The 70382-nt window shown below is 44.4% G+C and overlaps 4 protein-coding genes and 1 pseudogene across 6 annotated transcripts; 2 read left to right on the top strand and 3 right to left on the bottom strand.

The window, feature by feature from the left end:
- Positions 1-8871: 8871 nt before the first annotated feature.
- LOC136465290 (pentatricopeptide repeat-containing protein At3g02330, mitochondrial-like) lies at positions 8872-10661 on the bottom strand (annotated as a pseudogene).
- A 17492-nt stretch (positions 10662-28153) lies between these two features.
- On the top strand, positions 28154-32685 carry LOC136462954 (3-oxoacyl-[acyl-carrier-protein] synthase, mitochondrial-like). Of its 2 annotated transcripts, none has more exons than XM_066462005.1 (13): positions 28154-28541; positions 29168-29272; positions 29356-29427; positions 29789-29875; positions 29959-30110; positions 30424-30504; positions 30598-30631; positions 30829-30895; positions 30972-31048; positions 31169-31229; positions 31481-31563; positions 31659-31730; positions 31832-32685. In XM_066462005.1, the coding sequence occupies exons 1-13, from the start codon at positions 28206-28208 to the stop codon at positions 31994-31996; spliced, it is 1392 nt and encodes a 463-aa protein (XP_066318102.1). In that variant the 5' UTR covers positions 28154-28205; the 3' UTR covers positions 31997-32685. The 2 variants fall into 2 exon arrangements, with proteins under 2 accessions (XP_066318102.1, XP_066318103.1); XM_066462006.1 differs by having other exon boundaries at positions 28245-28541; positions 29211-29272.
- Positions 32686-33427: 742 nt separating this feature from the next.
- Positions 33428-37055, top strand: LOC136466793 (fumarylacetoacetase-like). The gene is made up of 14 exons (XM_066465305.1): positions 33428-33791; positions 34009-34087; positions 34302-34360; positions 34454-34578; positions 34883-34957; positions 35076-35154; positions 35413-35512; positions 35594-35653; positions 35837-35907; positions 36039-36101; positions 36194-36258; positions 36394-36490; positions 36586-36711; positions 36810-37055. Exons 1-14 carry the CDS (start codon positions 33561-33563, stop codon positions 36870-36872), a joined length of 1293 nt encoding a protein of 430 aa, XP_066321402.1. The 5' UTR covers positions 33428-33560; the 3' UTR covers positions 36873-37055.
- Positions 37056-37169: 114 nt separating this feature from the next.
- LOC136466794 (exopolygalacturonase-like) lies at positions 37170-38784 on the bottom strand. The gene is made up of 2 exons (XM_066465306.1): positions 38190-38784; positions 37170-38096 (listed from the first exon to the last, which is right to left on the bottom strand). Exons 1-2 carry the CDS (start codon positions 38670-38672, stop codon positions 37350-37352), a joined length of 1230 nt encoding a protein of 409 aa, XP_066321403.1. The 5' UTR covers positions 38673-38784; the 3' UTR covers positions 37170-37349.
- Positions 38785-39041: 257 nt separating this feature from the next.
- Positions 39042-44453, bottom strand: LOC136466792 (copper-transporting ATPase HMA4). 2 transcript variants are annotated; one of them, XM_066465304.1, is made up of 9 exons: positions 44108-44453; positions 43326-43612; positions 42198-42943; positions 41632-42103; positions 41382-41549; positions 40686-40940; positions 40397-40519; positions 39806-40291; positions 39042-39715 (listed from the first exon to the last, which is right to left on the bottom strand). In XM_066465304.1, the coding sequence occupies exons 2-9, from the start codon at positions 43578-43580 to the stop codon at positions 39293-39295; spliced, it is 2928 nt and encodes a 975-aa protein (XP_066321401.1). In that variant the 5' UTR covers positions 43581-43612; positions 44108-44453; the 3' UTR covers positions 39042-39292. The 2 variants fall into 2 exon arrangements, with proteins under 2 accessions (XP_066321401.1, XP_066321400.1); XM_066465303.1 differs by having other exon boundaries at positions 43326-43588.
- Between the last annotated feature and the right edge of the window lie 25929 nt (positions 44454-70382).

The following is a 70382-nucleotide window of genomic DNA, read 5'->3' as shown; positions in this document are numbered from 1 at the left end:
CCCCCCTTTGCCGAGTGCCCCCGATCTGGCACTCGGCAAAATATATTTTTATTTTTTTAATTCTCTGCCGAGTGCCACCTGGCCTGGCACTCGGCAAAGAGGGTTTTTTTTAAAAAAATCTTTGTCAAGTGCACCCAATCTGACACTCCGCAAAGTATTTTTTAAAATTTTTAAATTCTTTGCCGAGTGCCACCCGGCCTGGCACTCGGCAAAGAGGGTTTTTTTAAAAAAAATAAAATTCTTTACCAAGTGCCAGCCATCATGGCACTCGGTAAAGAGGCACCTTTGCCGAGCGCCAAACGCAAACACTCGGCAAACCGTTTTTTTTCTTCCTGCCCCCAAACTTTTTCTGTAGTACTCATACAATATCTGGTACTCCATGTTCTAATGTGGCACATTTCTTGGATTTTTTCTATATTTCTTTAATTTATTTCATTTAATTGAATTTTCTTGGATAATTCAAATTATAACTGCTAGTCATTCGAATAATGAAAAAAATGAATGGGAAAATGATATTCTTGTTATTTAGTATAATGTGAAGCCGTATCCTAGAACAAACCACCAATTTCGAACATATTATTCATGAAACATGACCACGAACTTGCGGTCAAGTTATTTTTAAATTCTATAAAAAGCAAACGAAAACCGAAAATCTTAAAACTTGTCGAGATGTCATGATATCATATGTGGAGGCTGTGATAAAAAAATTAAGAAGGTTTCGCGCAAGTTTGTCATATACGATGCTTACCACCTCGTCGGCCTCTTTACGAAATCATGAAACTCCTTTAGAGATTCTTCGGTCTGCAAGCATCGTACGTGACAACTTGTGTGAAACCTTCTCAAATTTTATCACAGCCTCCACATATGATATCATGATATCTTGACAAGTTTCATGATTTTTGAACTTTGTTTGCTTTTTATATAATTTAAAAACAACTCGACCGCAAGTTCGTGGTCATGTTTAGTGAACAAGATGTTCGAAATTGGTGGTCTGTTTCTGGATACGGCCCCACATTATACTAAATAACATGAATATTATTTTTCTATTCATTTTTTCATTATTCGAATGACTAGCAGTTATAATTTGAATTATCCAAAAAATTCAATTAAATGAAATAAATTAAAGAAATATAGAAAAAGTCCGAGAAATATGCCACATTAGAACATGGAGTACCAGGTCTTGTATGAGGACTGCAGAAAAAAAAATTGGAGGTCAAAAGTGAAAAAAATGGTTTGCCGAGTGTCAAAAAATGACACTAGACAAATCACCGCTTTGCCGAGTGTCAGGAGAAGACACTCGGCAAAGGGTTAACAACGGCTGCCGGCCGTTAACGGCGGCGGCCCTTTGCCGAGTGTTCTGGTTTGCCGAGTGCCCGACACTCGACAAACCTGGTCTTTGCCGAGTGTTATTGTTTGCCGAGTGCTCGGCACTCGACAAACCACCTCTTTGCCGAGTGCCTGTTGTTTGCCGTGTGCTTTCTCTCTGGCACTCGGCAAATAGCCTCTTTGCCGAGCGTCCGATAAAAAGCACTCGGCAAAGTCTGGGACACTCGACAAAGAAGCCGTCTCCGGTAGTGTATAGATGCAAATGCATGTAGTATATAGGTGCAAATGCATGTAATAGTATAGTACCCCCTCAAATGCATAATGCATGTAATAGTATAGTCTCCATGCATTTCTTTAATTTAATTAGCGGTTTACTCCATCTATCCTAAAATATAAGAAATCCAGAGTTCAAAATTTGTGCATTCCCAATCCTCAACCTCCTCTCTCTCCCGTCTTTTGTGGCAAGAAATGTTGAGACTCCTTTTGAATAAACTTGGCGTCATCTAAAACAATCGGCCAGTAAGTAATTAGGGAAAAATAACAACTAAACTAGAGTTTGCACCGGCTGTATGACAATACGCTGGAGCAAAATTTTGTTAGCTAAAATTTATGACACAAGGTTCTGTCCTGGCAATATGTTGTACTTATATACTAAACCCTGCATCTGCTCTCATACTCTAAGATCTGAGAGAGTATTGTCAGGCCCTGTTTGGAACCACACGTTTTTCACGGTGTTGATCGTCAGAAGCGAACAATCCCACCAAACAGTCACTACGTAGAAAACGATTTTTAGCAACGGATTGATTTTTCTGTAGGGGTGGCTAGTGATGGAGCTGCCCCTACAGTGGTGTGCTCGGGTGCCCAGACACCAGCCGCCCCTACAAATGGAATAGCAGGGGCGGCTGGTGTTACGAGCCGCCCCTACAAATAGGGTCTGATTTGTATAGGCGGCTCAATCACCAGCCGCCTCTGGAAATTCTATTTGTAGGGGCGGCTGGTGATTGAGCCGCCCCTAAAAATGACCCCGTATTTATAGCTCCTATTTGTAGGGGCGGCTCAATCACCAGCCGCCCCTACAAATGGCCCCCATATAAAACTAAGGCAACACATTCTTTCTCCTCGGGTCACTCACTCCAACCCGTGAAAGAAAGGTGGGAAGGCCTTGTGCACCTCCCAAAAATTGATCTACTAAGGGGGGAAGCTTTTGGTCTCAAATCCTTTGGTGGAGAGGTTGTAGAAGGTAAGAAAATGCTATTCCACACTTTTTTAAAGTTTTAATGGTTGATTAGTGAATAATTAGAGTTTTGTTTTTCTCTCTCTTCTATGGTGCTTGAGTTATTTATGAGCAAATTAGACCCAACTTTTAAATGTACTAGGGTAAATTAGGGAGGAAACAAGACCATACCCTTATTTGGTCCATGTTTCTTTATTTTAGTGAACCATTAGTTAGTTTTATGGATGTTTCATGTGCATGTGATCTAGATCTAGGGTTTGGTTTTTTTATTAATTTCGTTTTTGTAAATTTATGTTTGATAAAATTAGACTAGGGTTTGTACGAAAGATATTGGGTAAAGTATAATTATTGCTAATTGTTGTCTTTGAAATTGTTTATTGTAATCAATAAATATGTATTTTAATTATTTATCGATAAATGGGCCATTAATTAATTTTCCTCTACCATGGTGTGTTTGTATGCTTCATGTAATTATATTAGATTTATATTCATATATATCTGAGGTATATACAATTATTCTCAAATAATTATTACTTTGATTAATTTTTATATATATCTGAATAAGTAGTCCTTTAATATTTGTTTTGTTGTTGTTGTAAAAGATGGAGTACAGGAACTCTTGGATGTATGGTTCGTTAAGGTTCAAGGCAGGTTTTCGTGAAGAGGTGGATAAATTTATTGAAGCCGCAACGAAGCATGCAACGACATTGAAAGAGAATAAGGATACAATTATTTGCCCCTATAAAGATTGCAAGAACCATATGGCATGGACAGATGTAACTATCATTAGATCACATTTGATTATACGAGGATTTGTTGAGGACTACACAGTGTGGATTCATCATGGTGAAATGGTTATTGTTAACGATGAGGATGAGGAGGAATACGACGATGAAACCATAGAATCCCTATCCCAATATTCAGCCGAGCTTGATGCACAAATGGATTTCGAGTTTGGCAATGAACAAGGTGGTGATGCTGGTGGTTGGGATGGTAACGACAAAGGTGGTGCCAATAATGATGGTGGAGCATGTGTCGGAGTTGAAGATGATTTAGATGATATGATTCGAACCCTTGGACCAGAGATTTTACTAAATAGCCTGAAAGGTCTAGAAAATTTGGAAAGAGTGACAAAAGCATCAAAGGAGACTGTGTATGGTGTTGAAAAGGGTTGTCCGACACATTGGACATTGCTACGTTTCGTGCTTGAGCTGCTCATCCTGAAGGCTAAGTACGGCTGGTCAGACTATAGTTTCAATGATCTATTGCATCTCCTGTCATGGGTGCTGCCACAACCAAACTCAGATCCCGCCAACACATACCAAGCGAAGAAGATCATAAGTCCATTGACAATGGGGGTTGAAAAAATACATGCATGCCCCAACCACTGTATACTTTTTCGTGGTAAAACGTTCAAGTCATTGGATAAATGTCCCTAGTGTGGGGCCAGCCGGTACAAGAACAATGACCTTTACGGTGGGGACGAACCATCCACGGGGAAAAAGAGGAATAAGAAGGGTACAAAAAAGGTGGTACAAGAATCTCAGCCCCTAGAGGACACTCCATTAGGCAACGATACAAAGCAGAGAAAAATTCCTACCCTGGTAATGTGGTACCTGCCAGTGACCGACCGCTTGAGATGTATGTTCCTAAACCCTAAAGAAGCCGCACTCATGACATGGTGGGATGATGAGCGCAAGGTGGATGATGATAAGATTGCACACCCGACTGATTGTAGTCAGTGGCAAAGGTTTGATGAGAAGCACAAAGAATTCAGTGATGACCCAAGGAATGTACGGTTTGGCCTGAGCACCGATAGAATGAATCCTTTCAATGAGAGGATGAGCAACCATAGCACATGGTCAGTGATCTTGACCATGTACAACATCCCAACATGGTTGTGTCAGAAGAGAAAGTACCTTCTCCTCACTATTCTTATTTCTGGCCCTAAACAATCAGGCATTGATATAGACGTGTTCCTCGAGCCCTTGATGCAAGAAATGGAGAGACTATGGAGGCATGGGGAGCAGATGTATGATGCGTTCCGAAAGGAGGACTTCATAAGCAGAGCAATAATATTTGTTACTACCAATGATTACCCCGTGCTGTTTGCTTTGTCTGGACAGATCAAAGGGAAGATGGGATGCTTGGTTTGCTTGGATGGTACTACATGGGTTTACCTGGATGCATCCAAGAAGATAGTTTACCTAAGGAACCAATGCTTCTTAAAGACAAGTCATAAGTACCGTAGCAAATTATTCTTTAGATTTTATGACAACGCCCCAGAGATTGAACCCCCTCCAGAGAGACGTTATAACAGAGAACATGTGTACAGAATGGTGAAAAACATACGCGTCGTCTATGGAAAGAAGAATCCAGATGGGACGAATAGAGATAGAAGCACACCTCCTATCGAAGGCGTACCTTTCAAGAAACAATCGATCTTCTTTCAGTATCTGCCTTATTGGCCAGACTTGGAGGTCCCCCATGCCATTGATGCTATGCACGTGCAGAAGAATATCTTTAAGAGTCTCATTGCTACCTTGATGGACACAGGCAAGTCAAAGGATGGTCTGAAAGCACGGAAAGACATGGTGCAGCTAAACATGATGCCACAGCTTCACCTGGTACCTGAGGCTAATGGAAAATACACTCTGCCCATGGCGTGCTTCAACCTAACACCAGACAAGAAGAGAGCTATATGCACTTTCCTGAGGGGGGTCAAAGTCCCGACTGGGTTTTTAGCAAATGTGAAGAAGCTAGTGTCGATGAAGGACTTGTCAATAACACACTGCAAGACTCACGATTTCCATGTGATGCTGACAGTGTTTCTACCTATTGCAATCAGGGCTATAAAGCCAGAGTTCTTGAAAATGGTCATCACCTGCATGAGCTACTTCTTTTTGAAGATCTCATAGAAGACGATTGGTAAGGAAGAGCTGAGTGACCTACATGAATTTGTGGTGGAGACACAAAACCAACTGGAGATGTGTTTACCTCCTGCTTTTTTGATATAATGCCACATCTCATGATTCACATGGTTCATTAGATACAGGCGCTTGGCCCTTGCTACTTGCATGAAATGTGGTCCTATGAGCGGTTCATGTCAGTTTTAAGTCGATACGTGCATAATCGAGCATACCCAGAGGGCTCCATGATAGAGGGTTACAATACTGAAGAAGTCGTCGAGTGCTGTCAAGAGTACCTAAAAGTACAGAAAGGGATTGGTAAACCCGATTCTCGTCACAAGGGTAGGCTGGCTGGGAAGGGCACCAGTGGTAGAAAAGTGTTCATCGACCATGATTACAAAGAGGTGAGTCGGGCACATTACAGTGTCTTGCAGAGTACACAACTGATGCAACCGTATATTGATGAACACTTGGCTATCATTATGGCGGAGAGAAATAACCGTTCGGATGATTGGGTCATGAAATAGCACAAGCAACGACTAACTATATGGTTGAAGGACCAAAACATACCGCCTAAAGAAACCGTAGACTCTATTACCATCAGTAGATTGGCGGAGGGGCCATCGAGACAAGTGACATCTTGGAATGCTTATGACATCAATGGGTACACGTACTATACCCACGCAAAGGATAGTAAATATGTGAACCAAAACAGCGGTGTTCGAATAGAGGCTCTCGATGGATTAGGGTGAAAGATCCAATACTTTGGCATCATTGAAGAGATATGGGAACTTGACTATGGAAGGGATATAACGGTGGCCCTGTTTCGATGCCGCTGGATCAAACAACACCAACTGAACAAGATCGGATTGAGAGTCCTAGACCTCGAGAATCTAGGCTACCAAGATGACCCTTGGGTGCTCACTTCACGTGTCGCACAAGTTTTCTATATGTCTGACCCACAAAGTAACCTCCCCCCGAAGAAGAATACAAAGCATGTGGTTGCCTCTGGGAAACAACACATTATTGGAGTTGATGGCATGGATGATATTGAAGCTTACAATAACTATGATGAGATGCTGCTATTCACAGACTTTCCTAAGAAGATCAGTGTTGTGGAAAAGAACCTCCCCAAAGATATAATGTCATGGGAACGAAAAGGTGTCAAGGGGAAAGTCGTTACAGCGGGCTAGCTAGTTGTTGAACGTGGAGTGTTTGTGTAAGTGTGTGTTTGTAAGGCTTCATTTATGCATGCGTGTGAGACTATATATTTTATGCATGTGTGTGAGACTATCCTAGGGTTCCGAAAACTAGTTTGTAGGCGTTGAAATTTAAAAATCACAAATCTGAACCGTCCAAACTTTCTCAAATGGAAAGTTGACCAAAACAATAATTGTAGATATTGATTCTTTTAACAAACTTGGTATTCAAAACTTTTCAATTTGAAGTCATTTAGAGTTCATAATACTAGAGTCAAAGTGTTGTTTTTTCATTTGACCAAATGCATTTGTAGGGGCGGCTAGATCAGGAACCGCCCCTACAAATAGGAGGGAGTATAAATAGGAGAACCGATGCATGGGAGTCAGTCTGGGCGCTGTCTTCTTCACCGACGCCGTCAGGCTACCCGCGCACCTAGGGTTTCCGCCGCCAGTCCCGTGCCCGCCCCCGCGCCCTCGCTCGCCCCCGGCGCCCGGCGCTCGGTGTCCCGCACCCATCCCCCGGTGCTCGGTGTACCGCGCCCAGCCCCCGGTGCCCGCCCCCGTGCGCCGACCCCCGACGTCCCGCGCTCGGCCCCCGGTGCCCTCCCCCGCGCGTCGGCCGACCCCCGGCGTCCCGCGCCCGGCCCACGGCGCCTGCCCCCGCACGCTGACACCCGCACCCGGTCCCCGGCGCCCGCCCCCACACACCGACCCCTAGCGTCCTCCCGCGCCTGGCCCCCGGCGCCCGCCCCCGCACGCCGACGACTCGTTTTCAGGTATGCCATTGTTTTCCTTATGAGCTTTTCTATCTTTGTCACTAGATGTGTAGGTTCATGGCTAGAAACGGATAATGATCTTGTCAGGTCATCTGCCCCGGCAAGATCTGGTTTTCTTATTCACAAATACATATGTTGCTGCATTTGTGTAAAAAGGAGATGCTTATTCACAAACTATATGATTTGATTTAGCTGCATTTGTACTTCTTTACTTAAAGTTGTATTTGATCTGTTGTCTGTCTTAAATTCAGAACTCTTTTATCCCTATCTGTGCTACATATGTATGAATTTGATTTTATCGCATTATGATTGCATTTTGCCAAATCGAATCGGTGTAGTGATTGATGTGCATTTTACTCCTGTAGCAGCTTAAGTATTCCAAACTCTCTCCAGTACACGAAAGTGGACTATTACTTACTGAACAATCAATAAGCTTGCTCGACCTAATCAAAGAACCAATAGCATTTTTAATCAAACCAACATTTTTTTGATGATGTGAAAGGAATGGGGAATTGCATCTCCCCTTGTGCCAATTTTACTTAGTTCCCTGTATACAAGCAACAATCAGTACAAATGGTGGAAAGAACAATAACTGCCTTATCTATCAGATTATATAATAGAACAATAGAACAAGATATGGCCAGCTTTTTTGTTTGTTTTTTGTTTGTTTTTTGTTTTTTACTAGTATATTTTCTAGTCAGTCCACATAATGGCAAAAATGCAGACATGGTCATGACTTGCTGTCATTTTTTTGAACATAAGGCCAGATGGTTCTACTGATGATGAAAGTAGGTACGAGTCAATTTTTTTACTGACTTAACATCTCTGAACATAAGGCCACATGCTTCTACTCTGATTATATATGTATTTTACTGTTTACATAAGGCCACATGCTTGAACGATCTTTTGGCTAGATATACTTTTGGTGCGTCCACACAAGCATTGAGAATATGTACTGCTTGGGACCCTGAGATGCTAGAGCCTGGTAGATGTTAGACCCTGAGGTGCTTAGAGCTTATGACTGTGTCCTGTTATTATGTAGGTATATGCTTTATGTGAATGTGTGCCTGTGCTTTCACAACTTTACTTAGTTCATTCCTCTTTTCCTGAACTACAGTTTGTGATCTGTGCCTCTGTGATTTGTTTATTACTAGTGCCATGGTGCCTAATATAGTAATACTTCATACTATGCTTATGCTTGTTGATCAGTATAAAAATTCCCATTAAATGTGTTTCCTGTAAATGAATTTAGATCAGTAACTCTTAGCTAATAATTTCAGTTTCTCATACCCATGTCGATGATATTGAGTTGGAGCTGTCCAGTTTCTGCAAAATAGAGCCACATTATCATCTCAATGTAATTGCTTTGTATTGAAGTTGGTTAGGTTAAGACCAAGGCTGTGTGAGCATTATGGTTAGAATGAACATCATTCTTTTAGGACATTTCTTATTAAATCATTTTGAAATTCATGTCTCTGTATTGATAGTAACGGGTTTCTCTCTTTCTGCACCTCAATCCAGCTACAACTAGGTTCCTTTTTCAGCCGTCCCTGCCTCATTAGCCTTCTAGTCCTTGAAACATCAACCCATTTCCCTGATTCAGCGTATACATTAGAGAGAAGAATGTAAATTGATGAATCATCTAGATCTAGCCATAGAACATTGTTAGCAGCAGTTTTAGCGTATACATTCCTAGTATATCCACCATGCAAGCAAAATGTTCCAGTTGAGGTTCCAATTTGTAGTGGCCAGTCATCAGATGGAAATACCGGAATCCATCATCTAGCAGACCAACATGGCTGCATGCCCGCAGAACTGCAACAAAAGTTGCATGGTTTGGCACAACATTTGCTTTCTGCATCCTCTCAAACATCTCTAGGGCTTCAAATCCCTGGCCATGGAGTGCATAGCCACATATCATAGCGTTCCATGATACAAAATCCAGTTTCTGCACCTTCTCGAACATTAGCAGTGAGTCTGGCACGTTCCCACACTTGGCATACATGTCTACAAGAGTGCTAGAGATATATTCGTCTCCAAGCATTTCCTATTTGATAATCTGACCATGGATCTATTTCCCTAACTTAATGGTAGCCAGATTAGCACAAGTATCAAGAACAGTGGCATAAGTAAAATGGTCAGGCTTTACACCCATAACTAGCATCTCTGAGAAGAATTTTTGTGCTTCTTCACTCTGTTTGTTGAGTGAAAAACCTGATATGATAGAGTTCCATGAAACAAGTTCTTGCCCCCTAATTCTGTCATGAAGTTTGCGAGCCTCTGTGATCATGCCACATTTGCAGTACATGTCAACAACAGTGTTTGAAACAAAAGCATCTAAACCAAGTCCAGACTTGATAGCTTTGCCATGAACCACCAACCCATATTCCAAAGATTGTAGACCTGCATAAGCCTTAAGAACACTACCGTACGTGAAATCATCAGGTTCCATACTAGAGCGCAGCATTTCATTTAGATGAGCTATAGTATCCTCATAACACTCATTTTGCTCGAGAGCTGCAATAATAGTGTTCCAAGACACCGAATCTCTTTGCTCCATCTCCTGGAATACAAGGTATGCTTCTACTAATGCTTTGCACTTCCCATATAGATCCAGAATTGCATTTCTAACACAAACATCCACATCAAAACCTGATTTAATCGCTAAGCAATGGACTTGTAACCCTTGAAAGTAGCCCTTAACCTCAGCACAAGCACTGAAAACACCTGATAAGCTAACTACATCAAAACCAATACCAGACTTAAGGTCGGCCAGCGCTGGCACACTAACATTGATAACTGAAAAGACTGCATCTCTTCTGCTGACTCCTCAGATGGCATTGCTACACATTCTTTTTCATCTTTTATACAGTTTATTGTGACTGTTCTCTATATAAGTGCATGTTCTATGAGTTTAGCACATTTACCTACTACTTCTGATGGTAGTATATTTCTGTTCTCTATATAAGTGCATGTTCTTGCTTATCTACACCTTGTTATTTATAGACTTACACAGTATATTTCTGTTCTTGCTTACCTTTTTTAGATAACAGGTTCCCTACTACTATGTTTCTGTTCTTGCTTACCTTTTTTATAGACTTACATAGTATATTTCTGTTCTTGCTTACTTCTGATGGCAGTATGGCAGCTGTTGCTTTTTTTGGAAGCAGTAGCTGCTGTTTTTTACCAAATCTCCCCTCTCCTCTATTTTTGCCATATTTCCTATCCTCTATGTTTGGGAAGCAGCAGCTGCTTGTTTTTACACCTTTTCCTCTCTGTGTTTGTTAAGTAGCTGTTGCTTTTTTTTTACCAAATCTTCCCTCTCCTCTCCCCTCCTTTGTTTTGTCGATGATGAAATTGTCTAAGTCCATACATTATATGGAATATGAGCTGATGATCAAGAACTTGTGAGGAACTTGGCATCATTAGTAGCCGCCCCTACATTACTTTCTCCTCTCTTCTCTGTTATGATGCCTTGATGCTCCAAGTTCAAGATTAGATGATGATTGACATGTTTTTGAGGCCTCTACCACTGCTACTTCTCATTTTTTTATATTGTTGTTTTATAGGACTACTTTGGTTTATAGACCTTTTTGATTTCTTATACCTTCTCGCGTACCTAAAGCACACTTTCTTGCATCTTTTAGAACAAAGCACGAAATAATGTCGCGGACAACAGACCGTGCAGCTCGATGCCCCGAGCATGATGAGCAGCCAACCCTTAAGGAGCAAGCACTAGAGGACCAGCTTACTCAGGAACAGTTCGATAATGAGGTAGAAAAGGATCTAGAAGTGATGCTTACTCAGGAGGAGTGTGACGAGGAGGAAGGCCCCGAAGGAGAGGCTGCTGAAGGCGAAGAAGAAGAGGATGATGAGTCAGAAGAGGGATATGAAAGTCTCGAGGATCCTTTCCCACCCGAAGCAAGAAGGAGGCCAACGGAGGAAGATTTGGACAAGGATTTTAACCCAAACGAGGAGGTAGGGAAGAAGCCTTAGCTTGTAAATTTTGCTAAAGCTTTGGCTGTGTTACCTCTGCTAACACTTTGACCTGTCCTATATATAGGTCCCTCCTGAAACTCAGAAAAGACGACGTCGACATCCGTGACATCTCGCTGGACACGACGGAGTAGAGGAAAGGTGAGCAGAGGCAACAACCACAGAGATGGATCACGATGCCTCTGCTCCACAAACTCAAGACACAACCACGACTACCAAGCCTAAGAGGAAACGAGGGGATCGAAAAGGAAATCTATATCCAGATAAGGCTTGCTTTGTGATAACGAAGGTTGGGCCAGCAGGGGAGATCCTTGAGCCGAAGGAATTAAGAGGACAATTTCGTAATGCGATCAGAGCCCTAGTAAGAGATAAATTGAACCCAGCAATCCCTAACTGGAAAGAGGTACCAGAGAACATAAAGAATGCACTATGGGATAGGCAGTTGAAGGTCAATTTTAGATTTCCAGAGGGTAAGCATGAATTGGTAAAAAAATACTATCGGGATGATGGGAGAGTCATTTCGACGTTGGAGGTCGAAGCTTAACACAAAGTATATCCAAAAGGGGTTAACTCCCTTCAACGAGTTCGGCAAAATAACTCCTAGTCAATGGGAGGAGCTCGTGGCTTAGAAGACTTCAGCGGAGGCATTGGAGCTCAGTGCTCGTAACACCGAGCTAGCGAAGAGGAACAAACACCACCATCATCTAGGCCTCGGTGGCTACTATGCCAAGGAAGAGCAGTTTAGGAAGATGGATGAAGAGGCCGCAGCTGCTGGGAATATCGATGTGATGAAGTTGAAGGTACGCTCAAGGAACTGGATATATGCGAGGAGTACAGAACCATCCAGCAGTAATCTTAAGTTTGATAAGCCTGAGACCCAAGAGGCGGTATCAAGGATACTGAAATATGCTAAAGACAAAGAGACGGGCTCATTCAATCCTTCCAGAGAGAGGGATGAGCTTAGCCTTGGCTTGGGAAACAAGGAGCACACAGGCCACACCAGGGGGCTAGGGAAAAGGATGACCTAGAAGCAAGGATTCGAAGAGGACAGGCACATGTACAAGAAACATGGCCAAGACCGGGAGACTAGTCTTGAGCTCCAAGTGAAGGCTCTAGTTGCGAAGGCGCTGGAGGAGCAAGGAATGTCTATAGAGCCACGTATATTAGTGATGCCACCAGGAGAAGTGGCATTAGTTACCAGCCCTCTAAAAGTTCCTAGCAGCCAAGGTTCCACTGCAGCCACAACCTTAGTCGATCTCATACAGGAACCTACTAGTTGCACCTTGGTGTTTCTCAACGGCCGGCAGAACATTGTGATGGAGGTGGCAACGGGTGTTGCACATCCTCTCGGTGGCTTACACCACAATAATAAGATATCGCCGGACTACACTAGGGTCAAGGTGCATACAGTGAAGCCAAAGTTCATGCAGTGGAGGATAGACTACGCAACTCCCGAGGGGCTGGTGTTACTCAGAGATGTTATGGGGCAGTTCATCCTCTGGCACAAATGGGACATTATATTGACTGCTTCTTCGCCGCCTCCCTCTCTCCCAAATTTGGAGCGAGTTGTTGAGGTCAGGGAGATTTTTCACCATCTCGTGACCCCCACATTCCTGAGATGCCACATTCTTCCCCGCCTCCTATCGAGCATGTACCTGATGAGATGCCACAACCTTCTCCAGCTCATACCGGGCAAGTGCATCATGAGATGCCATAGTCTTCTCAACAAGCACAACCGATACATGAACAACGAGTGCCTCCTGAAGAAGGTGATGCACAAGAAGATGAGGACATGCCTGAATGGGAACTCCGAAAGAAGATTCCAATCCACATAAGGCCAGTTTATGTTCTGATCAAAGACGTCTCGTCGGTGTCCAAGTGGTATTCCCATGATCAGTTCAAGCCTAAAAACCAAGTTAAAAAAGTCCCATCATGGGGTTCTGAGGAGGCCGTCAGTAGCAAACTTCACCAAATTGCAAAGCAGTATCCAAATGTTGATGCCATCAAATGGTCAAAGGATTGCCCGAAAAAATATGAAAGAGGCAAGCCCTTCCTACCAAACCGGGACATCCAGCGCCTACCACTTGGAATGAGAAGGTTCCATGATTGGTACTTGCGTGTTCTCCCAATGAGCATAGATATCATACAAGCATGCTTTCCCACCGGCACATTTGGAAGCCTAGCTGGGAAAATTGTCTTTGACTTCAATGACATGCACACATACTTTCACCTGGGAGAAATGGAGATGAATCTAATTCGCACGTGGTGCCTGTAAGTCCTTGTCCTCCCGATATGATATGAATATAATCTTTGAATTTTGTTGTAACTAACCCACGCTGTGATTTATAGAATGCAAGTGCACATTGTCAAACAAATGCCAAGTGTGAAAGCTGGGTATGTAGACCCTCAAGCTATAGCCCAAACAAATTTTAATTACCCTAAACGGTGGACACTGGATGCCAAAGAGCTAGCAGCTGCAAAGACTCTTCGGGAGAAAGAGCGCATCCGTAGTGCGAAGCTAAGGGAAGAGTCTCTTAAGGTTGCAGCATACATTGCCTTGGCTTTCAAAAATCTCCAATACCACTCTACTATATGGCTACCATACAACTTCGAGTAAGCTCAACTCTATACTTAAAGCTTTGTTCGATATATTTCATTCGATGCAAAAGGGCTTATCTAGTTCTATGATTAAATCCATGCAGCAACCACTGGATTTGTATAGCCGTCGACGTCGGGAGGAGCATGGCATGGGTCTTTGATTCATTAGATAAGGACACAGTGACATACAAGACTTCATATCAATTCTCAAGACGTATACATATCGACAATCCTCATTAGTTTGTATGTTTGTATACATACTTGTAACGTTCGCTTTTGGATACTAACAAGTTGTATTTGCTAAAATAATTCGAACAGGGCATTTAGGTTCTATGTCACTAATCATCATGGAAGGCATGATCCAATAAGGAAGGAAAAGCTGGCTTTAAAAACACTATGTGCGGTAAGTGTAACTTACTTCTTCAGTACTCTGTTACATGGCTGTCAAAAGCATTACTTAACATTTTCATATGCAAAACACACAGTGCCCCAAGCAGAAGCCTGGGAGTGTACATTGTGGATACTATATATGTTCTATGATGGGTAACACCGGTGCCTACAGGAGACACCCCTTAAGGATAAGTTTGAACCTCTTCACCCGTAGTATAAAAACTTCGTAAATGGTATAAAATACTAAACTAAAACTTGTTTTCTTGTAGTGGAGAGAAGAGAAAAGAATGAAAAGAGACCCATACAAGGATGACCAACTCTTAGAGCTCATCGGCGACCTTTGCAACTTCACATTAGACCAGATTGTACACGTCAGAGGCGCCTACCATGACCGAGAGTCTGACTTAGGTATAAATCCTCAGTACCAACACCTTCGTGAGACTGAAAGGCTAGCTCTAGGACGTTGATAACAATGTGTATGGAATTTGTATATTTAATGATGGATTGTATATATTCATGTGAATTGGGCTTGTAATTATAGTTTATAGAATACTCTTATGCTTGTAGTCGTGGTCGTGGGGTGTTCGGCAACGCGAACGTTGGTCACGGGGCGTTCGGCAACGCGAACGCTGTTCAGAACGTTGTTGTGGGACGTTCGGCAAAGTGATTTTGAATTGAAAATTTGATTTTTTTTTTGCGGGAAAACATACTTTAGGGGTAGTTCTAGATTGAATCACCCCTACAAATACCTATTTGTAGGGGCGGCTGGTACTACAGCCGCCCCTACAAATCTATTTGTAGGGGCGGCTCGTAATAAGAGCTGTCCCTACAAATATATTTATAGGGGCAGCTGGAAACACTAGCCGCCCCTACAAATCGATTTGTAAGGATGGCCTGAGAACCGTCTCTACAAATGCATGATTTATAGAGACCCTTGCGTAGAGGCGGCTGGACAAACCGCCCCTAGAAATGCTTTTTGACATAGTGAGTATGCGGTGCTCTAACACCCTAAAATTTGCTCTTTTCAAACAAAAATATAAATTGATTTAATTTTATATTTTGTGCTCATGAAATATAGGAAAAATAATATTTTTCATTATATTAAAATTCATCATAAGAAGTAGCAACATGGTTGTGCATACATACCGGTGCATTTGATTTATTGCTTGAGTGGTTTGAATCAAGATTCAAAATGGTTTGAATTGCTTTTGAAAATAAATTAAAAATGGCTTTGAAGTAAAGACAAAGAAAGAAAAAGAGAATTGGAAAATAAAAGAGTTTTTAAAAAATTGTAAAATTTATTGTTGGGAAGCTTACCAAAATTTCTTATTTTTATTTGAATTAGAAAGTATATTTGAAACTATATTTGAATTTGATTTTGATCATATTTGAATTTGGATTGAAAAAGAAAAATAGGAAAATGGAAAACTCTCCCTCTCTTCTGGCCCAGCAAGCCGCTCGGCCCTGCTCCTCCTCTTCTTCGCGCACCGTTTCCCTCTCTCTCGTAGGCAGCCCAACCCCGCTCAATGCCGAGCCGGCCCAGTAAGCAGTCGCGTCACCGTACCGCGCCTCTTTCCCGCGTGTGTCGTCGACAAGTGGGGCCCACGTGTCAGCGCCATCATCTCCTTCCTTGCATCGTCTTCCTCTCACGTCCACGCTGGACTCTGCACCGTAGCCGCATAGGAGTCCGACGCTGCCCCACCTCGTTCACCTTGCCGTGCGCGCCAAGATGCTCCCAAGGCCATAAATAGCAGCCGCCTCCCTATCGAGCTCTAGAGCAAGCTACATCCGCCAAGTCACCACGCTGCTATAACCCTAGCTGCCGCTACCACCATGCTCGCCTCGCAGTTCCACCGCTCTGCCGTCGTCCGAGACCGCTCGCCGAGCTTCGTTAGGAGGTAAGCAAGCAGATGGTACCGCGCTAGCTCTCTCTCTCTCTCCCTCTTGCCTTCTGTTACCGTAGTGCCGTCACCATTGTTTCATCGGAGTCCCGATCCACTCGATCGAGCTCACACGTGCCTCTGTGCCTTCGCTTGTCTTCCTGATCACCTAATCGAGTTCTACTCGCTCCGCTCTCCCTCCCCGTGCTAATCCCGTGGCCGATGATGCCCGGAATGTCGGATTAACGAACGCCAGTGAGGTCCTCTGTTCTTCGGCCATGGCGCCGCTATGGCGACCCTTGTTCCCCCATTTGATCTACACTGCTCGATCTAAGGTCAACGGCCTAGATTAGAAGATACCCCTTCGTCAGCTATTTTCGCAAAAGAGCCCTCGCATTTTTGTATAATAGAACCCACCATCCCTGTAATTTTGTTAAAGAGCCCCTGCCTTTTCTTTAAATAGTACCCACGGTCCTTTGCCAATTTAAATTCATATTTTATTTATTTTAAATTCAAAAATCAAGTTCCATCTATTTACAAAATTACCGCTATCTTTATTAGGCCATATCTTCCCCGTTTTAACTCTGATTTGACCCATTCAAGTTGCGTTAGATTCGTAATGGAGTAATCTACATGTTTATCTTACTGTTAAATATAATTTCAACTTTTAAAATTCATGGTTAGATTTAATCTATTATTTTAAAGAAAATCTTGTTTAATTCATAACTTTTTCATTATAGCTCCGATTAGAGTGATTTTTTGCATTTGTGTGTTCATAGCAACGCGTAGAACATCTTTAAAACCTTTTTACTTGTTGTTTATTATGGTTGGTGTACTATTCTAATTTAGTTCTATTATTTGCTTTGTGTATGATTGCATGGATGCTTGTGTGGTGCTTTATGATCATGTCCAGTCGGTGAGCTTTACATGTTGATCAAGGAGTTCCATTGAAGGTTTGGACTAGAAGAAAGATCTACGTCTAAGGCAAGTATAGCATGGGATCATCCTTGTTGTCCCATTAACCTTAATATCATTTTAATCATATGCATGTGTCTGCCTTGGCAACCGTAGCAAATTTTCTTAGCTATTTGATATCCTAGATTCCTTGTCACCTATGTGGTATTGCATTGGGTAGTATAATGCTAGTGCTCAACTAGAATCATGATCTTGTAACTTGACTAATGGTATATGCAATAAACACTAAAAGATGCTTTTTAGCAACATGGAATTAAGGGGACTAGAGCATTAGGTTGTTTTTATGGTGCTCTAGATTCCTCTTTCTAAGGACTTATCTGTAAGTGATCATCCAGGACTTATAGTACAGCTATAAGGGCTACATGGCTCTGGCTTTAGCTCAGTATGAGGACCTTTTTCTAGCTTGTTAGTGATTACCTTTATTGGCGTAAGAATGGCTTGACGAATCAGGTATAGTGTGGCCTCTGTCCCCTTGAGTATAGGTTGTGTATCATTGTGCCATCGGAAAAGAGGGCTCTACATCTGTTTGCCAAGTGATTCTAATGGCCCTAACTTGTTAGACAAACCTTTAAAAGGCTTCACGGTGAACCCTGCCAACCTCCTAGGTTGCGGGTTAAGAGGCTAGCGACCTCGGACGAAAGGGTAAATCACGACTTATAGTGAAAGTGTACAACATCTGTAAAGTATAAAACTGGTATATCAGTCGTGCTCACGGTCACGAGCTACCTTAGAACATTTATGGAATAGATGATCATTAATGGTTAATGATGATGAACACTGATGATACTGATGATAAAGATGCTCACTAATGAATATTGTTTATGCTATTCATTATTCAAGTTTACCTGATCATGTGTTTATATGGGCTTATGAATAAACTTGTTGTCACCCTATTGCTAAAATCATGACTCATTACAATTTAATCGCAGTTAACTAGTGTCAGCTTTTTGAGCCTTATGAACCCCATTATATTTGTTGAGTACGACATGTACTTACGCTTGCTTTACTTTTTAAATCTTTGGAAAAAAACCCAGATGGATACTAGATTGCTAGTCTAGAGGAGTTAGGCTTGTGATCAATCAGTTAGTTGTCCCTGTGGATTGGAGTCTTCACCCAAAGATCAGAGTTGTTTTTCCACTATTTGTTGTCTAAGGTTATATTCTTTATACTAAGTATGTTATATATTAAGCATTGTCTATTGATATTACCCTTATTTGTAGCTATATGTGAGATTTGACTTCCCGGGCTCATATATGGTGTGTATCTGGTTTTGTTCTTAAAACCGGATGCTACAAAGTGGTATTAGAGCAATGCTGGCCGTAGGACATAAGCCTAGTAGAAACTGATCATTCTAAGGTTTAGAAGTTGCTACAAAAATCCTTGCTCTATGAACCTTGATATTTTCTTCTCTACTATATCTCTACCCTTGCTATTCATCTCTACCTTGGTGCTTATTTTAAAGTCTTTGTTCTCATCTTCACTCCTTGATTTGACATACTTTTAGAACTGTTCCTCGTCACCTTCTTACGTAATCTAAAGATGAGTCTTAGGATTGTTACCCCTAGTACAATGAGGACGATAGTATCGCAAGTTGAGTTAATGATTGAGTTGTGCACCTTTATTGTTTTGTTGAATTATCATTATGCTTATGCTTGCTTTGAATCTTTGTAATGAGTGCAATGATCTTATGGGGTTTGCCCACAATTTCATTTAGTTCATAGGCCTAAGGTATAAGGATTAATAAAATAAATAGTCGGGTTTTGGTTATCTCTTGTCTCCTCTATCCTGTCGTTTTGGAGCAGCCTGCACTCTTTGGCTTATATCTCTGATTTTGGACAATCAGAAATCATGAGAAAATTATGAACAATAGTACACTTCAATATATTTCTCTGACCACAATAATCACTCTAATAGCTATTTTGGTTATGGAGTTATGAAAATCAGAAGATGATGTACCTGTGCTGTTTAAAAGCTGGAGCAGTTTCTGTTCTGCACTATTTTCAACTACCTAAACTGCAAAATTTGGAAAAGTGTTCTATAAAGAAGTTGTGGAGGATTCGATAAGCTTTCCAATGGTATAAGCTACAACTTCATTGGATTAATAGAATAAGAGTTACTTCTGTTTTACTACGCTGTTGTTTTTCATCCTGCGAGGAATTTCAGATTTCTTGCTCTTGTTCATACACGAGAGTATCATTGGGATGTCAGAACATCTTGATACTAGTTAGCTCATCTAGAAGAAGGTGCAAGCTACCCTTTTTATGTCCCCTAGCTGATCTTTTCTTAAGGGGGTAGCCAAGTTGAAGAATTTGCAAGATGAAGTATCATACGTTCTAGTTTACGAAGCAAAAGCGTGGTGGGCCCATAACCCACAGGTCCTAGGATCGAAACCTTTGGAGGAGATCAATAAGATAGATGATCACGCCTATGCAAACTACCCAACTAAGAAGGGTCCAAATGCTCAAGGTGCCATATGAAGTTCAGTTATGCTCTCTAACTCTCACTTGGAAGAATCGGTTAATCTGATAAGAAAGGTGGTACCCAGAGGATGTATATCACTTGAGGGCTTCATAAGCCAGAGTAAGTATCCTTTGCTCGGTTGATAAGTTATTGGATCATCTACAAGAGCTTATGTATTCATCAAGATTGATCCAATTCACGTTATAATCAGTTGGAAGTCCAATCTTCAACATACCTAAAACAAGTAGACATTGATGACATAGGAATGAGATATATAACCACTATAGTTGGTTCTATGGAGTCTTAGGAAATTCCAATGATATACTAAGCATGACAAGAAGGTTTGGATTGAAGAAAGTTAATGATGTGATAGGAACCCACTCAAATATGTGACAGAAACTTAGAGTCTTTAATAATGAGATTTGGTTAGAGGTTCAAGGGAGGTTTATCCAAGACCATCAAAATATTGATAGAGTTACTAGAGAAGGTTTTAAGTTAGTTGGGATCAAGAAAACCTTACGTAGGTACTTAAAGGAGTTAGAGAAGAGGTTAAAGTAAAACCTATGTACTAGCTTGGCCAGATCCGGACAAGAGCTTTATAGCCACTATGATGCACCCTGTCAAAGGTGTGGGATGTGTCCTTATGCAAGAAAAAAGTAGTACCATGTTTATTAAGTCAACTAAGGAAGCATGAGTTGGATTACCCAACATATTATGTGGAGTTATCCATTGTGGAGCATGGAAGTGCTATCTTTTGGGTGTAAAAGTGACATCTAGGAGGATCACAAGAATCTACAGGACATCTTCACTAAGATGGTTTTGAGCTTGTGATATCCCTATTGGAATGAAATTGATTATAACTTGGAAAAGTGCTATCACTTCGAGGAGCAAAGTCATGGCCGATGCCCTTAGCAATGGAGAATTATGCTAAAAAGGTTCGAGAGACACCAAGAACTAAGAATTGTATTCCAAGTTCGAGCAACTTAACCAGAATCATTAATGTTTTGAAGATTGGTGGTAGATTCTCTTTCTGACCAAGAAAGTGAAAAGGCTCTGTTAGAAGGTGAATATATGAAGAAAGAGGTCTAATAAGTATGGATTAAAAAGAAAAGGTGGCCTAGTGATTGGAGTTATCTGAGTATTGTTTGGAGTATCTTTCAGAATCTTGGAATCAATTTGACAAGTTACTTGGAGTATGGTTAACAGGTATGCAAAGTAGAGAAGAATCCAAAGGCGGAGAATATGTATCTCTTTTATCACCATCTTCCGAATCTCGAGGACGAGATTCATTTTAAGGGGGGGGTAGAATTGTAACACCCTAAAATTTGCTCTTTTAAAAAGATATAAATTGATTTAATTTTGTATTTTGTGCTCATAAAATATAGGAAAAAGAATATTTTTCATTATATTAAAATTCATCATAAGGAGTAGCAACATGGTTGTGCATACATGCCGGTGCATTTGATTTATTGCTTGAGTGGTTTGAATCAAGATTCAAAATGGTTTGAATTGCTTTTGGAAATAAATTAAAAATGGCTTTGAAGTAAAGGAAAAGAAATAAAAAGAGAATTGGAAAATAAAAGAGTTTTTAAAAAATTGTAAAATTTATTGTTGGGAAGCTTACCAAAATTTCTCATTTTTATTTGAATTGAAAAGTATATTTGAAACTATATTTGAATTTGATTTGGATCATATTTGACTTTGATTGAAAAAGTAAAATAGGAAAATGGAAATTTCTCCCTCTCTTCTAGCCCAGCCGGCCCAACAAGCTGCTCGACCCAGCTCCTCCTCTTCCCCGTGTGCCATTTCCCTCTCTCCCGTAGGTAGCCCAACCCCGCTCACTGCTGAGCCGGGCCAGCAAGTAGTCGCATCACCGTACCATGCCTCCTTCCCGCGTGTGTCGCCGACAAGTGGGGCCCATGTGTCAACGCCATAATCTCCTTCCTCATGTCATCTTCCTCTCCTATCCACGCCGAACTCTACACCGCCGCCGTGTAGGAGTCCAACACCGCCCCGCCTCGTCTACCTTGCTGTGCGCGCCAAGATGCTCCCCAGGCCATAAATAGCAACCGCTCGCATCGTGTCGCCTCCCTACCGAGCTCTAGAGCAGGCTGCATCCGCCGAGTCACCGTGCCGCTGTAACCCTAGCCACTGCTGCCACCGTGGTCGCCTCGTAGTTCTACCGCTCTGCTGTCGTTCGAGACCGCTCGCCGAGCTTCGTTAGGAGGTAAGCAAGTAGATGGTACCACGCTAGCTCTCTCTCTCTCTCTCTCTCTCTCTCGCCTTCTGTTACCGTAGTGCCATCGCCGTTGTTTCATCGGAGTCCCGATCCGCTCGATCGAGCTCACGCGCGCCTCTGTGCCTTCGCTTGTCTTCTCGATCCCCTAGTCAAGTTCTACTCGCTCCGCTCTCCCTCCCCGTGCTAATCTCGTGGCCGATGATGCCCGGAATGTCGGATTAACGAACGTCGACGAGGTCCTCTATTCTTCGGCCATGGCGCCGCCACGCACAGCGCCGCTCCGGTGACCCCCGTTCCCCCATTTGATCTGCACTGCCTGATCTGAGGTCAACGGCCTAGATTAGAAGATAACCCTTTGCCGGCCGTTTTGCAAAAGAGCCCTCACATTTTTGTATAATAAACCCATCGTCCCTGTAATTTTGTTAAAGAGCCCCTACCTTTTCTTTAAATAGTACCTACAGTCCTTTGCCGGTTTAAAATTAGATTTTGTTTATTTTAAATTCAAAAATCAAGTTCCATCTATTTACAAAATTGCCACTATCTTTATTAGGCAATATCTTCTCCATTTTAACTCTGATTTGATCCATTCAAGTTGCGTTAGATTCATAATGGAGTAATCTACATGTTTATCTTACTGTTAAGTATAATTTCAACTTTTGAAATTCAAGGTTAGATTTAATCTATTATTTTAAAGGAAATCTTGTTTAATTCATAACTTTTTCGTTATAGCTTCGATTAGAGGGATTTCCGCGTCTGTGTGTTCGTAGCAACATGTAGAATATCTTTAAAATCTTTTTACTTGCTGTTTATTAGGATTGGTGTACTATTCTAATTTAGTTCTATTGTTTGCTTTGTGTATAATTGCATGGATGCTTGTGTGGTGTTTTATGATCATGTCCAGTCAGTGAGCTTTACAAGTTGATCAAGGAGTTTCATTGAAGGTTTAGACTAGAAGAAGGATCTAAGTCTAAGGCAAGTATAGCATGTGATTATCCTTGTTGTCCTATTCATCTTAATATCATTTTAATCATATGCATGTGTCTGCCTTGGCAACCGTAGCAAATTTTCTTAGCTATTTGATATTCTGGATTCCTTATCACCTATGTGGTATTGCATTGGATAGTATAATGCTATTGCTCATCTGGAACTATGATCTTATAACTTGACTAATGGTATATGCAATAAACACTAAAAGATGTTTTTTGGTAACATGGAATCAAGGGGGCTAGAGCATTGGGCTATTTTTATGGTGCTCTAGATTCCTCTCCCTAAGGACTTATATGTAAGTGATCATTCAGGACTTACAGTACAGCTATGAGGGATATATGGCTCTAGCTTTGGCTCAGTATGAGGACTTTTTCTAGCTTGTTAGTGGTTACCTTTATTAGCATAAGAATGGCTTGACGAATCGAGTATAGTGCGGCCTCTATACCCTTGAGTATAGGTTGTGTGTCATTGTGCCATCAGGAAGGAGGAGCTCTACATCTGTTTTCCAAATAATTCTAATAGCCCTAACTTGTTAGACGAACCTTTGAAAGGCTTTATAGTGAACCCTGTCGACCTTCCTAGGTTGTGGGTTAAGAGGCTAGCGACCTCGGGCAAAAGGGTAAATCCCGACTCATAGTGAAAGTGTACAACCTTTGCAGAGTGTAAAACTGGTATATCAATCGTGCTCACGGTCATGAGCGGCCTTAGAATATTTACGAAATAAATGATCATTAATGGTTAATGATGATGAACACTGATGATAGTAATGATAAAGATGCTCACTAATGAATACTGTTAATGATATTCATTATTCATGTTTATCTGATCATGTGTTTATATGGGCTTGTGAATAAACTTGTTGTCACCCTATTGCTAAAATCAAGACTCATTAAAAGCTAATTGCAGTTAATCAGTGTCAGTCTTTTGAGTCTCATGAACCCTATGTTATATTTGTTGAGTATGCCATGTACTTACGCTTGCTTTACTTTTTAAATTTTTGGAAAAATCTCGGATGGGTACCAGATTGTTAGTCTAGAGGAGTTAGGCTTATGATTAACTAGTCAGTTGTCCCTGTGGATTAGAGTCTTCACTCAAAGATCGGAGTTGTCTTTCCGCTGTTTGCTGTCTAAGGTTATATTCTTTATGCTAAGTATGTTATATATTAAGCTTTGTCTATTGATATTATCCTTATTTATAGCTATATGTGAGATTTAATTTTCTGGGCTCACATATGATGTGTATCTAGTTTTGTTCTTAAAACCGGATACTACATGTGCACTTGACGTTTTCGACCACACAAGACTAGCCACAACTGATTTTGTACTGCACGAGCAATTTTACATATCACAGATCTCATAACTTGGGCAACACACCACACGGTTGGATTAAGCGGTACAAAATAGGCCCTACGTGCAGTCAGCGCTTGGCATGCACTAACCAGCAAAGTACTCCTTGAGTCCCATTAAAAATGTTGTTTTTTTACTTTTAGACTTTTTGTTTGATCGTTTGTCTTATTTAATTTTTTATATAAATATTAAAAGAAATAAAATTATTATTAAAGTATTTTGAATGATAAAATAAGTCATAACAAAACAAATAATATTTATTTTATATGTTTATTTAAACTCTTCTATTTAATACAACGATACGTAAATCTTTTGCGTATTAAAAAAGAAATATTTATACCAAAATTTTGAATAAGATGAACCGTCAAACAAAAAGTAAAAGTCAAAAATAACATTTTCAATGGATGGGGGAGTAACTAGTAAGAGCGTAACCGGTATAAAAAGAAAGTAAGACCGTCGTCTTGTTCGCTTGGCATATAAGCCGTACTTTTTCAGCTAATAAATAGTATTTTTTCTCTCACAATAAATCAGTCAACAATACTTTTAGTCATGGCTTATCAGCCAAGCGAACAGGACACGTAATTGCAGCTGGGGGACCTGCAGGGGCATGGCCAGCGCACAATAAGGCCAGTCTCAGTGCTAATTTCATGTCCCAGTTTTCAATACGTCTATGTTTTGGAAATAGTGTTAAAGAATTTCATCCCCATAAAACTATCTCTACTCTCATAAAACTTTTATCACCTCTCTTTTCATAAATATAGCAACATATTTAATGTGTATAAAACTTCTACTGAGATTGGCCAAATAGTGAGCATCCATGCCTATGTGCGGCAAGCCGCAGCCCACAGAACCGTAGAAGTGGCGTGCGGCCGCCGCGCTACAGGTCGCAACAGCTTGCTCTTGTCCCACCGCAGCCGACCGCAGCGCGGCGGCGTGTGCGCCGTGCGCATCCCGTCTGTGTTCGCCGCCTGTCTGCGTCAACCAGTCCTCGCTGAAAGATCACCGCCCTATTCGTTTGGGCTGGTTTGGCTTATAAGCTATGACTAAAAATGCTATTGGCTAATTTGGTGTGAGAGAAAAATATTATTCGTTGGCTGATAAGCTATGGCTGATAAGCCCAATACAACCAAGCAAACAGGCTGCACAATGTTGGGCCGCGTGTGTTTTTTTTAGCTCGACACCTTCTCCGCTCGACTGTTTTCCACGCCGGTACAGATCCAGCCTTTGACGAATACTTTTGGAAATTTTAAAGTCGTATATATAGTTGCCCAACTAATGATTCAAACTAAATTTGAATTATACTATTATGTTTCTTACAGCAAATCTTTCAAAACAAATAAAACCCCATACGGATATGTTTATTAGAATTTTTTTTTATGAAGAACATTTTTCTTCTAAAGATAGAATATTTTTCTTTTTTGTTAAGCATAGCAATGTTCTAGATTTAGGAAGCAACGTTCACAAGAAAAATATATTTTAGATTTAGGATAACAATATTTCAGATTTTAGCAGAATAAAATTATAGGTTCCTTTGCATAATATTCGTGCCCAGTATTAGATAATAAAAAATCTTGCATAATTGGGACAATTAAATTGTACCATCGAGGATCTTTTGATATTGACAAACGAAATACACTATAGAACATCTCATATGTTGTGTGTGAACAATAAAAAATAGGGCTATTGTGTTTTTGCCCTTTATTTTAAACCCCAATTGTGATTTTACCCCTATTTTCTTTCACTTTGTGTTTTTACCCATGTTTTCTAAATTGAAGGTTCAGTTTACCTCTACTCCATGAACAGCAGGTAACGGTGTTAAAAAAGTTGAAAAATGACAAGTTTGCCCTTCTGAATATTGCGTTTTGCCCCTATTTCAAACCCGAATTGTGATTTTTCCTCCACTTTCTTCCACTTTGTGTTTTTACCCCTACTTTTCCAAAACGAAGGCTCCGTTTACCCCAATTCTTAACTTAGTTTTCTACATCCGGATCAAAGCAATTAAAAATTAACAATAGCCCTGTGAAAAGATAAACTTACCCCTTATCTCTCGGTCGTCTCTCTCAGGGTCGTCCCTCTCAACGCTAGCAGGCAGCGGGTGGCTGGGTGCGGCGGCGGTGGCGGCGGAAGGACAACGTCGGGCCGTCGGGCGGGCGCGGTGGCGGTGGCGGCGGAAGGACAACGTCGGGCCGTCGGGCGGGCGCGTGTGGCCAGGCGGAGGAAGCGGCGTGGGCACGCGCGGCTCTGCTTGGCGCGGGCACGCGCAACCAGGCATGCGGCTCTGCTTGGCGCGGGCGCGCACGGCTCTGCTTAGCGTGGGCACGTGCAACCAGGCATGCGGCTCTGCTTGGCGTGGGCGCGCGTGGCTTGGCCGGCATCGCGAGCGCGCGTCTCGTGAAAGCAGCCGACCATGGAGCCGAAGACCCGCCTCTCTCTCTCAACTCTAGCAGATGGCTGGGTGCGGCGGCGGCGGAAGGCCAACAGCGGGCCCGTCGGGCGATGTACGGCGAGTGGGCGTGTGCGGATGATAGGTCCAGAGCTATGATTTTGTACCTAGGCAACATAAAATCATAGCTCTAGACCTATCATCTACACACGCCCACTCGCCGCACACCGCCCGACGGGCCCGCTGTTGGCCTTCCACCGCCGTCGCACCAAGCCATCCGCTAGAGTTGAGAGAGAGAGGCGGGTCTTTGGCTCCATGGTCGGCTGCTTTCATGAGACGCGCGCTCGCGACGTCGGCCAAGCCACGCGCGCCCGCGCCAAGCAGAGCCGCGTGCCTGGCTGCGCGCCCGCGTCAGGCTAAGCCGCGCGTGCCCGCGCCGCTTCCTCCGCTTGGCCGCACGCGCCCGCTCGCCGCGCCCACTCGACGGCCCGACACTGCCCTTCCCCTGCCACCGCCGCCGCACCCAGCCACGTGCTGCCTGCTAGCGTTGAGAGGGACGACTCTAAGAGAGACGATCGAGAGATAAGGGGTAAGTTTATCTTTTCACAGGGCTTTTGTTAAATTTTAATTGCTTTGATCCAGATGTAGATAATGAGTTAAGAATTGGGGTAAACAGAGCCTTCGTTTTGAAAAAGTAGGGGTAAAAACACAAAGTGGAAGAAAGTGGGGGTAAAATCATAATTGGAGTTTGAAATAGGGGCAAAAACGTAATATTCGGAAAGACAAACTTGTCATCTTTCAACTTTTTTAACACCGTTACCTGTTGTTCATGGAGTAGGGGTAAACTGAACCTTCGTTTTGGAAAAGCAAGGGTAAAAACACAAAGTAGAAGAAAATAGGGGTAAAATTACAATTGGGATTCAAAATAGAGGCAAGAACGCAATAGCCCCATAAAAAATACATCCTGGAACATTTTGTGGGTACGATATATAGAAACAGTGGAAAATACAACACATATGGAACTTGGATAATTTGAAAAAAAAATGTAAATACACCTCGGAACATCCGAAGAATATACCATTTGTAAATACAACGAGAGTAATTGCATTATATTATATTATATTATATATTATATATTATGGGTCTGTTCGTTTGGAGGAATTTAGATGGTTCGGAAGAATGCTGGTGAAATTTGTGAGAGAAAAATACTATTTTAAATAAAAAAAAAGTAGATCAAACCGAATTTAAGAGCACGCGAATGAGCCCAATAGAAGTCTCATGCGCGTCAACCTTGTCGTGATTGCGTGATTCGTGAAGCAGACGTGCTGATGAAGCTGGTCACAAAAATGAAAAGGCCCGTTGCATCACAGGAATGGCCCGTCACCCTTTTCCCTCGGCCCAACTAGAAAGCGGCTGCTTCGCAGGCCTTACTCGTCGGCTGCCGCTGCCCGCCAACGTCCGTCTCCCACAGCCACGCCGCCGTCCTCGAGCCGCTCCCCGTCGCCTGATGAGCTGCCTCCGCCGCGCTCCCCGCCTCCTCCGGGGCCTCTCTTCCTCCTCGGCGGAGGCGGAGGGGAAGGCGCTCCCGCCGCCGCGCCCCTCCGCGGGCCGCCGCGTGGTCGTGACGGGGCTGGGCGCCGTCACGCCGCTGGCGCGCGGCGTGGGCGCCACCTGGGACAGCCTCGTCGCGGGGAGATGCGCCGTGCGCTCTCTCTCCGCAGACTCTCTCCGCCTTCCGGAGGAAGCGGCGGGGAGGACGCTCGAGCAGCTCCCGTCCAGGGTCATCGCCGCCGTGCCGCGCGGGAAGGGCGAGGACGAGTTCGACGAGGACGCGTGGACCAAGGTCTAATGCTTTACTTCAATTGTTGCTCACGGTGTCCACGTGCGAGTACGCGAGCATTGCGCCATTTGTGTCCTTCCTTTGCAACAGGAGTTCGAAATCTTTGCTCTAATTCTACACCACGATACAATTTACCACAACATGGACATGTAATGGCACTAAGCCCATATTACTGCTAAGTTCCATGCCAGTGGACATGTGTAATAGTCTCGAGCATGTATTATCATCAGCAGAAGATAAATCATAAATGTGACAGTTTACATCTTACAATGCTATACTACAGTCCTCACTCCTCAGTATACCGTTGCAAATAATCAATCAAGAAAGTGGTATATTAGTTATTTAATTACTTTCCACCATCGTCACTGATGCCAGTGCTTACAAAATTGGCGTGTCTTGCACCTCCCTTGGATTAGATATGTGCTTGCTTTAACAAACAGATCTCTATAGGAAAGATGTGCCTTCTCTGTTGGCTTTGTTCCATTGTGGAATCGCTATAATCCAATAGGAAGTCCATCGTGCACTACTGGAATGTTATTGCATATCTATGAGTGTTTAACTTGTGTGCTTATGTGGTCAAACTTTCTTTTTCATGTTCTTAAATCTTGATTGAACTTTCTTGTTTCCAGGATAAATCTATATCAGGATTTATATCCTATGCTCTGTGTGCAGCTGATGAGGCTTTAAGAGATGCAAATTGGTTGCCTTCCGAAGATGAGAAGAAGGAAAGAACGGTATGATCTGTCTTCTGTGGAAGCTCATTTTTCATTTTCATATATGTGTTTTTCAATTCCGGGTCTGATTAGTGCTGTATCAGGGAGTTTCAATTGGTGGAGGGATTGGAAGCATCTCAGACATTTTAGATGCGTCGCAAATGATCATCGAAAATGTTTGTATCCTTGCTCCTGCATTGCATGTGTGCTGTTAGCAGCATTCACTGTATATTGTGGTAGTTCAATTTCAAATGATGATTGCACATAGTTAGATAATTCCTCTTCATTGACATGTGTTTCTATGATCTCAACTTTTTGTTCATCCATTCTACGTATAGTTGAGAATGTATCGAGGAAATGCAACGTTAGATGTCTTGTTTAGACCAGATAGCCAGAAGCAATCCCATACATATATGGTTTATCTCGTTGCAATGCTTTGTTTGGCTTACAATGTCACACAGGCCTCACAATATAAATGATTATATTCTAGTTACTTCCAATCCTGAAATGTAAAGTTTGTTTTTTCTTTGGTCGCAGCGTCTACGTCGACTCAGCCCATACTTCATCCCCAAGATTTTGATCAACATGGCATCAGGTCATGTCAGCATGAGATATGGTTTCCAGGTGAACTTCCTTGTTGCCATTTGGAATAGCTAAGGTTTTTCTTTAAATGGATGTTAATAGTAGTAGTTATGCTTCTAACTTAGGGTCCAAACCATGCTGCTGTGACAGCTTGCGCCACTGGTGCTCACTCTATTGGCGATGCTACTCGGATGATCCAATTTGGAGATGCTGATGTGATGGTGGCTGGTGGAACTGAGTCCAGTATTGATGCTTTGTCTATAGCTGGATTTTCTAGGCAAGTATGTTCCCAAATGTTTCATGTTATCTGTCTTCCAAAATAGTGCTGTGTGTGCTTTCCTTTTGGTGATTGGAAAATGGCCTGAATGCTTTACTAAGGCTATTAGGAGGCACTGCTGAGTGCGAGGGTTGTAGTAAGCAGTAGAAAACCCACTTTTGCATCCACTAACAACCACTCGTAAATATATATGTAAACTTTAGCTACCTGCATGTTTTGCCTTTTGCCCACTGTTGCTAATTGATATGTAATTTTTTTCCTTATTAGTGTCACCAGCCAATACCTTATCCCAATTTCCATGTATTTTGTGCAGGTTAAGGGCATTGTCTACAAAATATAATTCCTCTCCACTTTCAGCTTCAAGACCTTTTGATTGCGGTAGAGATGGATTTGTGTATGTCATGCCTCTATTAGATCGTGACTCTATTTTAATCTTTTGCTTATTTTTTTCCATGCTCTTACCTTTTTCTTCTAAACTGATCAATAGGATTGGTGAGGGCTGTGGGGTCATGGTTTTGGAGGTGAGTGGTTTGGGTATTGTTGGTTAAAACCAATCATTATTCCAGTAACACAGAAGATAGTATTGGAGAGTAATGCCTGGCTTTTCTTGATATTTCCATGGTGTGCTCATTTTATGTATTGAAAATCACTTACTTCCCTACTGTTGAAAATTATCCTAATGCACCATTTCTTAGGCTAACCATTCACTGCTCCACAGGCACTTGAACATGCAAAGGAACGGGGTGCAAAAATTTATGCTGAAGTTCGAGGCTACGGAATGTCTGGTAACCTGTTATTCCTCAATGAAAGATTGTTTCTGTCATTAATATGTATCAGATTATGAAGCTCAGTTTCTTCCAGGTGACGCACATCACATAACTCAGCCACAAAATGGTGGTAGAGGTGCTATCTTAGCCATGAAGCGGGCTTTGTATCAGGTGCAAAATCATATACGCCTTTGTTGTTTTGTGCTGCATATTTTAGTTGTTCTTTTAGTGTAAAAGAAATTAGGAACAGTATGGATGTTTCTTTAATTTGTGTTTGGATCTTCTTTCCAGTCAGGTCTTCATGCAAATGAAATTGATTACGTGAATGCACATGCCACGTCAACTCCTCTTGGTAAGCACTCACAATCACATGCTGATGGCATTCATCAACTTAGCTATAACTTGTGTTCTATTCTATTTCTCGGATAACTTCTGTTTCTGATTGCAAGCTATATGCAACTAATTTTTGTTTGAACCACAAATAGCCTAATTCACATAACTTCTGTTTGTTCTGTTCTTTTTAGATAACTTCCTTTTCCAATTCTGAGCTAAAAATGAACTATAAATGAATTGACACGTAATTTGGATTTGACCCACAATTAGGTGATGCTGTGGAGGCTAACGCAATCAAATCCGTCTTTGGTGACCACGCAGCATCCGGTGGTCTCGCATTATCCTCAACAAAGGTAGCCTCCCATGCCACAGTGCTATCAAAACTTACCTTTCTTCCCCCTTTTGTTTTTCCCCCTCCCAGTCCATTCCAACGCACAACTTTGTCCAGGGAGCAATTGGTCATCTGCTAGGGGCAGCTGGATCAGTGGAAGCAATCTTCACTGTGCTAGCAATCCACCACGTATGTCGTCTACCATCTCTTGGTTATGAGCAGCAGCTCAATTCGGACCAAAAGAGAAAACACTCCTGTGCTCAACTCACATCACCATCTGCTGTTTTCAGGGAGTTGCGCCGCCTACGCTTAACCTGGAGCAGCCAGACCCCCTGTTCGAAGGGGCGTTCACGCCACTATCTGCACCCAAGAAGGCGCCGATACGAGCGGCCATCTCCAACTCTTTCGGGTTTGGTGGAACTAACACGTCGCTGCTGTTCTCGTGCCCGCCCTAGTTTTAACAGCACTCTACCATCTGTTCCTCGGCTCCTCGCTGGAAGTGAAGAGGCGTGTACCGGAATATTCAGAGATGTTCCGGAGTAAACATCGGAAGGCGCCACCCGCGTTTGGCTGAAGTCGAGGAGGAGGCTTCAGGGCTCTGACGCGCAACGTTCTGTTTCCTTCGCTTGCCTCATGCGTTTGCTTCGGCTGCCGTGCAAACCGTTTAACCGCTACACACCTGAGGCAACTAAAATCGGTTAAACGGTTCTTCGCAGGTTTTTGTTACAAGTGTCTGTTAAACTGAACATCATTTGCTCTGCACTGGAGAAAGCAGTTCAAAGTGAAAGCTATATTTGGGTACGTACTTGGGTTCGTGTTCGTGTATGCATGGCCCCATGGGCCATGGGTCTTCTAGAGTGTGGTATGCAGCTTGAGCTAAGAACAAATTTACCAGCCCTCCAAGGCACAAACTCGTTGCTCTCTCCAGTTTGATTCAGCTTTTATAAACCAAGAAAGATGAGCCAGCTGGAAGCTGAGCGCCAGCGATGCTATTACGGCTTCTAGACGGTTTTCTTTGTGACCGGCTGAACCGCATCGTAAACTTATCCGCCCAAAGATAAACCATAGCTAGTCAGCTAGTAAACTCCTACTACTACTACCGGTAACTACTCCCTCCATCTCCAAATAAATCAATTCATAAAATCCGTGTTAAGTTTAACTGACTTTATAGAAAAAAAAGTAATAACATATATGACATAAAATGAGCACCTTATAATAATATAATTTATGGTAGATCTAATAATACTTATTTGACCATAGATCTTAACAGGGTTTTTCTAGAAATTCGATCAAAGTTTAAAAAAAATCTAGAAATTCAGTCAAAGTTTAAAATGTTTGACTTAAGATAACTCTATAAGTCTATTTATTCACGGACAGAGGGAGGACAGAGGGAGTAGTAAATAGAGAACCTCTTCTCTCCTATTCCAAGAGGCATTAAAGTCGAACGAAAATCCTATGACTTGTTTGGTACACGTGTATTCAAATCAACCTGTATATGCTGGAACGGATTGTTTTGTAGAAATTAGTTAATTTTCTATATCATCCACTAACACGCGTAGATTAAAATAAATACGAGCAAACAAGTCTATATGTGTAGACTTGTTGAGATCCTGGATTCCCCATGTGAGTCCAATATTTCTGAACTTCAATCCACATCATTGTACCTTTTAAGCTACTATTTCATTTTCTAAGTAAATAAATCTAAATACTATATTATATATAATTTCTGCATATTTACAATTAGATATTTGACTCGGATAAAACTAGCTAGCTAGAACCGTACTGCATACATATCCTAGGAGGATTTCCAGAACCAATCCAGCAGTGCCCCGACACATCCACCCTGTCTATTTATACATACGGGCGGCCGGGGCTCTGCCTCCTCTGCAAGTCTTCACGGCGGGTTGTTGTGGCCTGTGGCTGTGGTAGGCAGCACAAGGCGACCGAGAGTTCGACGAGTCGTCGAGACCACCAACAAACCAAACACCACCCACGACTCCACGAGAGAGCGGAGGAGCAATGGCGGAGCCGAGCCAGAAGCAGCTGCTGCGGTCGTTCGTGGAGGTGCCGGCGGGCTCGCACTTCCCCATCCAGAACCTGCCCTTCGGAGTCTTCCGCCGCCGGGGGCCGCAGCCGCAGGCGCCGCGCCCCGCGGTGGCCATCGGGGACTTCGCGCTCGACCTCGCCGCCGTCGCCGACGCGGGGCTCTTCGACGGGCCCGTGCTCTCCGGCTCCCCGTGCTTCCACCAGGTGCATGCCTGCTCTGATCCTCAGCCCTTTGATTCGATTCGATTGCTCCAGTGACGGATGGACGGATGGATGGTGTGAGCTTGATTTTAGCTACGCCGAGTCGCCCGTGTGGGTTGTTGGTGCCACGGTGGAGATAGTTAATTGAGGATTTGAGGTAATTGGTCCGGTACTGGACTAGAGTAGAAAATAATTGGTGTCCTTGGTGCTGTGCGCGCAGGAGACGCTCAACATGTTCTTGGGGATGGGCCGGCCGGCGTGGAGGGAGGCGCGCGCCACGCTGCAGAAAATCCTCTCAGGTTCTAGTCTTCTTCTGCTTCTTTTATTTACTCGCTCCGGTTTTTAGCCTTTTCACTGACCACACAATTAGCAGGCTGCAATCTGCAAAGTGTCAAGAAAAAACAAAGTGTGATTGTTTGTTCATAGTAGCTATCGATGTCGATGGATGGCAATATATACAGTTGCAGGACGAAACTAGCTAGTCTTCACTCTTCTCTACTTGTTGCTTTGCAGCCGATGAGCCAGTCTTGCGTGACAATGAGGCGCTGAGGAACAAGTGTCTGGTACCAATGGTGAGCTTCATGACTCAGCCTTCTCGTCTCTTCTAATGGTAACAAAAGGATCCTTGACCAAATCATCGCCAATGCTCTGCTTTGATAATGCAGAGTGATATCGAGATGGTTCTACCAATCACGGTTGGAGGTTACACAGACTTCTTTTGTTCTGTGCACCATGCAAGGAACTGCGGATTCATCTTCCGAGGACCGCAGACTCCAGTCATGCCAAATTGGTAATGTGTTTTCTCTGACAATGTGCTTTATTGGCATTTGGGGTGGGGGGTGGGGTGGGGGGGGGGGTGATATTCTTGCTAAGTTGCTAGGGATCATGCAGTTGCTCTTTTTACTGATAATAACAAGACTAAAGTATGGACATCCGTAGCACTGGTTGTTATGTTACTATGTTCAATCTTCATGGTTACGATTAAATTTCTTGATGCTTTGCTGCATGTCATTGTTTACTCTACTTTTGTTTTCATCATTTCGTTGATGTGACCCAATTATAACTAACTTACAATATACATTTTGTCAATTCAGGTTTTATCTTCCAATAGCATACAATGGGCGAGCATCATCTATAGTTGTGTCTGGAACCAATGTCATTAGGCCCAGGTGTGCATCCCAAAATACTTGCTAAAAAGAGTCTTAACTGTTGTTTCAAGCTTGAAACCTCTATTTTGTGCGCCGACTGTTGCTCTTTTGTTTAATTACTTCTCTGTTTTTCATATAGAGGACAAGGACATCCAACAGGAAACTCCTCCGCTCCTTATTTTGGTCCCTCTCAGAAGCTTGATTTTGAACTTGAGATGGTTAGCTTCTTACTAACCCTAGTACTAACTCTCTCTTCTAGCTGTAATTGGCCTATCTACCTAATTAAGCTGTCAAGTCACTTTCAGTTAATTGTTTTTTTTCTCATTAAGCACTTTCAGCTATTATTTTCTTATTGCACATTTTCAGTTATTCTTGGTATATGATTATCAAATATAGGACTAGTATAGGTAATGTGTGCTTTGTTTCAGTGATGGTTTTCTTTTCACTATATTTATCATAATGCTTGTTGTTTTCAGGCTGCCATTGTTGGTCCAGGGAATGAATTAGGCAAACCTATTGATATTAATGACGCTGAAGAACATATTTTTGGCCTAACTTTGATGAATGACTGGAGTGGTATTCTATTCTTTTCAATTTTAATCTGTTTAATGTTAACATGCATGATGTCATTATACTGAGTTGCATGTAATATGACAGCCAGAGATATACAGGCTTGGGAGACTATACCTCTTGGACCTTTCCTTGGGAAAAGCTTCAGTAAGACACTTGATACCCTTAATGAAACTTTTAGGTTTTCTGAACAAATATTAAGCTATGCTTTATAAATAAAAAGTTAGCAGTCCTGCAAGCTTAACATATGCGCTTCCGTCGTTTTCCCTTTTTGGCTCCATAATATTTCAGTTGTGTCCTGAAAATTTACTGTTTCTACAATTTCTCTAGGTACCACCATATCGCCATGGATTGTTTCTCTGGATGCTTTGAAGCCTTTCATGTGTGATGCTCCTAAGCAGGTGAGGAAATAGTGTCTTTAAGATTTGTCGTTGGAATAACCAATACTGCAAAGATAACACTGACCAACTGAGTTATTTTTCCTAATCAGCATTTTATGGAACATGGAGACCTAATTCTCTTTGCATTACAGGAACCCGAGCCTTTACCGTACCTAGCTGAAAAGAACCACATAAACTATGACATTCCTCTTGAAGTATGGCATTGTTATTCTGCAGCTTCTTCTTCACTATTTTTATTTATGTCAAAAAGAGATCTAAGTGGAGCACCTTTTTTTTCCTTTGAAAGGTCTGGGTTAAGCCCAAAGGTCAAAATGATGCATCAATTGTCACAAAAACTAATTTCAAGCATCTGTAAGTACACTGCTTATTCATCTTTTCACTTTAAATGCTCATGTGTTTGAGTTGGATGCAACCCATCAACCAATACTGCATATGTTTTTGCCATAGCACATAACATTGGCACATTCTTGCAACCAATTTCCACAGGTATTGGACGGTGACGCAGCAGCTAACACACCACACTATCAATGGATGCAACATGAGTCCGGGGGATATATTTGCAACCGGCACACTCAGTGGACCTGTATGGAATAAACACTGCATCTTTTATCATTGACATGTAACTGAGGGTTGCCTATCCATATGATGAATCTTATTTTGACACATGTGACATTTCAGGAACCTGACTCCCTCGGATGTCTGCTGGAGCTAACATGGAACGGGCAGAATGAGATACCGGTGGGGAATTCGACCCGCAAGTATCTAGAAGATGGAGATGAGGTCATCTTGACAGGATGCTGCAAGGTATTGTGAATTCGTCTTTCCTGATCAACTCAAATCTAGGCCTCTATCTCTATGGTGATGTCGGGCTGTATCTTTGATTCCATCTGCTGGTTCTTCAGGGTGAGGGCTACAACGTTGGTTTTGGAACCTGCACCGGGAAGGTTCTGCCGGCGCTTCCCTGAGCTACACAACACGTGTTCGCATCAGTTCTCCGGAGTCTCAACAATCTCAACTATCAAAGAGTTCATTCCGCAATCTAGCAAGCTGCTATGTAACTGAACAATACCGGGTTGTTTTCCTGCACTGTTGAAGATGAGGAGACTGATACTCTGTTGTGCAATAAAATCGGTTCATCATTTTACACATTTTCTCTCTCTAAGAGTTGTGTTATTAAACTTGTAGTACATTGCAATGACCTCTGACAAGAAATTTAGAAATGTCACGCGGATTGTGAAACAGAGAGCATATCATCGAGCGTGAATGTATGTATGGAACGGAATTACAGTTACACTAGTAGAATAAGTAAGTTCGTAGATTGTCAGGCGCCTAATAATAATTGCATTGGTTGGTTAATTTTGCGATCCAAAAAATTAAAAAAAAAACAAAGCAGCGGATATATGGATATATATAGTCGAGACTGGAGAGTGATGTTAATTGGTTCAGATGCATGCGAGCTCCTTTGCCAAGCCGCTGGACTTGCCGATGGCGTTCTTGCAGACGGCCATGGTCTTGTTGCCGGACCCGTTGTACTTGATGTCGACGTTGATGAGCTGCACGCCCTGGCAGGGCAGGTTGTTGGCGCAGTTGAGCGTGATGGCCTCGGGCGTGTTTGAGGTGCCGTGGATGTTCTTGAAGACGACGTCGGTGACGGCCACCTTGGATGCGCCGGACCTGACGCAGATGTTGTTGGGGCAGTACTTCTGGTCGATGATGATCGGGTAGGAGACGTTGTCCATGGTCACGTCCTCGTACAGGAACTTGCTGGCCTTGGGCGACGACTTGGAGTCTTCGTACGACTTGATGCGCAGGCCGTTGGTGGTGCCGGCGAGCGTGCACCCTTTCACCTTCAAGTCCTCCACGTCCTTCTCGTCCTTGTACCTCCCCAGGCTGCCGACGCTGATGCCGTGGCCGGGACCGCACTTGACGCCCTCGATCCGGATTATCTTGCTGCCGGGGCCGATGGAGATGCAGTCGTCGCCGACGCCGATGGTGGTGCCGCTGATGGTCACGTTGCTGGAGTCGCCGATGTGGATGCCGTCCGTGTTGGGGCTGTTGCCGGGGGCCTTGACCGTCACCTTGTCGATCAGCACGTTCTTGCTCGCGAAGATGTTCAGGTGGAAGAACTTGCTGTTGGCCAGCGTGATGCCGCGGATCTGCGCGTTCGTCACAAAGTCCAGCACCAAGCTCTGTCCATTGCAAATGCCATTGCAATCAATCAGTGTATTAACGCATCATTTTCGAGAGCAGGAGCAGGAGCTGGAGCAGGAGACCGTACGTACATTCGGGAGGACCTTGCAGTTGTAGGAATGCTGGCAGTCGTTCTTGTTCCACACCAGGGCGCCCTGCCCGTCGATGGTGCCGTGGCCATTGATGGACAGGTTCTCGACGTTCTCGATCTCGATCCAGTTCTTCTTGTACGCGTTGAGGTCGCCGGTGCCGAGCAGGTTGCCGTCGAGGCGGATGATGATGGAGGACTTGCAGGGGCCCGACAGCTCCAGCCCGCCCGTCAGGTAGTTGCCCGGCGGGATGACGATCTTCTGCACCCCCGTCGCGTCGCACGCGTTCTTCCACGCCTTGAGGAGCATCGGGGTGCTGTCCGACTTGCCGTCGCCCTTGGCGCCCAGCTGCGCGATGTCCAGCGGGCCCGCGGGCACCGACGGCGCGCCTCCCGCCGCCTGCGCGCGCGCGGCGGGAGACACCGCGGCCATCACCAGCGCGGCCACGGCCGCCGCCTTCATCGCCACATTGCTGATGAACGCCATATCTCGTGTTGGAGAGGATGGAGGCTGCGTGACAGCGGCGGTGCGCCCGAGCGCATATATACGGCGACGGCGAGGGGGTGGCGTGCTATGTTCGGGATGGCCATGCGTGCATGGCGCGCCCGGCGAGACGTCGGTGTCCTCTGCTTTCTTTAGGGGTCCCATCAGCTGGTTGCCCGTTGAACTCTCTCCGATTCGAGCAACACACCGTGCGGCAGCTTAACGATTACCAGCCTACTCTACTGGTCTGTTCCAGCACGTGAATTGTCCGGTGCCAATGAAGTCCGATTCGTGCCTTATTAGAGTGTGATACCGTGGATTAAGAATAGCCTCATGGATGCATACCAACAATGAAACACTACCCTACTAGCATATAAACCTTGTCTTCAATTATTGCACAATCAATCTGCGAACTGTTCCAAAACGTGAAAACAATAGCGCAAAACTACTTGCTGTACACGAATCGATCTGGTGTGCCGCCGCAGCTGCAAACAAAGCGTTTGCAAAAGCAATGCCTCTTTGATCACCCGGTATGCCAGTGTTGGCTCTGTAAGCATCAGTGACGCCAGCAAGCTCTTGTTAGAATGTTAGTACATCGAGATTGAGGGATCAGTCCTCCTTCCTCACACCAAATCCGAGCCGTCCCCGGGCCTGGGCGCGTCTTCGATGTGCAGTGGTTTCTTGTAGAGCTGGAGGAGCAGGGAGGAGCAGACGACGCTCACCGACGAGGCAGCCATGCATGCCCCGGCGAGCCAGGGGGGCAGCCGGATGCCCGTGAACGGGAACAGGACGCCGGCGGCGATCGGCATGCCCAGGACGTTGTAGCCCAGGGCCCACACGTAATTCAGCCGGATCCTGGAGAGGGTCTTGCGCGAGAGATCGATGGCCGTGATCACGTCCTCAAGGCTGCTCTTCATCAGAACAATGTCAGCGGCCTCGATGGCCACGTCTGTGCCGGCGCCAATCGCCATGCCCACGTCTGCTGCCGCCAATGCTGGCGAGTCGTTTACCCCGTCGCCAACCATTGCCACCGTCAACCCTTGCATCTATTTAAAACAAAAATGTAAGAAAGATTACTAATAGTCCGTGGTGCAACATCGGAATTAATCCTGAACGAAAAGGACAATAGATTGTACCTGCAAGTCTTTGATCTTTTCAGCTTTTCCCACTGGATCGATCTCGGCAAACACCTGGCTGATCCCGACTTCCTTTGCAATTGATTTTGCGGTAGCCCAATTATCACCTGTCACCATGATACTGGAGATGCCCATTGACTTAAGGTAAGAAATGACTTGGCCTGCCTCAGGTTTCAGAGGATCCGAAACAGCAAGAGCCCCGCAGATAATCTTATCGATAGCAACAAGTACACAGGTCCTAGCAAGCTCTTCCGTTTCGGACATGTACGCCTCCACCTCAGGGCTCAATGGAACTTCAAATTCCTGCATCAGCCTTTTGTTTCCAACCAAAACCAGCCTGCCTTCAACTTGGGCACTGACACCTGCTCCTGGATGCACCTCAAAGTCCCTCGATTCCATCATGTGATCACTGTGAGATCCATATTGCTCCTTGAGCTTCTTTGTGTGCTCAACGATAGCTTTTGATAGAGGATGCTCGCTGTTTGCCTGACCAAGGTAGAAACACATTAGAGAGTAGAGAGAAGTTATCGAAGAATTCACTGTTCAGCATAGCATTTGTGCAGGAAAATATCTTGTAGTTACGAAACCAACCTCAGCACCAGCAGCCAGATCACAGAGTTCTAGAAGCGGTATCTTTGAGAAGATCTTTGTTTGAACGACAGAAGGTTTACCAACTGTCAGCGTTCCAGTTTTATCAAATATGATAGCCTTAATCTGCAAAAAGATAGATGAAAAAAAGAGACATTAGTTCAGTATGCCAATTTGAACAGCGGAGTTCATTTGGAAAAATAATGTGCTTGTGGCCCACAAGCACATTGTTTTTTAAATCAACTCCACTTCTGCCACTAAAATCTTCGGAAAAAGAAATCATGTCCTTTACCTTATGAGCTTTCTCAAGTGCATTTCCACCCTTAATGAGAACACCTTGTGAAGCACCTTTTCCAGTGGCAACCATAACAGCGGTTGGTGTAGCAAGCCCCAAAGCGCATGGGCATGCCACAACTAGGACAGAAATTCCAAACTGCAGAGCAAGCTCAAAACTATCCATGGCCTTTGGGATCCATTGTTGGGGTAAGAGGTGCAATTGCCCAGGTATGAACCAGCCAAGCCATGTAAGAAATGCAGCCGCCACCACCTTGAAATGAGAAGGAACGATATGAGGAACAAAAGAACCTGTATAAAGAGAGAGTCTCACAGCAAGCATACGTCAGAACATCTGCATGTTTGGAGCAGATGTCTTCCTATAACTAAACCATTACTCACTGCTGAGAACTGGTCAAATAAAGAGCAGGAATGAACCAGCTCATTAACTGAATAGGAAAAAAGTCCACAGGTAACAGAATTAAATGAATGTGTTATGCTTCTAGACAGTTTCGAGCTGAACTCTGACCAAGTATCCGTCACCTACTCATATTTATCATGTTCAGAACTTCAACATGATAAATTCATTGTGGTGATCCAGTTATGAAAGACTGGGCAGGTAGGATGATCTGGCCATGTTCCAATTTTGAATTAGAAAAAACAGTTCATGCATAACAGGGAAGAAATTTGCAGGAGAAAGCAACAGGCAACTTACAGTTGGAACAAAAAACCGTGAAATCTTGTCTGCTAACTTCTGCACTGGAGCTCTTGCAAGTTGAGCAGCTTCAACCAACTGAACTATTTGCGACAAAGCTGTTTCGGACCCAATATGAGTGGCCTTAACAATTATGCAACCGTTATCATTTACGGTGCCCCCAATAACCTGTTACAAAACAAATTGAATCATCAGAACAAGTAGTATAGTATTATACACAAAACCCCAAAAAAAATGCAATGGATTTTACCCTGTCGCCTGGTTTCTTTGAAATAGGCCTTGCTTCCCCAGTTATCATACTTTCATTGACATGGCTTTGACCTTTGATGACAACGCCATCAACAGGAACTTTGGTGCCAGGCACAATCTTGATGACATCATTTCTCTGAAGTAACTGAGTGCTGATCTCTGTTTCTGAAATGGCATTTCCGTCCTTGTCAAAAGTAAGAAGACAAGCTGTTTCTGGTGCAAGCTCTGTCAATTTCGACAACGCATCTGATGTCTTTCCCTTTGCCATCACCTCCAGATATTTTCCCAGTAATATAAAAGATATCAGCATAGCACTAGTTTCAAAAAAGTCCTGGCCTTCAAATGAGTCTGATGTAAGTGCTTTCAGAACAATATACACAGAATAGAAGTAGGCAACATTTGTTCCCAAAGCAACCAGCACATCCATGTTTGAGTATCCTCGTTTGAGTGCATGATAGGCTCCAACGTAAAATCTGCAGGTAAAACAAATCATAGGAAATTACAAGGTGCAATGAAATTTAGGAATCGATAAACCAGTAATAGATGCTGGAGACTTCCAGGGTGTACCTCCAACCAACAATAAACTGAACTGGGGAACATAGCAACCACCGTAGTAGCATGCCTATTGTCATGTTGTTGCAGATTCTGTACTCCAACCAATCCCCAAAACGAGAAAGCATAGGAAGAGCCATGGAGAGCAGGAACACAGGAACCGAAAACAGGCAGCTCCAGAGAAATTGGTTCCTGTAATTCCTAATTTCATGATTTCGCTCTGCTTCTCTTTGCTTTGGTGGTGAGTGCAAGGTAGCATTAAAGCATTTAGGGGGCTGTGCAGCATTCTGAATGCACTGAATAAGTAATCTTGGACCAGTAATATCAGGATCATATGCAACTTTTATTGTCTGCTCAACTGTGTCCCATTCAACACTGTTGACCCCTTCCGCAGCTTCCAGTACAGACTGAACGAGTTTGGTGTCTTCTGGAGAATTCACACCCTCAAGCTTTAGATGCACTTTGTTCACATCGTCCCCAGAACTAATGGGATCAGCCCCAAATCCAGCATCTTCAACAGCTTCAATTATAAGATCACGGCTAGTGACATTTGGATCGTAGTGGACCTTAGCTTCCTCTAGAGCAAGACCCACTGCAGCTTTTTTAACTCCAGGTACCATTTGAAGCGCCCGTTCAACAGACTCAGAACAGCTTGTACAAGCCATTCCTTTTATCCGAAGTCTGCACACAGCAATTTCTTGTTCTTGAAGTTCATCAACCTCAAAGTTGAGGTCCTCAATAGCTTCTTTTATGGTTCTTGTCTGGGGAAATAAGAATCACAAGTTAATAACTGAGAAAATATGGAAAATAACACCTAATGTGTAATATACTGTCACTACTTCATGGTATTAATAAACTACACATGGATAGGAAATTCCTACAGCACAAATATATAGGCAGGTAAAAATGAAAAACTCTTTATCTATATACGTCGCCAATTCATTTGTGAACCCAATTTCTAACAATCTTCCTGGCATGGAGAACACAAATACAGATATTTATAGTGAGCTTCCTATGATTTAGCATCTTGTCATCACGAGATTGGCCCACAAAATTGGAAAAAAAAAATCATGCTATGCTAAAATTTCAAAAAAAAAAAAAGGGAGCAAAGATAGCAAGGCCATGGGCTCATGATAATCTTACATCAGTTTCCTCCAGTCTGTACTGAACCACGGCCTGGCCCTGAAGTGGGGAGACCTGGATGCTCTCCACCCCTTTCAAGCCGGCCACGACGGACTCTATCGACACGGCACAGGAGGCGCAGGAGATGCCCCGGACACTGAACATGACCTTCCTCGTCTTCCTCTCCTTCCTTGGAGACGCCCCGGCAGGAGAGGCGCTGCTGGATGTCGCCAGCAGAAGCGGGTCCTTGAGGTGGCTCTCGCCATTCCGCTCCATGCCTGTCGCTGAATTGAAACGCCAAAGATCAACTGCGTGTTAGATGTCACAAGTAAGTAGCTGAACACAATCGCTGTTAATTTACTACTAGTAGTAGCTCAGTAGCACTATCTGCATTGCAACACCCCAATCATTGGGCAGTTAAAGTCACGGTAAATTGCTAGTAATTCAGGAATCATACTTCACCCGCTGACGCAATCAGAGCCATCATGACAAATATGCAGCAACACTACCAGAGACATGGAACCACGACTGACGCACACAAGTACACAACTGGTGATTGAACGGCGTACGACAGTGGACACCACGACAGCGAGAGTTCCCTCATTTAATTCTCAGAGAGGGAGCGAACAAAAATACAGGAACTGAAATAGCAGCAGCTTTGTGCAGCAGAGCTAACGAGAAACACGCGCACGCATCAACCGTGGATCAATCAGCCAACGACTCCAATCCAACGCTGCGAGTCCCCGACCGCGAGGGGCGATGGAAAAAAACCCCCACAGAAGATGGGTGGCACAAACACAAACCTGTGCTGTGATCAATCAAGCAATCGAACCGGAAGCCCGCGGTCGGCGCGGCGGAAGCACGCGAGCCGGCGCGCACCTCGGTCCCCGACGACCGCGACGAGAAGAAGCTCTCGGCCCCCGCCTGCTGTAGCCTCCCTGCTCCCGCGGTGGCGGCGGCGCCTGCCTGCGCGGGGTGGTGGGGGGTTTTGAGTTGAACGAGGAGGAGGGGGTGCCTTGGCGGGCGTAGCAGTGGACTAGACGACCGTCCGTCTATATAAGAGGACGCGGAGCGGAGGGGGCGGCGTGAATCGGGCGGTGGTGCGGTGCGGCACAGGGTGGAGACGGCGAGGTCGCCTCTCGCCCTCCTCGCGTGCGGCGGTTTGTTTGATTTGTTTATTTATTACTAAATAAATTTCGTGGGGATTCGGCGTGAATTTGGATGGGAACGCGACGGGGTTTTGTCAGATTCCTTTTGAAATCCCGGACGAGTTTGTTCTGATTTTGGGTTCCCTCGCCCATTTCCTTGTCCTTGGGTGCGCGCTCGCTTTCTCCGCCCGCATTTTGTCTTGGCTTTCCTCGCCGCGTTTCTAGAGTTTTCCATTCCAAACGGCCACGGCACGAAATTTGAATGAATAGACCAATTGAATTCTCAATTCGAATTGAGACGTGTGGACGAATTTAAAAACTAATAATGGTCGTAGTGGGTTTCGAGATTCAAACTTGTCGTGAACCAGGTGCTGACTTTTTGAACCATTTCCTTTTCGTGGGCAGCATGGCATTGTTTTCGGTACCACGGGCGAAACAAAACAAAGCGCTTTGCGCTTGTGACCTTGTGTAGAAGAATTGTTGTTGACCGCGACTACGACTTTGGTGATCCTGACATGTAACAGCGCTTATTGTATGTTTTCTGATAGAGCGTGTTGAGGTCGACTTCATCCACCTGAACAAGTCGTAGTGCATCTTCTAATAACTGCAGTTAGTTATTCCGATCGGAGTTTTCGTTGGCCCTCTGTCCAAAAAAAAACATAAATTTTGCTTTTGGACAAATCAAGCGGTCTGGAAATCGATTTATGGATTATATAACCAATGTAATATTATAAATAGTGTATATTAGTACTTGTGTTTATATATTCGATAAAATTCGAGGTTCATTAAGTCCTGACAGTGGAGACTTGTAATTTTTTAAAGGAAGGAGTAGCTAAGCTACACATGGTTCACGTCGCCTAAGGCCATGTTTGTTTATTTTATAATTTATTTTTTTTTCAGATAGAACAATATTTTTCTTTCACAATAAACCAGCCAAAACAGTATTTCGACTTGTTTTTTCAGCGAAGTGAACGGAGCTAAGAGGTTTACATTTTTTTTAAAAAAAGAGAAAGGATTAGTTAAGATAGCCACGGTTCACAGCGTCCGGTGTTCATGGGATCTCCGAGGGCCGCCGTGTCTGTACGTATGTGTGTGGTGCGGCCGTGCGGCTGCGCCAGTGGGCAGTGCGTGCGTGGGCACGCGCATGGGAAGGATGGCCGGACCGGAGGCGATCCTGGCCTGCTTTACCTGTGACACCAACAGGTCGAGTGGAAAGGGAGGCTGTTGGCTGTTGGCTGTTGCGCTGGCCAGTGGCCACTCTCAGCCCGAACCTACTGGCTGGTGCTGGGGCAGGACCAGCCAGCCCAGCCAGCCAGTGCCAGCCTCTAGCTGTGGTCAGCAGTTTCCAGTCACCAGCTGGTTTGGAGACATTTAAAAAATGGCGCCAATGCATGGTAGCTCATGCTGATTTTAAATTTTCGAATTCAAACTACCATGCATCTGTGTATGCTCCTATAATGTGAGTTAAGATACTACACAGCAAGTCCAACCTAGCTATATTGAGTTCAGAGGACATAATACTCACTACACAAAATAATGCATAACACAACACAGAGTAAGCCTTTCAGCACTAGCAACTGATTATCAAACAGACTTGCCCTCCTATGCACCGACCTCCTGCAAGTGCTCCACGTCCAATGTGGTCTTGCACCCCACTGTCATCTGCAAGTAAAGAAGAATTAGCTATTGGTCAGACACATCCACAAGTATACAAGGGTTCCTATGCAGACTATACAGAAAGATCCACACTCTTCAAATGAGTTGATGGAACTCCACACAAAAAAGGCATGCTCTAAGATTTTACCTGTCAAAGAAAGCTTTAAACCATATCTTGCATGCTTGGCAAAAGAACACCAGGTGTATCAAGCACATAAATATTGGGCTCAGTTGTAATCTGTACATGACAAATATGGTTGGTAGTTTATTGAGCATATCACTAAAGAAAAGAAGCCATATATTTAAATTTCAGGAAGTAAATATTACTTGTATTGTTACGCAACCAAAACAAGCAAATGATGGATAAAAGTAGCCTCATCCATTGTTAGCTTCGATGCCACATCTCCAACCTTCTTGCATCTCTCATCATATTTTGCAGAAAGGGATTGGACCTGAATATAGAATTGATAGCTGTGACATTCATATAAAACAACATTAGAACAAAGAGTGACCACTCTTACATGCCATCAAACAAGGGACTTCATAGGACATTAGTCAAATTGTAACACAAATTATAATGCCCAAAAGTCTTCTTGTAGCTTCTACCAAAGTAATATATGATATGATTCCACTAAAGATGGTCTCATGAGATCTAAAGACTTGTACTTATTCCACGATCATGTAACAACAGGAAGCTTGTACAAACGAAGTTAAAACAGTATGACATACTAGAGATAATGCCCAAAAATTACCTCATATTTATCAGCAGACATACTTTCTGAGACTTCATTAAACCTATTGTCGCTCCTACTTTTGTAGAGAATCTAGGACAACATGACGAAAATAAGTTCGGCATGGATACATTAAATTAGGACAGCAGAGGTTGAATGAAAATGCTATAAAGGAAGCTGAAACTAGCACAGTAAAGACTGATTCAAATACATGTGTGCCGTGGATATCATAATCTTTGCAACCGGAAGCACGGCTTGACAAGCACGAAGCACGTCTTCTTCCGTCAACTGGAAGCTTCTCTTATTCTTTACCTGCAGCCTGCGCAGTTGCAAACTCTTATTACCTCTGGTTCAATCATCCATATGACCAAAAAAGGAACAAATATGATGAAATCATACCTCTGAGGAACAGAATCCTTGAAGAAAGTCAAGCCTAAGCTGTATCTGCTCCACTGCATTCCCAGGTGAAGCACAGAAATAGTGTAGCAACAAGTTCATTGTTCGTACACAAATTAACCAGATTATTACATCACATCACCAAACAGTACAAAACTTGGCACTTGTAGTTCTGTCACTACAATTCGTCATACATCAATGAACACAATATGATAGTCCCATAAACCTTTTTTTGAAACGAACACAGTCCCACACAACCTTACACATGCACATGATAAGACTGCCATGGAATTGTACCTACAGCTACTGAATCGTAAAACAACAGCCTTGACCTCCATCAGATACCACTCCACACTGCCATGGATATCAACTCCCTAAGTCCAGAGATAGGGGTTCCCAGATTTAGGTCAACCCACTCCGGCACCTCGTACGAGGGTGGATCTGCGCCGTACTTACGCATCCACAAAAAATTATCTAAAGCAAAGCATGAAATGATTATCATAGCCTGCTTCATCCTACTGCAGTACGGCACCCCACCCAGAATATGCCACCATTCTTTCAACACCCCAAACCTCCTTTCAATTACATTCCGCAACTTTGCATGAATGTAGTTGAATTTCTCCTCCCTCTGCAATTGCTGCAAATCTATGCTCCTAAAATTGTTGATGTGATACCTTGTGTTTTTGTAGGGAGTCATGTAACCTGCCATCTCCTTGTAACCCGCGTCCGCCAGGTAGTACTGGCCTACAAGCAATGAAAGCAGCAAGAAATCAAATTGCAAATTGTGTTAGGAGACAGTATACATCCATTAGTGGTCTTAGCAAATTGAACACAAGTATGCTTCAATGCATCTACTACAAGCAAACAAATAAGGTATGTGAACAGCAAGGCATCACGACCCTGGTGGGGGGTGTGGGAACAAAGCGTCGTCCTGACAGTTTTTCAACACCGCCATGTCATGACATACCCCCGCCTTCCCGGCCCCCGCATATGTGAAACGACCATCCATATCCATGATGGCATAAACATTAATTGCGGTTTCGCCTTTCCTATTGTAGAAATCAGCCTTTACTTGATGGTTAACCTCAACCTTTATGTGTGTGCCATCTATAGCACCTATGCATCCATCAAACCATGGTGAATGTGCAGCAAGTTTGTGGCTTACACGTGCGTAGTTCCTATCTGCTAGCACTAGGACAGTATTTGCCCATGGGTACATTACCTCTGCAACTAGTGTAATCTTCCTGCTAACTGTATCTAAAGACCTTTCAAACCTATCCTTGCACTCTCTACTAGCCGATTGGTGGGCACATGTCCAAATATACATGCCTAGAGCTTCTACCGAGGTGCACTTATCTGTTGCTGGCAGGCCAAACGGCAGCAGGGTTTCATGCAAATGCATGAAGTCATCACGCGACATGCGCAAATTCTCTAAACATCTAGTATGGTCGGCAAGTGTAAGCTGCATCCACTTAGCTCCCGATAGCCTAGGAATGGGACAAGGAGGATTTACCTTAGGCATTTGCTATGACATAAGCCCTTTTAGCAGGACGAATGCTGCCTTTGCCACGGTCACATTGCTCGGTCCATCACTGGAAGTATCGCTGTACGACGATTCGTCAGTGCTGCTCATGCTACTCATGATGGTACCTGCAAATGGGCAGCAATAAGTCAGATTGTATTGCCGATATTAGGAACAACACAACTGCAAAATATGTGAACATATGACGATACCTACACTAGGTAGGACCTTCAAAACAGGTTGGAATGTACAAGGGAAAAGTGATACATGCATAATGTGTTACAACACTCACAGCAGTACACTAATTTTTTATTCAAAACACGAGACAACGACATGCAATAAGTTTTCCACAATGGTCTTTGGTAATATGAAAAAAATGAACCTAACGATACAACAAACTGAATGAACTCAACATGCACATGGTGAAAATCCGCAAATAGGAAATAACACATGGATTGTGCTAATCATTGGGACTTGTTGGAGCACACAAAGGCCCATGTCACTTTGATCCAGTTCAGCCGGCCCTCTTTAGATGTCATGCCTAGAAAACCCTGACGACGGAGCTTGTCTCTGCAAAGGTTCAGGGCTTGCACGAATACTTCATTAGCCTCGCTAATACCATCTTGCCGCAGAATGTCTTGGACTTGGGCCAACTCCTGAGCATCGTTGTTACGACGGGCCTTTTGGGACCTAGCCTCTCTAAGAAATTAGCCCAGGTCTTCAAGGCACTCTTCTACGGATGGAGTTTGGCTACTCTTCTTGCTGCGAGGACTGTTAACTGAAAATTCTCTATGGACTCTCTTCGAGGGCTGATGACTACTAGGTGGCACGACCGGCTCGTCCGACAAGGATGGAGGAGTGCGAGGGCTTCTATTACTAGGTGACTTGTCAGGTCGATGGCCCCCTGCCGATACCAACTGGTCCCTATCACGTGGGGTGCGTCCCAAAATCGTGATCAGTTGCTCACAGCATTGGGGTCGTTTGAACTTGTTTCTAGCGGGTTGGCTACTTTCCTACACGTGTTCCAGTGATGGTGAAGTTAGTACTGAGTTAGTAGGAACCTAATTGCTACAAAAATTAAAAGAAGTGCATGTAGTTAGTACCCTGGGGCTGGTGCCGTACCACTCGGGGTCAGCTGTAACCTCTCCAGTCAGCGGGTCACGGCCTAGCCCCATATGGGTCTGGCCGTTGCGCCAATTGAAGTAACAACATTTCAGCTCGTTGTACTTGTTCTGGCACACTTTCTTGCTGTACCCAAGGTCCGTGACTTGGTTGAAGTCATGAACGATTTTGGTCCACCCTAGTGGGGTTGGGCCGTGGGCAGAGGACCAGTGATAGAGCTCTTTCTGCTAGATGATTAGGTCAAGAAGCAGAGAGGTTGCTCTGTCATCCCAGACAGCACGGTCCTGGCTCATCTAATTCAAGGATGGACAAAGATATTAGTAATGCACCAGTCATAAACTATAATCACCAGTTAGGACATTGTATTAGAATATGTTGGGAACTGAAAACTAAGCATTGTATTAGAATATGCTGGTATAGATATGCTATGTGATTGGTAATGCTTGCTTCTATCACGGATACTACTAGTTGCCTGGAAGTGTAGGAAGCATAGAGCAAACCAAAGAAATAGGTAACTAGAATACTTATCCCATAAATGAAATATGGAATCAATTGAGAACACTTATCCCATAAATGAAATATGGAATCAATTGGCACAGTTCTAATTCTCCACCATAGGCAACCCCTCTGCGAACATAGAGAACAAAAAGGAGACAACACCATAGGCAACAGACACAAAACAAAGAGAGAAGTTGAAAACTGAGCATACATACAATAAATTTCATGGTGAAAAGCAAGAGATGAAGCAAGCAAATTAACCACAGGAATGACCATGATGCGTAAGGAGCACCATTCACTTTCACTGTAAAATTCGAAAAGGCCAACTAAACACCAAATGCAAACTGCAAATTGACAAATAGTATCGCTAACTTGCCTTTTGTGACCGTTTTCGGCCAATTGAGCGGAGATTGTAGTGCCTGCCAGTAGTTGGAGAGCAAGACGAAGCCAACGACGCTGCCAGTTTGGGCAGCGTTGATCACAACCGGACGATACATCCCTTCTATGTCTACAGTGCAGTCATAGAGCACAATTGTAAGTTGAAAACCCTAATGTGAAAAAGTTAACATTGAAAGGGGTGAAGAAGATCGCATGTGTACGGTGTAACATAATCCAGTCGATTACAGATTCGAGTTATGTGTAGTACGTGTGAATATCAAAGCAATGATGAATCAGGCAATGAATCATTGGACTCGATAACTCATAGGACATAACCCTATATAGCATTGGAACAAAGTTAATAACAACAGAATTTCGACTACTACTCCAAACATGTTACAAATTCAATGCCAACCCAATCAATCGAACAAAACTGAGAAACTAAGTTGAGGAAAATGTTGTCTTGCAAAATAACTAAACTAACTCAGCTTCTCAATGAAGGCAAATGAGGTAAGCAATACATTCACAACATAATTATAGAACATGTGCACCCAAGAAATGAATGACATCTTGCAGGTCGACATAAACACTATACGGAGCCCAACCTTACAATCCGACCAAACAAGATTAGGACGTTAGTAACCATAAATGGTTCGGGAACTATGTTACTAGCAGCAAAAATTGACTGCAAACCCACACAACTGTTAGCAAAAGGTGATTCGAACGTTAACTAAGCCATTAAGCATCATCTATCAGATCTGTACGGAAAGTATTCTCAAACGTAGTCCTAAATTATGTACGTAGAGCACTTTTGTGCTATAGAAACAAGATGTGGTGATTTCTATCCGACACATAAAGGAGCAGACTTGAGTAAATGTTGGATCTTAAATCCGGCGGGATCAAACTGCGCGGCGTCGGGTTCTATGGGGCTTACCGTGCTGGAAGGAGTCGCCGTTGATGGAGGCGGGGTCCGGGGAGGGAGGCCGAGCCCACAGTCACCGAGGCCGGAGAGAGTGAGGGAAACCCTAGCCGCGCGGAGGTCAACCTACAAGACGACCAGCTGCGGCTCAGAGGCGGCCAGGTGAGAGGACGGAGGCGTGGGATCCGGGTTACCTGCCTGGCCGAAGGCATCGTCGATGGAGGCGGGGTGGGGGAAGAGGACGACGACACTTTCGCCGCAGCCCCGCCGAGGAGGACAGAGTACAGAGGCGGCCGTGCCCGGATCTAGGGGCCACCGACGCCGGCCGTTGACGCGGCGCAGGCTACTGCCCGTAAAGGCGCGGAGCGATGGCGAGGAGCGGCGCGTGAGCGTGGAACCCTAGCCACCGCGAGCGACGGGAGAAAGGGGAGAAAGTGACGGACGCGAGTCGGCAACGGGTATAAGCCAGCCGTTCGGCTAGTGTGGCTGGTGCTGGGCTGCCGAACGACTGGGCTGATAAGCCCAGCACCAGCCAGTCCAGCCAGCCTACCGAACGGGCTGTCTATCCTTGCGCCTGTCGCTTACTACTAGACTAGGGAGGGGGGGGGGGGGGGGGACAGACGCCGACGTACGCATATAGTACACGGGCACTCACCCACCGAGTAGAGTACTTGAACGAGTAGTAGGAACGCAGCAGCATGTGCAGTGTTCAACGAATGTGCATGGCTCTCTGTTCATTTGCTCAATGGCCGCAACGGCAAGCTGAGACGAAGAACACAGCCGATTGCTGACGAGCTTCCTCCTCCAGTCGTCTCCGACTGCAGCGAGTTGAGCCCCACGATGCGACCGTGGATAAATATGGGGGCGGTGGGCGCGGCGGGCCCCAGATACGCCACTCGCTGCCACGCCCAAAAGCGGCTCGCTTCCCGACGACGTGGCGCCCGCTACCACTATGGCAGGAGCACAGGCGATGCGCTGCGCCGGCCGTGCCGATGCCGAAGATGCCGAGCCTTTTATCCCCATTTTTTTTCCCCCAAAGAGAACTTGGGCACAGTTGCGGGCCTCTTGTTGTCGCTGCTGCCTACACTACAGTCAGTTAATCCTGCTGCACCTGCACTTATCCGTCCATGATTTCTTCTGCACTCATCCTGCCGGATGATCCACGTGGCCATCCAAGCGGTCTCCATCGACACGAGTACAGTACTCTCTCACTTCCAAATTATAATTCATTTAACTTTTTTTTACTCCAAGTTTGACCGCTCGTCTTATTAAAAAAAATATACAAACATAGTCAAATTTAAGTTATTCTTGAAGAACTTCTGTTAATAAAGCAAGCCACAATAAAAGAAACGATATTTAGTATGGATTTTTGAATAAGACGAATGGTCAAATTTAAGATAAAAAAGTCAAACGGATTATAATTTAGAAGGGAGGTACATCTACTACGTCGTTGACTCTTGAGAAGCTAAAAGGACCAGAATGAGTTGTTGGGTTTGATGTTCACGAAAGACCAGTACCAGAAAACCAACATTTTAGCCGGAAAAGCTTCCTTGCACTAGTGATGCAATTCATCGTCAGATGCCCACTGCATTATTTGCTTCCTCCCCTTAAAGAGAGAAGGGGCGGTAGGTCACGGGCGACCTCAATAAAGCTGATCAAAGGTACTTTAGACCGGTGTCAAGTCTCTAAAATGTGCCACATTCGTGTCTCGTGGGGTCACAGTAGTGGTTCCAATCCAATCCTAGCCCGTTTGGTCGGGCTCCGAGCGGCTTTGGCTCCTCTAACTCCTCCCATGTTCATCTCCTGTAACGACACTGTTTATCGGAGCCGTTTTTCTTCCTCCTCCTTTCCTCTCTCACTGACAGCGCCGGAGCTGGAGAAGCTCATTTTTTTTTTTGCTCCTCCAGCTCCAGCTCCTGCACGCTACATGTTAAACACCTCGTCCATGTTAGAAAAATTATACAAGAATGATTTTATGTCTAATCTAGAAAACAAAAGTGGAACCAAGATCTAGGTTCTCTATGTCGACTTTTATATATCCAGTAACAGAGCCAGAAGCTTTTAGAACCCGGATGATCCTTGTTATCCAAAAATATTTAGCTAGCAAATTATAGTGTTCTCCTTTGATATACAGAAAAGTTTCTTTTGAACTTCGCCGACAAGCTTGGCTAGCCGCCGAGGTGGCTGGGTGATGGCTGCGTCATTGGTTGTATCAAAAATATTGACAGAAAATAATCTATAAAAAAAAGAGTACGACAGAATGACCCAATCTCCAAACTATGCTTAGTCCATCTAGAAACACTCGAGCACATGTGCCAAGACTACTCTTATACTCGAGAAGTCCAGGCAATTATCCTACCATGGGTTGACTTACGACATTTGCAAAACTTAGACTTATCAGGATCAATCTACAAATATTGGAGGAAAGGGAGACCCATAATCACGAAAAAAAGAGGGAAAGGAATTTGATGGCATCCTGGGTTATTTTTGGTGGAATATATATCTAGAAGGAACGGAATTGAAGAATTTTCTAGCAAACATCTTTACAACCTCTGCAACTAGTATTTCTAAACAAGGAATACATCAACCTGTTCAAACTAGTTGCCAAGAAAAATGGTTCGTAAGATGAGTAGACGGTTTCTAATAGTTTAGAGGTGATACAAGTTGTAATCTGGTCATTCTTTTCTTTTTGCATGGGTGCGGTTGTTCTTTGGTTGGGGCATCTATGTTGGGGTTTATGCCCTCCACACCCTTAGTGCTTCCCAACGCACCATGTTGGCAATTGGCATGCTGCCCTAACTTCCACCTGTGTATCATGGTTCCATGTTACTCCGTTTGGTGGTCTCGCGAGTTCGCAGAAAAACTAGTGCCCCTATGTGACACACACACTAGAAGAGAACACTCAAGAACGTGTGCTATATGCATGCCCTTACTATGCAGGGTGATGGGACATGAGAAATCATGCATGTATAGTTGAATGGTAGTTCTATTTTTTTTTCTTGCCAACATGGAGCCTAGCTTTTAGTCTAAGGCTAATGCCTCTACGTGTTTGTGTTGTTCTCCCTTTTTACGTTGTTTTTTATTTGCTGTCTAATAAATTTACCGGCAATTCTCTTGCTGGATTTTTGAGAAAAATGAATTTCTTTGAAAAGATTTGTGGTTCAGATCCTCCCACATATAATTTAAACAATTGCTAGCAAAACTTGTATTTTTTTTTTTGAAAAACTTAAGACACCTCATACAAAGATACTCCCTCCATCCAAAAAAATACAACTATTGCTTTTCGAGAAGTTAAACAATTTGAATTTTATCTAAAGTTATATAAAAAGTAACATTCATGACAAAATAAGTATCAATAGATTAATTATAGAGTATATTTTTATAATAAATTTTAATGAAGAAACAAATGTTAATATTATTCATTATAAACTTGGACAAACTGAAACCAGTTTGTTCGGTACGAAAACCATAGTTGTATATTTTGTGGACAGAGGTAGTAAACAAAGGAGCAAATGTCCCTTTATTTTCTCTCTCGGGATATTTTTCATTTGATTGATGAAATAAACTTCTCTTTATCTAAAATTCCTTGGTTTTGTCATCGTTCCGTAACCACCACGGTGAACTTTTGTCATGTTTGAAATTTGTAATGCATTTTTAGATAGTGATGTACGGAGTTTATTTGACACACCGTACTCTCCAATAAAGGACGCCAAATACATGCAAACATGTTGATGGGCCGGCAAATATTTATGATTATTTCACCCTAAAAATGGAGTTCATTATTTTGCTTAAGAAAGATGGCTAATTTCGGGTCGGGTGAATATCGGTGCAATCTTCAAACCCCCCTTAGAAACCATACTTAGCAAAATTTTTGAAATGATGCACATGCATAATGCATTTATAGATGTACATTGTAATTTGATATGCAAAATCATATTCTAGAAATTCAAAATTCATATGAAAATAAAAAAAATTCATGCGCATATGTACTCAATACTGAAAAATGAAATATTTGGTAGCTAATAATTTCCTTGAGGGACAAAATCGAACCCTTAAGAATCTATCATTAGCTTGGTGGTTGTAGGAAACCTGCAAGAAGTTAAGTGCTATCCTAAACCGCCAAAGTATTTTCATATTTTCTTAGGTGCTATTACAAACTATGAATGTAGTTCCAGTTTTTTCTTGGGTGCTATCCGAAACTGCTAAGGTAATTCTATATTTTTTAGTCTTATTACAAACCGCCAAGATAATTCAATATTTTCTAAGTGTTCTTCCATGACACCAAGGAAAATGCACATTTTCTTGAGTGTAATTGAAATCTGCCAAAGAAATGTCAATTTTCTTGAGTACAAACCCTCACTTAAATTGTTGTAGCCACTAAGAAAAAAAATGTTTGTGTCGGGTTCATAAACCCAGGTCCCCGATGGGCCTGCTTCCCAGCAAAAGCTCGGCCCAGTAAACGACATTACAACAACGCGCGACTCCTGGGCCGGCCCAGATACCTAACGATAGGCCGGAAGAGCGATCCAGTCTTCGATCGAAAGGCCTGACCGAGGAGGGGACGACGCTCGCTTCCAACTCCGACCCGCTTTTCTGACCGAAAATACGTCGAACCTCTGCTTATAGCTCTTCTCCGACCATCACGGTCGGAGCCGACTGGGAACGACCGACCGAGGACACCCGCTCGGTGAGGACCCAAGAATCAGGCGGAGCAGATATGGCAAGGCGCTCAAGTCAACAGCAATACCGAGGACCGTACCCTGCACACCTACAGGACAGTATCGCCAGACCATGCCAGAAGGGTGCTATGCAACTTTTCAGACATGTCAGAACATAAATAGTGTTGTGGGCGTCGACATTTGTCCTACAGTATGGTAGGCGCCGACATTTGCCATACCAGACGAATACGATGGCGTCAACAGTATTGTGGATGCCGACAACTGTCTTGTACCCGATGGCGTGGCCAACAAGACTAGGTAGCACACATACTCTCCCTCTCTCTCTAAACTTGTAAGGCCGTCTGAAAGGTCCTTGTTTGGTTTTGGTAATTGAGTGACAACTTAGGTGGACTAATTGTGTTTATGTGAGATACACAGGTGATTAGTCCATAGGTACATGTGTGTGAGCAACATATGCCATGGAGGTGAAAATGGCTTGGAGATGTTGCAAAGCTCACACATGTGATGATGAAGGAGCTTAAATGTACATGAGACATGACATTGAGTCATGTGATCAAGGTGGAGAAGATCAAGACAAGACTTGGCTTGATGGACCGGTTGCAAGCGTGAAGGGCAAGTCAAAGGCTTTGGAGTGATGGACCGTGTGGTGGTAAAGCTTGAGCAAGACTTGGCGCCGATGGACGATGGCAACAGTGAAGAGCAAGTAAAGTAAAGATCAATGAACCAATATGATCATGTGATGATATGAAGTGGATCATATCATTGTTGATCGTGTTGGTGCATGTGTTGCATCGATGTTGGAGGAGATGGAATGAAATGCGCAAGGCAAAGGTATAACCTAGGGCATTTCATTTCACCGGTCATAGGTGTGTAGAGAAGATTATGACCGGGTTTAGGATAGATGGCCGTACTATCAAGAGGAGCAAACTTGTTTGCATATCGGTCATCTAGTGCCACTCGAGTGATCTAACTTTGCATTGTCGCTAGGATCGAGTGGCGTGGCAAGTTGAGTGGCTAACATCCTTTGGGAAATGATTGTGAAAAGCTAACACACATACACATGGTGATGTACACTTGGTGGTGTTGGCACATTTACAAAGGAGGTGGTGTTTGCAGGGGTGAGATGGGTTTTGGGTCCCTCTCTCCCTCCCGCCGAGCTTGCGAGGCGGGATTCGGCGCTTTCGGGAAAATGGAATGCCTATTTTCTATTGCGCCGGATGCAAGTTCTTGGTGGTTAGCACATTGGAGCAAGGGTGAAGAAGTTAGAAGTGAAAACGAGTTGGTCGCGAAGTTGCCGGCGTCGGTCAACTGACCGGACGCTGGATCTGAATGCACCGGACGCTGGAAGGCTACGTCCGGTCAGGCTGACGTACGGTGACGCAGTAGCTGGAGAGTGACCGGACGCTGGCTGCGTCCGATCGCGTTCGACCGGACGCGTCCGGTCATGCTCAAGAGCTTACTAGAAACGACCGGACGCTGAGGGTCCAGCGTCCGGTCAGTTGAGTGCTGCTGCGTCCGGTCAGGTCAAGTGACCGTTGGAACCAGGACACGTGGTCGTCTGTGGGCGACCGGACGCTGAGGTCTAGCGTCCGGTCAACACGACCGGAGCGTCCGGTCGGCCCGACCGTTGCCCAGTGAAGGGGTAACGGCTAGTTTAGCCCTTGGGGCTATAAATAGAAGTGGCCCTCGGCCATGGCTGGTGTGGAGCACCTCAAGGGACTTAGTGTCCATGCTTGTGAGTGCTTGGGGGCCCTCCATCACACACATACTTGATAGTGATCATTCGATTGTGTGAGTGAGCGATTCTAGTGCGATTGCATCGTGAGGTTGCATCGAGTGGCACTAGGTGATCGAGTTGCAAGCCGGTGGAGCTTGTTACTCTTGGAGGTTGCCACCTCCTAGATGGCTTGGTGGTGGTCTCCGTCGAAGCGCGCAAGAAGCTTGTGCGGCGCTCCGGAGAAGTGCTTGTGAGGGGCATTGTGCTCGCCCCACGGGAGCCGTGAAGAGCAACTTTAGTAAAGCGTGTCATTGAGCTACCCTCACTCAAGGGGTAGGTTCTTGCGGCGCCCGACGTGCGGGCTTAGCGGGTGATGCTAATTAGCCGCCGAACCACCAAGTGAGCGGTCGACACAACGGGGACTAGCGTGTTGGCAAACACGTGAACCTCGGGAGAAAAATCATCGTGTCAACCTTATTCTTCCCGTTGGTTTGCATCCCCGTTACACAAGCTTGGAATTACTTTTATACATATTAAGCTTGTGTAGTTGCTCTTGTAATTAGATAGCTTGCGTAGCTTGCTAATTACCTTCTTGCTTGTGTAGCATAGAAGTAGCTCCCTTGCGTGGCTAATTTGGTTTTAGTAACCTTGTTAGTCACATTGCTTAGTTTGTGTAGCTAAGTATTTGCGCTCTCAAATTAGGCATTGGTTGCCTTGTTATTGAGCATTGCTAGTGAGCTTTGTTAGCTTTGTGCTTTTGCTTACTAGCATGTGTATGAGCTCCCTTGTTGCTTAAAAGTACTAGAGGCATAGGTTTGTGTGACCTTGCTCCTAGCATTGGTTAAGAGAGCTCTAGCTAGCCTGGCACCTTTGTTGCATAATTGTTATCTTTGCAAGGTGCTAGTGAACATATATAGTGGAGTGTAGTCTTGGCTAGACCGTTAGTTTAAATTCTGCATTTGTATCGGTTAGCCAACGCGATTAAGTTTTAGAAAAGACTATTCACCCCCCCTCTAGTCGCCATCTCGACCCTTCACCGTCCCCTTCACCTATAAAAGGGGATGCACTCTCTTCTAAACAGAGGACGGTCATTCCGACTCTCTATCTCTGCTAAGCTTTAGACATTCCGGGCACTCGAACAGCTCCACAGCTCTAGAACTCTAAAGCTACGCAGAGCATACGTTCCAATACTTAGCGCATGTTGGAGCTCCCATCACTTTTGGCCCTTCGGTTTAGAGCCCGACCAGACCTTTAACACCCCCTTCTTATTCCCACTCGTTTATAACCCCACAACAAACTTCGAGTACCTAGGCTCAGGAATAAAGTCACCGACCGACTAAAACTGGACATAGGGCACATTACCTGAACCAGTATAAACCCTGTGTCATTGAGTGCTAGGCCACATCCGATCACAACGCATGGCAAAACTATAAATATTTACTTGTTGGTCACTTTTCACACCGACAGTTGGTGCCATTCGTGGGGAGGACGCCGTGCGTTCACACTTTTGGTCATCAGATGGCCCAAATTTCCACCATCTTCGGCATGACGGGCTCAAGCGATATGTTTCACTCTGACTCGCCGGAGCTTCCCACGCTCCCACCTATTGGGATGTGGGTTCGTCCCGTCTTTGATCCGTTCCAGACCTTCCTCTTCGAAAGCCTAGACTTCATCGTCGACCAGCTCGGTGTACTTCGCCTCCGCGAGGAGGCACTTGTCTCAGCGCCCATCGGAGGAGGAGCGCCCTCCGTCGGCTCTAGGCCACCCAACGACCTCAATGACGAGACACCTGCGCTTCACTTTGAGCCCACACCGGGCTCAAACCCCACTATGAGTAATGTACATATTGGTCTTTATTCGCTGTTGAATACCTTCCGCCGATTCTCCAAAGGGGCCCCGTTGCCCCCGCCACGATCGATGTGCGACCGGTTCCCCTACGGCCTCGTGTCCCCATGGACGCGTACGCACGGGGGCCCTGAAGGACGCTGATACCGCTCCCTCTCACATCCGAATTTGTGGGGATGGCGGGCTATGCTCCCGCCTCTTTTTCACGACCTCATGGATGACGAGGTTGAAAGCGACGGCTCCAGCATCGGCGACATGGCACTTGGCCACTCTCTGTCCTGGGAGTGCACTATGGTGGACGCTCTGGGATAGCCACCGATGGTAGCGGAATCTCTACAGACTCACACCCCTCCGGACCCTCGTGCAGAGGCCCTCGCTCGTGCGTAGGAGCACGGCAAAGAGTTGCGACAAAGGCGATATAGCCAACTACCACCTGTACTGGCACGCTTGGCGCAGTACGCTGCGCCACACGCGCATAACACGGCGAGCAACACCCGGGGTCACGCCCGTTAGGTCCAGCGCAACATCTTGGATGGAGGAAACAATCCCCCACAGTTTGCTCGAGCTAGCCAGAACATCGCCGCTGCGGCAATGCTTCTGCGTGGCCTTCCCGAGCCTGTCGACCCCTAGGAGCAGGCAATCCACCAGAACCTTTGGGCGCTGGTGGAAACCGCCGCTGTTTAACAAGCGGAGAGCTCTGCATTGCGACACTGGCTCGCGGCCTCTTTCCCCACTGGGGGAATAGGGGTGCACCAGTCAAATCGCTCCATCCGCTCACCACTACAGTCACCGGGCATGGAACAGGAGGACGCGGCTACACCACAGCCTGACCTGGCGCCCGCTCCACATCGACCACCTGTGCATGAATGGCTTAGGCTGAACCATGATGCTCGAAGCGTCGTCAACAATTGGCGTCAAGCCCGGCGTGATGATGACATCCATCAAGGGGCGATGGGAGCAGGTGGCATGGGCCCCGGCTGGACCATCGAGGGGAGCGGGGACACGCACCCCAGGCATGGTCGTCGACCAGATGACCGGAGTCCTAGCCTGGATGGCCTGGGACCACAAGCCTTTGGTCGTTGCATCTAGAAAGCGTTGTTCCCATAACGCTTCCAACCACCCACCAACATCACCAAATATACCGAGGAAACAAATACCGGTATATGGCTCAAAGACTTCTGGCTCGCCTGCCAAGCCGGAGGAGTGGATGATGACCACTTCATCATTCAATACCTCCCCATTGTAACACCTCTGGTGTTTTGACCTAGAACTAAAACTTGACATGTCATCATATGCATTGCAAAGCATGCATAAAGTAGAAAATTTTGAATGCATTCACTAAATAAGCTTTATTTCATATGTTGTTATTTTATGTGATGTAATGTGATCCTGTTCGGAAATCGTGGATGATTCGGGATTCCCCGAGGACACCCGACAGACTTCTTAAGTTACCAGGAATATATGCATAGTTGTCAAAGGTCGTCAGACAGTGACAAGTGCATGTGGGCACTATAATTTAGGAGGTTCTGCCACAGAATGGTATTAGAGCGATTGTTACAAAGTCTTTGTTGTATTGTTTTACAAAAACTTCAAAATGATTTGGGACAAATAGATATAACTTGTTAATTTAGTCCAAATTGCTTCCGACTTATCTTATTTCATTCTCACCATTCCTTATTTGATGAAAAAGGCTTTGTATGGTGGAGTAGTAATCTTATTATGCCCTATATAATAAGAACTATTGTTTATGTACCTTGGGAGCTTTGATGTTTAGTAACGTAAGAATCGTTCATGCATCATGTCATTAATGAAACACTGCACATATCTAGTTATAATCATTCATATGAAGTTGAAATATAATGATGTTTAAAACTTCCTCCTTCTATTTAGGGAATGGCTATTACTTGATATATCCATTTTGTCCCAATGAATCTGGTCATGCACTAGGCTTTGCTAGTAAACCACTCTTTACTTATTTTTGCTCATAAGTTCTACATCATTTGGAACTTTTGATGCACTTCAATTTTTCCCATCCACTAAATGTTGAAATTTGGGACTAATCCTTGAATTCCCAAACCTATGCATGTGTCATGTCTTGGTCTCTCCTAATGCAACACATGCTAGTTCCTTGATCTTGCTAGCTTGACAAGTGTTACTTGTGAGTTACTTTAGTTGTGCCCTATGGTGGTGCCATGATCCATGATTTATGGTGCTACGTCGAAACCTGGGGTCTCCTGTGGACTAAAGCCATAAGGAAATACTGCTGGGCGCTCGCTGGTATCAAGGTCTACGGTCATGATCCATTATAGCTTTGCAATTAATGTGATTCACTCATCTTGGAACTCTCATTTGGAATTCATATTCCATCATTCCATTGAAGTTACTACATCCTTTTGTCCCTTACAACTGTCTTTTGATCTCGTTTACAATTTCAAGTCAACTCTTGTTGTTTTATGAACAACTTGAAAGTTAATGTGCTTGACACATTTCCTTTTTCATTACTTAGTCCTAAGTTTTAAATCTCGGGATGAGATTTCTTTAAGGGGGAAGGGTTGTAACACCTCTGGTGTTTTGACCTAGAACTAAAACTTGACATGTCATCATATGCATTGCAAAGCATTCATAAAGTAGAAAATTTTGAATGCATTCACTAAATAAGCTTTATTTCATAAGTTATTATTTTATGTGATGTAATGTGATCCTGCTCGGAAATCGTGGATGATTCGGGGTTCCCCGAGGACACTCGACAGACTTCTTAAGTTACCAGGAATATATACATAGTTGTCAAAGGTCGTCGGACAGTGACAAGTGCATATGGGCCCTATAATTTAGGAGGTTCTGCCACACCCATCTACATGGGGGAGCATGTTCGAGCATGGCTCGAATTCCTCCCGCCTAACAGCATCCATGACTGGGCGGATCTCAAGAGGATCTTCATCGGGAATTTCTAGGGGATGTATGTTTGTCCTGGGAATTCCTAGGACCTCAAGAGCTGCCAGCATCCATAGGTTCTCAAAACGATGCAACTTCCTTCCTAATGTCGTTGATGTGGATGTCATCAGCGCGTTCCTCTCTGGGACAACCTATGAGTCCTTGATCCACAAGCTAGGCCGTCTAAAGCCTTGTACCACCCGCAACCTGCTCAACATCGCCATGAACCATGCCTCTGGCGAGGACGCAGTTGGAGCGGTCTTTAGCGGAGGCTGGGACAAGGGCAATGCCAAACACGGGGACCAACGTGAGGGCCCCTCCATGTAAAGGGGCAAAAAGAACAAGAAGGATTGGCACCAATCAGCCAACTCTGCTTTGGTCGCCATGGCCGATCGTGTGGGCAAGCAGCCCTAGCAGGGTCAGCCTGACCACTTCGATAAGCTCATGGAGAGCCCATGCACCAACCACACCTACCCCATCAAGCATGTCTACAAGGACTACGAACTCCTCAAGCGCTTTCTATGAAAGGCCGGTGGGCCAAAGGAAGGAAATGGCAAGGAGGCAGTGACCAAGAAAGGAGGCATAGTAGGCAAGGATGATGGTGGCTTTCCTGACTCTGAGGAATGCCTCATGATATTTGGGGGACCCATTGCCATCTACTCCAAGCGTCAGCATAAGGTGCGCTACAAAGAGGCATGCGTTGTCGAAACGACCGTCCCCTCTTTCCTTAGCAGGTTGGAATCTATGATCACTTTTGATCAGAGGGACTATCCTTCCCACGTCGCTAGACCAGGTCACTACCCACTCATCATCGACCCCATTGTCCGTAAGAAGCGCCTCACCAAGGTGTTGATGGATGGAGGCAGCGGCCTCAACATTCTCTATGTCGACACCCTCGACGTCATGCGCATCCCCTGGCTAGAGCTTCACCCAGTGGGCTCTCCCTTCCATGTCATGATCCCAGGACGCAGGCATACCTGATCGAGCAGATCGACCTTCCCGTCATGTTTGGCGACTGAGCCAACTTCTGTTCGGAGGTCCTCACCTTCGAGGTGGTGGACTTCCTAGGGTCCTACCACGCCATCTTAGGGCGGCCATGCTATATCAAGTTCATGGTGATCCCCAACTATACCTATCTCAAGTTGAAGATGTTGGGACCGAACGACGTCATCACTGTGGGTAGCACTTTTTTGCACGCCTACACATGTGACCGCAAGCATTATGAGCTCGCCACTACCATCATCAACTCAGCCGAGCTCCCTTAGCTCAGAAATTTGTCAACTCTAGCAGTCCCAGACTACAACAAGCCAACCTCCTCAACTGCCTTCCACCCAATCGAAGAAACTAAGGTGGTGGGGATCGACTCCACTGACCCAACCAAGACGGTGCGGATTAGGGCCAAGCTCCCAACCAAATAGGAATGCGAGCTCATCGACTTTCTATGCGCCAATCGTGATGTCTTCAAATAGAAACCTTCTAACTTGCCGAGCATACCACAGGAGGTCACCGAGCACGCATTACGCCTCATCCTAGGCTCAAAGCCCACCAAGCAACGCCTATGTCGCTTTGACGATGAGAGGTGTAGGGCCATAGGCGAGGAGATCACCAAACTCCTGGCAGCTGGATTCATCAAGGAGGTATACCACTCCAACTAGCTAAGCAATCTTGTTCATGTTAAAAAGAAGATTGGGAAATGGAGAATGTGCGTTGGTTATACTGGCCTCAACAAGGCATGTTCGAAGGACCATTTTCCTTTGCCACGCACAGACCAGATAGTCGACTCCACCTTAGTGAAGCGACCCCGATTTCCGTGAAGGGAAATCCATAGAGTCGAAGTGTAATAAGACCGTGGTAGATCATATTACCCAAATTCCAGTCGAATATCACATCCATACAATGATAAATTCAGAGTACAAATAGTGCAGAAGTACATAAATTATTACATCACCGCATTGACAGAATCAAAAGTAGCATTCATTCAGAACAGCTTGAGGATAAGATTGCCAAACTCGAGCGTAGGCACGAACCCCTTATCCGTCAAACTCCTCGGAGCTATACTCCTCAGCAGAACCTGTGTGCCAAAATTTATCAGTACGATTTGTACTGGCCACTCCCAACCCTATGAGCATTGCTTTGTGGAAATTGGATGCAAGTTGGATATAGTCAAAAGGAACCTATAAGGCTGGGGTTTCCTATGTATTTAGCATATCAAGTATATGTAAAAGTATAGTCAAGTTTTAACACCATTACCACTCACATTCCACCCCATTCCCATTCCAGAGCTAGGTTTCGATCCTAGGACCGATATACCACCATCTCCGTACCATCACCATACCATAACCATACCATCGCTCAGTCGACAGACCAACTCCCTCTTGGCACTGTCTCAAGGCCCATAGCCCCTAGCTACGACTAACACTCTCTCTTGGGGGAAGAAGAGAAAGACTCATCTCACTATCTAGTTTAAGCGAAACCCAGGAAAGGTCCATAGCCGACAAGTCGGCACATGTATCGATCGATCAACCATACACTCTGCAGAGGTTTTACATAACCACAAGATCTGCCTTCTTCGCTGACCATCGTCAACTAGGCTGATTCCGGCCGCTTGCTAGCCTAGGATAATGCCACTCTACCATTCAGCCCTGGTACACCCCAAGTCTAGTCTAGGGTGGCTGAAACTGTGAGTCATGAGCCGGGTCCACAAGGTCTCCATGAAGTCTCGGAAGGGTGTGGGGGAAATCCTCCATGCCCCGTACCTCCTTACACTGTTCGCTATCAACCTAGCAGTAGTGGCAATATCCTACCAAGTACTCCGGCCGTCCTACACCATATAGGGCGAGTGGTACATAAGGCTTCCTGGTGAATCTGAGTACTAGTAAGTCCTTAGGGATGACCAAACCAGAATATCTTCATCAGGGTTTCCATTTATCGTGCCACCATAGCACCTCCATCCCGGGCTCCTCCCATCACAGGTTCACACCTAGGACCACCTCATATACCATTTACCCACCACAAGTATCCATTTCCAGGGGTGCCTAGGTAGCATCCCATGGCAAGACTTGCCCTAGGCTCATCGTATACTCCAACTTGATCAACACAACCCTCACCCTCCACACACCCAAATCACACATGCAGCACTCTCCCCATAGTCCAGATAATATCAGTTTCCACCATGCATGTAGTATAGGCATAGTAGAAGTATAAGTAATGAAATATATAGCAGTAAGCATGTGTCTAGCCTAATAGCAGGGTATGTAGGGGTAAGGTTGCGTCAAGGTAAAGGCCTTCAAGTAAGCATACTACCATGCAAGTCCTATCATAATATGACTATAGCAATAAGGTAAAGCAATAGCATGTAGCACCCGGTTTTAAAGACAAAACCAGATACACACTATATGTGAGCCCAGGAAGTCAAATCTCACATATAGCCACAAATAAGGGTAATATCAAAAGACAATACTTATTACATAACGTATTAGTAAAAGAAAATAACCTTAGAGTATAGACAGTGGAAAGATTACTCCGATCTTCTGGCGAAGACTCCAAATTCACAGGGATGACTGACTGGTTGACCACAAGCCTAACTTCTCCAAACCAGTAATCTGGTACCCATCTAGGATTTTTATCCAAGTATAGAAAAAAATAAAGCAAGTGTAAGTACATGTCGTACTTAACAATTATATCATGGGGTTCATGAGGCTCAAAAGGCTGACACTGGTTTAACTGCGATTAGCTTTAATAGGTCATCTTTTTAAGCATTTGAGTAGCAAAGAATTTATCATTCCCTTAAACACATGATCAGGTAAACATCATTAATGTATAGCATAAACAATCAATTATTAACATCATCATTATCCATTAGTGATCATCTCTATTCCATAAGGGTCCAAGGCCGCTCGTGTCCGTGAGCACGGCTGTTATAACAGTTTTATACTCTACAGAGTTTGTACACGTTCACTGTGAGTTGTGATTTACCCTTTTGCCCGAGGTAGCTATTCTCTTGACCCACTTCCAAGGAAGGTCGGCAGGGTTCACTATAAAGCCTTTCAAAGAATTCGTCTAACAAGTTAGGGCCGCTAGGCGTATGTGGCCCATCTCTAGGAGTGGCATGCGTGGGCATCGTAGCACGGTACACACTTCCCAGCAGCAAAGGAAACATACCCTATGCCTCAAAGGTAACCACTAACAAGCTAGAAAAGATCCTCATACTGAGCAAAAGCCAGAGCCATATGGCCCTCACAGCTGTACTGTAAGTCCCGGATGATCGCTTACAGATAAGTCCTTAGGGAGAGGAATCTGAAGCATATAAACACTTTAGCCCCCTGATTCCATGTTACTAAAAAGTCATATTTTAATGTTTATTGCATATATCATTAGTCAAGTTACAAGATCATGGTTTTGATTAAGCACTAGCAAAAACTATCCAATGCAATATCCCAAAGGTGTCAAGGTGCAAGATATCAAATATCTAGGATATCCTTAATGGTAACAAGGTAGACACATGCAATATGAATTATGTGGTTAAATGTGAATAGGTAACAAGGATAATCCCATGCTATACTTGCCTTACACACCGATCCTTCGGTAAGCTTTAATCTTTGATGTCTTTCTTCTTCTTCTGGATCACCACGTGTATCTCACCGACTGGACAATCGTAGAACACCACACAAATATCCATACACATACATGCATAGCATACAGTTGCATTTATATCAGAACAATACACCAATCATAGAAAAATAAGTAAAAGAGATTGAAACACGATTCTACGTATCACTACGAACACACAGTCGCGAGAAGCACGCTAATTGAAGCTACGGTTGAAAAGTTACAGCTATCGAGAGATTTGCGTTATACGTGGAAAAATAAACTATAGGCTTTATTTATGTTAACTATATGAATTCATATACAAAAGATATTTTATAAACAATATGGATTGATTTAAGTCAATTTTAGATTTAAATTATAAAATAAAAGTAAATCAAATCATATTTTATGTATAAAACCTAGTTGCATAATCTTTAATCAAGATATGATTTAAACTATGATTTTTATGAAATAGTAATGTAGTAAACATCATTGCTAAAGCGTAGATCTCGTCGTTACGAAACAAACGCAACTTGAACGGACTATTTCAGAGTTGAAATAAACAAGTTATGATTTAAACAAATTTTACTTTAATTAAATAATAGATTAAATCTACTCATGAATTTCAAGTGTTGAAAACATGCCTAACAGTTGTATAAACATGTAGATAACGTAAATGCGATCCTAACGTAGCTCGAACGGGTCAAATCGGACTTAAAACGCAAAAGTTACGCATAAAATAAGATCCAGTGGCATTCCTGTAAATATTTGAACTCAAATTTGAATTAAAACAATTAAAATCTGAATTTAAATGTACTTTGGACTGGGCACACTAATTCTGGAAAATACAGGGTCCTAAACGAATAAAATCAGGGCTGAAAAATAATTATTTTGAATTACACCGGACTGCGGGTTGATTACTGGAAAAAGCGGGGGCTTTTCTGCAAAACGTGCATGGCTGACCGGATGTTGACTGCGTGCTGACTAGACAGGCGGGCACGTGGCGTCACGTGATTGGTGCGGTGCACCACACGTTCGGTGGACGCGGTGCGCTGGCGCCGTGAACCACGTCCACGAGTCCGTGGTGGACCAGCCACTTAACCCGAAGGGGTATCTAATCGTGGCCCTTCATCACGAAACCAATGGTGCAGGTGTGTACGGGGGCAGCAGGTCGTCGGGGAAGAAGCACAGGACGGCGACGCCATTGTTGCCGATGGCCCAAGCTCATCGGTGATCACCGCTACGGTGATTCCGGCCACCCCAGACCGAGCCAAGGGCACCTACGCGTAGCACGAGGTCTCACGAACTCAACGGGATGCAAAACAAGGACGGGAAGCACTTCGGGATGAGGGCTCCCACGGTGGCGCCATGGACAGGATGAACGGAAGCTCCCCTAAGTGACGCTCCAGGGCACTAAACTCAAGGCCGATGGGATGGGAAGGTCGAGGGGCTCACCGCGGGTTCTATGGAGGCGTTCGTGGCGTCCGGAAGAGCTCCGAAAGCGGGGTCGACAGCAGCGGCGATCTAGAGAGACGACGATGGTACGATGAGGGCTCAATCCGAGAAATCACAAGGGCAATACGGCAAATTGAAGACACCTACACTCGTAGGAGATCACAGCGGAGCCTCGGGGCACGTCGACGACGACGGTGATTGAGGCGCGGGTGAGGGAGATTGTCAGCGGCGGTTGCGACTGAGCTCGACCGTGGAGGGGAAAGGGAGAAGACGGGGCTCGGCTCGGAGCTTTATAGGTGGGATGGGGTGCAGAAAAAGGAAAGGGTGCGGGGCACGGTGATTTGCTGCCTTCCTTGCATGGGCGCCGGTGGCTTGCCGTTCGAGCGTGTGCCATCGGCGGGGGAGAGAAAGGAAAGAAGACGCGGGGAAGAAAGGAAGGGAAGACGATGGCAGCGCTGACGAGTGGGACCAAGTCACAGTGAGAGAGAGAAGGGCAAAACATGTGCAGCGCTGTGGGCACGGGTGGCTGACGTGCGGGCCAGCTACGTAGTGAGGGGGAGAGAGGAGCGGACGGTGCGTGCGATGTGGCTGATGTGGAGCGGGCTGCGTAGGTGGGCTGGCGCGCGTGCAAGCCAAAACAGAGCAGTGGGCCACATGGGCGAGGCAGGCACGCGCGTGGGCGACGTGAAGTGGAGGTGGGTGCGAGCAACGGGCCGATGCGGAGCAGGCCGGTGCGCAGGTGATGCGCGAGCTGGGCTGCCGAGCGGCCAAAGCCGGGAAAGAGCAGGCCGGGCGTGGGAAATGGGAAAGAGGGGAAAAGAGAGGCGACTGGGCCGGCCAGCAGGCCAGGCTGAGAAGAGGAGGAAGGAAAAGGGTCGGCCAAAACCTGTGCTGGGCTGGTTCCGAGGTTGGGCCAAAAATAGAAAGAAGGGATATTTTTCCAATTCAAAATCTTTTTCCTATTTTATTTTCAAAGCCATTTTCAAACTCTTTTCAAAAGAATTCCAATTTACTTTGGAGTTTTGGATCAACACCATCCATCACAATAAATAAGATGCAATAGCATGTATGCTCACACATGTTACTACCTTATGTTGAATTTTAAATTAATGAAAAATTTTATTTCCTATATTTCATGTGCACAAAAATTCCAACTTAAATCATTTCAACTTTATTTCAAAAGAGACAATTTTTAGGGTGTTACATAGCAGTTCTATGTTAGCCATGCGTAATAGGTGCTACGAGATTGGGTGAGATGTGGCACCTTTAGTGTAGTCGTCTCTATTTTCCTCACGGTACTCACGGTCCTCGTCCGTCAGGTTCTCCTCCGAGTCTGCAACGTTCGCATTATAGTCGCGTTAGCAACGTCTATAGAATAGCACAAAGAAGTAATGAAAATTCAAAAGAGCCAAATACACTCAAACATGGGTTCATTGCGTAAAGCTCAATTTTAGATGAATTTTGGTCCTAGTTTCGTATTTTTCTGAGGTCGTA

This window comes from Miscanthus floridulus, chromosome 7 (genome assembly GCF_019320115.1).
Source record: "Miscanthus floridulus cultivar M001 chromosome 7, ASM1932011v1, whole genome shotgun sequence".
NCBI classification, from domain to species: domain Eukaryota; kingdom Viridiplantae; phylum Streptophyta; class Magnoliopsida; order Poales; family Poaceae; genus Miscanthus; species Miscanthus floridulus.
The sequence above is the reverse complement of the archived record's forward strand: the minus strand, read 5'-3'. Positions and strand labels throughout refer to the sequence as shown.

Excerpts from the sequence above, each read along its gene's own strand:
- LOC136462954 (XM_066462005.1), top strand. The coding sequence starts at position 28,206 with ATGAGCTGCCTCCGCCGCGCTCCCCGCCTCCTCCGGGGCCTCTCTTCC. Across the intron at positions 31,049-31,168 it reads TGAAGCGGGCTTTGTATCAG|TCAGGTCTTCATGCAAATGA; the intron begins GTGCAAAATCAT and ends TCTTCTTTCCAG. Across the intron at positions 31,731-31,831 it reads CTGTGCTAGCAATCCACCAC|GGAGTTGCGCCGCCTACGCT; the intron begins GTATGTCGTCTA and ends TGCTGTTTTCAG.
- LOC136466793 (XM_066465305.1), top strand. The coding sequence starts at position 33,561 with ATGGCGGAGCCGAGCCAGAAGCAGCTGCTGCGGTCGTTCGTGGAGGTG. Across the intron at positions 34,958-35,075 it reads ACCAATGTCATTAGGCCCAG|AGGACAAGGACATCCAACAG; the intron begins GTGTGCATCCCA and ends TTTTTCATATAG. Across the intron at positions 35,155-35,412 it reads TTGATTTTGAACTTGAGATG|GCTGCCATTGTTGGTCCAGG; the intron begins GTTAGCTTCTTA and ends TGTTGTTTTCAG.
- LOC136466794 (XM_066465306.1), bottom strand. The coding sequence starts at position 38,672 with ATGGCGTTCATCAGCAATGTGGCGATGAAGGCGGCGGCCGTGGCCGCG. Across the intron at positions 38,097-38,189 it reads ACTGCAAGGTCCTCCCGAAT|AGCTTGGTGCTGGACTTTGT; the intron begins GTACGTACGGTC and ends TGCAATGGACAG.
- LOC136466792 (XM_066465304.1), bottom strand. The coding sequence starts at position 43,580 with ATGGAGCGGAATGGCGAGAGCCACCTCAAGGACCCGCTTCTGCTGGCG. Across the intron at positions 41,550-41,631 it reads CAAAGAAACCAGGCGACAGG|GTTATTGGGGGCACCGTAAA; the intron begins GTAAAATCCATT and ends GTTTTGTAACAG. Across the intron at positions 40,941-41,381 it reads CACGGTTTTTTGTTCCAACT|GTGGTGGCGGCTGCATTTCT; the intron begins GTAAGTTGCCTG and ends TCTCATTTCAAG.